This window comes from Bufo bufo, chromosome 6, assembly GCF_905171765.1.
Source record: "Bufo bufo chromosome 6, aBufBuf1.1, whole genome shotgun sequence".
NCBI lineage: Eukaryota > Metazoa > Chordata > Amphibia > Anura > Bufonidae > Bufo > Bufo bufo.
The window spans coordinates 162,428,788-162,500,876 of NC_053394.1; the positions used below are offsets into that span (position 1 = coordinate 162,428,788).

The 72,089-nt window shown below is 45.1% G+C and overlaps 1 protein-coding gene across 1 annotated transcript; it reads right to left on the reverse strand.

The window, feature by feature from the left end:
• Positions 1-6,729: 6,729 nt before the first annotated feature.
• Positions 6,730-18,792, reverse strand: LOC121003075 (calcium-binding protein 2-like). The gene is made up of 6 exons (XM_040434642.1): positions 18,275-18,792; positions 16,558-16,588; positions 14,579-14,722; positions 10,643-10,752; positions 9,276-9,423; positions 6,730-7,125 (listed from the first exon to the last, which is right to left on the reverse strand). Exons 1-6 carry the CDS (start codon positions 18,563-18,565, stop codon positions 7,097-7,099), a joined length of 753 nt encoding a protein of 250 aa, XP_040290576.1. The 5' UTR covers positions 18,566-18,792; the 3' UTR covers positions 6,730-7,096.
• Positions 18,793-72,089: the final 53,297 nt, after the last annotated feature.

Consider the following 72,089-nt stretch of genomic DNA (forward strand, 5'->3'; position numbering starts at 1 on the left):
TAGAGAGCCTTGAGGAGCCTCTTAGTCTGGAGGAACTGGAGGTGGCAGTGGGAGCAAGGCGCCAGGGTCTGACGGAATACCTGGGGAACTACTGAAAAAATATAAAGATTTGATGTTACGGCAACTTTTAGTGGTTTTTGAACAGGCGAATATATTAGGTAGATTGCCTGACTCCATAGAAGAAGCCATAATAATAGTTGTGCCTAAGTCGGGTAAAGATCCCACATGTCCAGGGTCATACAGACCTGTATCCCTACTATGCACTGATGTCAAACTGCTGGCCAAAGTATTGGCCAGCAGGCTGACAAAGGTGATTCTTAGCTTGATACACGGGGACCAAACTGGCTTTATGCCAGGTAAATCTACGGCCATCAATATCAGGCGATTATTTCTCAACTTGCAGATATCTGAGGGACAAGCGAGGAAACGTGCAGTCCTTTCACTCGATGCTGCGAAGGCTTTCGACCGCGTTGAGTGGAAGTTCTTATGGAGAGTTATGGAAACTGGGGTTCGGACCCAAATTTATGTCCTGGGTAAAATTATTATATAGAAGACCGAGAGCCAGAATACAGACCAATGGGGCGATATCCGATACGTTTACTCTGGAAAGGGGTACACGTCAGGGCTGTCCTCTATCTCCGATGCTCTTTGCCTTGGCTATAGAACCTCTGGCGCAGATAATACGCACAGATCCCAAAGTGACGGGTTTGACATATGGAGGCATAGAGGAAAAAATTGCACTTTATGCTGATGATATGCTGCTCTTTTTAGATAACCTCGACCATTCTATACCCCGTGTAATGAAGCTTATTGAGGATTATGGTACATATTCAGGTCTAACCATTAATTGGGACAAATCGGTTATGCTTCCTTTGGATTCAGTGTCGAAATCACTCCTGGATAAAATAGCCCCCTTACAAGTGTCCAATACGTTTAAATACTTAGGGATACAGGTAACATGTAGATCACAGGAATATATAGACTTAAACCTGAGTAGTGCTCAAAAGGTAAATAGCTGGTGTAAGCTGCCACCATCTGTCATTGGAAGAGCAAATTTCTATACATTTTGCATAATAGCCCAGTCTACAAAATACAGGGAGTATTCAGGGCCCTAATATGGAATAAACAGTCCCCAAGAATTCGCTTAGAGACCTTACAGAGGGAGAAGGATAGTGGTGGACTGGCGATCCCCCAACCCATGGTGGTTCTTTCTAGCAGCACAGGCTCAGCAATGCAAATCCTGTAGCACTATGGGTACCTCAGACTCCGTTTATGCGCTAATGTCTTATTTGGTGGGAGGGAGAACACCTGGATATATATTGGAGCTTGGTTCTGTGATCCGCCCCCCAGAGTCTGTCCTGTCCCCGAGTGTAGCCCTGCTCCGCAAGGTGTGGAAAAAACTGAAAGAAATTACCAAACTTTCGGGGTGTAATACCCTTACTCCTTTATGGAACAACTCAAGCCTCCCGGAACTGAGTAAGTTGGAAGGCTTTAGTAGTTGGGAGAAAAGGGGGCTTTATTGGGTCTCTCAACTTTATGCAAATGGAACTCTCAAAAGCTTTGAACAATTAAAGGAAGAATTTAAACTTGCTAATGCAAATTTCTATCAGTATTTGCAATTACGCCATGCATTGACGGTGCAGGGTAGGACAGTGGATATGACTATACAGGCATCTCTGTTAGCTGACCAAATCAGAAAAGGAGGTGACACCAAAGGAGTGATCTCAGGATTCGACAAGTTGTTACTTTCATTTTATCAAGACCACTTTCCTTTGAAGGTTAGAAAAATGGTCCCGAGAGGTTGGCCCCCTAGATGATGTACAGTGGTCTGACATATTGTCTAAGAGCCCCTTGCTATCACTCCTTTCACAATTATACCTGATAAATAGGGTATACAGAGCACCTGAGTTCCTACATAAGATACCGTAGGTGTACGTGACACATCTAACTGCCCCAAATGCAATATTCCGGGGGCACATATATTACACATGTTTTGGGAATGCACTGCTATAGGCCCTTTTTGGAATATAGTATTTGACATAATTTTTAAGGTGTTTGGGATCAGATTACCAGCCGAACCACTGATATGTGTGCTGGGCCTGTTGCAAGGGGATTCCACAACAGATCTTATTGGCATAAGTAGATCACTGTATCAGGCTAGGAAATTACTAGCCAAGTATTGGATAAGCACTGCTGTACCTGCCAAAGAGGAATACATTGCACGCATGAATGTTATAATTGGATTGGAAAGGGGGGGGTGTATCTTAAAAGAACGATTAAGAAGTTTGAGTCTATATGGGGACCATGGCTGCGAACGCCAGGACTACCCTCTGGACGTCTCCTGTCTCTACAATTGGGGCGAAATGCTAGATAGTGTCAAAAAGAAGTAAAAAAACAATAACTTTATTGAAAGTCATGATATAGTAGAACAAGGGATGCAACGTCATAGGTAGAGAGAGAGAATCAAGCAAAATGACAATATGGCATGGTGCAGGTTAGGGGAGGGGGGGGTTCTTCATTCATTTTATGTTCAAGATTGTTTATTAAAGTATCCCAAATGGATTTGTACCTGTTTACAGAAATGTACTTATGCTGGATCTGTAAATGTACTTATCCGGAAAAATCTTAATAAAAACTATTTGATTTAAAAAAAGAAAAGGAAAAAAAGTAACCATTTTTGTGAAACTTTTGTCATAGGGCCATATCAAAAGTGTTGATTGGCAGGGATCCCAGCTCTGAGACTGAGCCCCGCTGATCTCTAGAATGAGAAGTCAGAAGTGCTCAGCCAAGCTCTGCTTCTCCTCGCTGCTGAGCGCTATGGCATACATATCAAAAGTTTCCTAAAACCCACTGCCCACCAAGAGTCTGCTTACCCCATAAAGATTGCACGCCACTGACAAGCCTCCCTCCACGGTTTTAGAGCATGTATTGGGAAGTATCAACACTCAATATCCGCAAATTGTGCCCACATAATAACAGCCCCACTCATTTCCTTTTGGTAAAACATATTGCCCAAATAATACCACCATGCACTATTCTGCAGTATCACAAATGGTATATGCTGTGTTCAAATAATAGAAGCCACCCAATTAGTCCCAATAGAATCAAACGGCCACAGTGCCAGCCATACTTTACACTGCTTCTTCTCCATGATCCTGCCTGCTCCAAGGAGCTTCTTTCTTTAAAAGGCCTGTGGTTGTTCTACAATTGACAGTCAGTCTGGTCTCCCAGTGATCAGACTGACTGTTGTTGTTGGTGGCCTGATTGGTAAAGGTTAGGCTACTTTCACTCTCGCGCTTGGTGCGGATCCGTCTTGTATCTGCACAGACGGATCCGCCCTAATAATGCAAACGCTTGTATCCGTTCAGAACGGATCCGTTTGCATTATTCATAAAGTGTGAAAGTAGCCTTCATGATCGCTGCCCATAAAGTTTCCTCTCTAAAACACATGTAGATAAATCCTCAAATTGAAGCAAAACTGTTGAGAAAAAGGGCAGGTAAATTCAGGAAACGAAGCAAGCATGGCATGTAATCTCCCTTGGTACAATAAATCAGCAGCTCTTATACACTGAACCAACACTACAGTTTTACAGATGTGTTAATTAGATGACGGAGATGGTTAGCGCCTAATTACTCACGCACGCACCCACCCAGTCAGTATATGGGACACGGTTTCCTGGACAGGGTGTCATACATACAGTGCTCTGGTAAATGCTTTACCTACCAGATACCCTGAGCATACTGTTCTTTGACTGCGGAGGTGCTGTGATGAGGGCACCCCCATTTCCACTCGCTTACCCTAAATAATATACAATATCAGGTGCATGTATTAGAACAGTGCGTTTTCCCACTTAGTCCATTGGATCTTCAGGGGGCTGTATGGAATCCTGTTATATAGATATAACGTCCTGGACCATCGGGATGTCATATCTATAACAGGATTGTGGTGTGACTCGCCGCACTTGTATTTGTTTCACACATTCCATACAGTTATTTTATACATGTATCTTATGGGTGATTCAGGATTAGCCAGCAGAAGTGGGGTCTTTACTGGGGACAGCACGTTCAGGGTGTCCAGTAGGGCAAGCATTTACCACAGCACTGTATGTATGACACCCTGACCAGGTTGAATCATTGAGCAAAAATTTCCCCCCAGGGAAGTAACCATGCCGTATGCCGACTGGGTGTGTGAGTAATTAGGTGCTAACCTATGGCATTGATCGATGTGTCTCTGTCGTCTAACACACCAGGAAAAGCTGTAGTGTTGGTTTAGTGTATTAGTGCAGCTACTGTAGCAGACTAGACAGAAGTGCAGCTATTGCATTAAAGGGGTTGTCCCTTTCATGTCATCGTGCTGATTGCGCACACTTCTGCTTCTTCCTATCGAGAAGCTCCAGGGCTACTGCACACGACCTGGATCTCACATTGAAACCAATGAAGGGGCAGAGAGGTGGCGGGTCACGGAACTGCCGTGCATGTGCAAGTTCGGCGATCCTGCTATCCTGGTGATCAGAAAAAGAAAAGGAGATTGGCTAAACACATCCAGTGGGTAAGAGCCGAATATTGCGTTTTATAAGGGCTTTATCCAAGTTGGAATAGCACTTTAACCGATTACATGTGGTGCTTGCTTATATTTGCCTCCCTCTTAATGTATTTCATGCGTACCTCCAGACTGCTCACACCTTATAGTATGTTCCTTGCTCTGATATAAATGTATGACACCAATAAGAACGCGTGGCTTGGTGTACTGTGATACCTTTTAGATAGGCCGGCGCACATGGCACACTCCCTGTGGCACTTTGGCTGCCAGTTATGTACTGTCTTATTGTTCTTTTCCAGTTGGACCAGACATCCTCTTATACAGAAGAATAAGAAGGTTGTACTGTCGTCCTTTCTCCTCCTCCTTCTAGGATTGGGTGAGCCTGCTTATTTTTCATGTCCCTTGCCTTCCTGTTTATGGCTAGGCTGCTAACTCTTTCTTTTCCTCTCCAGTGTTCGTGTTTGTAGGCGTGGGACTACAAGTCAGCCCGTCACCAGGTACGCCGGCTTTACAGGTTTATTGTAGTGTATGTGCATTGTGCACCATGAACACTCTCTCTCTACATGACTGACCAGTCAAGATTTCCCTCTTTTTCCACAGCTGTCTCCAGTGCCATCTTCTTTGTGCCTGGTCTGCTATTGCTGATTCCAGGAGGTAAGGCATTAGGCTCTTTACTGGTCCCTGTGGTATACAAGTAGTTAAAGAGACAGCCTGTCCTCTCATGTGTCTGCTTTGTGCATTGAATAGCCGCATTTATGTGAAGAGTTAGGGCTCATCCACACTTGTGTTCTTTTCTTCCGGCATAGAGTTCCGTCGTCGGGGCTCTATGCCGGAAGAATCCTGATCAGTTTTATCCTAATGCATTGTGAATGGAGAGAAATACGTTCAGGATGCATCAGGATGTCTTCAGTTCCGGACCAGAACGTTTTTTGGCCGGAGAAAATACCGCACCATGCTGCGCTTTTTGCTCTGGCCAAAAATCCTGAACACTTGCCGCAAGGCCGGATCCGGAATTAATGCCCATTGAAAGGCATTAATCCGGATCCGGCCTTAAGCTAAACGTCGTTTCGGCGCATTGCCGGATCCGACGTTTAGCTTTTTCTGAATGGTTACCATGGCTGCAAGGACGCTAAAGTCCTGGCAGCCATGGTAAAGTGTAGTGGGGAGCGGGGGAGCAGTATACTTACCATCCGGCCGCTCCCGGGGCGCTTCAGAGTGACGTCAGGGCGCCCCACGCTCATGGATGACGTGATCGCATGGACACGTCATCCATGTGCATGGGGCGCCCTGACGTCATTCTGGAGCGCCCCGAGAGCCGCACGGATGGTAAGTATACTGCTCCCCCGCTCCCCACTACTACTATGGCAACCAGGACTTTAATAGCGTCCTGGGTGCCATAGTAACACTGAACGCATTTTGAAGACGGATCCGTCTTCAAATGCTTTCAGTTTACTTGCGTTTTTCCGGATCCGGCGTGTAATTCCGGCAAATGGAGTACACGCTGGATCCGGATAACGCAAGTGTGAAAGAGCCCTTACTGAAGTTACTGTATAGAAGGGCATATTCATAATTTGCAGTCTTATCGTGTATTGTACTCCAGAGCTGCATTCATAATTTTCCTGGTTGTTAGGGGTTGCTTGTCAACATATCTGTTGCCATATTCCAAATACAGCTCAGCTGTCCCCCTGTAATGCAAAGGTGGAGACAGTCTTCCCTGCATCCAATTTATGTACATAAATACATAAATGTACACAGCGACTCCACCAGCTAAATAGTGAATGTAGCTCTGGGGTATAATTCAGGATATAACTCAGGGTAATGTAACATGTACACAGTGCCTCCACAGACTAGTGAGTCCCGCTCTGGAGCATAATACAGGATATAATGGGGTCAGAATAGGGATATGTCCATAGTGACTCTTCCAGCAGAATAGTGAGTCCAGCTCTGGGGTACAAGGTACAGGATAACTAATGTAAGGTTCTGTCTTTACACAGTTAGTGAGCTTGTTATATGGATTAATTGTATATGTAAAGTGGTTTTTTTGTTTGGGGAGGAGGTGGACAGGCCACTGATGTTGGTTGTTTCCTCTTTGTCTGCAGTATACCACGTCATATTTATATACTGTGCTGTGAGGGGCCGACATGGTTTCCAGTTTTTCTACCTCCCGTATTTTGACAAGTGATTCAATCAAAAACTTCTGACCTTCAACACACTGAATGCCAAAACACTATGGAGACCACTCAATGGGAATGGACCACTAGAGGGCAGTGCCCACGGCTGCTGCCTCTCTCAGTATCACATGCCACCATGGAAGGATTGAGGATCTCCTTAACCTCTGTAGCCAATATTTCTGTGACACATTTGCAGAAATCTGCTTTTTAATTTAATGACATGCATATTTTTACATTGTTTGTAAGTGTTTAATGGATTGATAAAGACGTAGAAAGATTTTACTACAAAAAAACTTGTATGCACTTTAATAGTAGTACTCAGAATGCACAGTCACTGCAGGGGATGAATGTCCAGAGCTTTTCATTTTTCCATGAGCTTCATAACTTATCTGGATGACAGCATCATGACAAACTCTGGAAAAAAAAACAGGAAAGAATGACGGACGTTGTCTTGTCAGTATTGGAGGAGTTCAGCACTTCTCAGGGTTTGTGTGTCAGCATCAAAAGGGGCTTCCAGGATTCAAAAATGTCTTAGAAATGGTACCTCTCCTGTCCGTGACCTATCCATGTGCTCAAATGGGAATGAGCTGCAATACCAGGCACAGCCCATGGACAAGAGGGGCACTGTCTCTTTGGGGGGGGGGGGGGGGAGGAGCAATTTCGCTTTTTTTTATTTTTTTTCTAATCCTGGACAAGCCCTTGAAACCTCTCTGGATCTCGCTGGTACATTTAAAGGGAACCTGTCATCCTGAAAACGCAATTTAAGGTGCAGACAGAATATTATAGACCAGGAGAAGCTGAGCATATAGTTTTGTCGAAAAGATTTAGTGTAATTTATCATTTATACATTTAAATGGAGCTGCTTATTCTGGGCTTTGAAGTCAAGTAGGCGGTCCTATGTGTGACAACTGTCTCTCTTGAAGGCTGTCAATCACTGATAGGACCGCCTCCTTGACTTCAAAGCCCAGAATGAGCAGGAAGTTAAATGCATAAAAGGCAAAATGTAATAAATCTTTTCCTACAAAACTATATATCAATCTGCTCAGCTCCTCCTGCTCTATAACATGCTGCCTTCAGGTCAGACACCATGTTCAATGTGACGGGTTCCCTTTAAGGAGATATGATGGAATCACCCACATCTACTAACACTGTGCCTTGGTCCCAAGACTGCACTATAGATACATACTACTGTACCTGTGTGGTTTGCAGGAGCCATGAATCTTGATTACTAAATGTCATACGTGTGACTTCTTTTAAATGTTTTTAATAAAAAGTGAAACAAATGAGATTTGTGTTTCTGATTATACAGTTGTTTTCTTACACAGGTTCGGCCTGCTCGATTCATTACTTACACTGGTCTGCTAAGTAGTGAACCTTTCCAAGAAATTATCATTCAGCTCCAAGCGATTATAAGTGCTCATTATCTTTTGTCAGGCCATTTGTTCTTGGATCCCAGCAGATCCTCTCACTTCATGTGGGATCCGTTGGGGTTCCAGTATTTAGCACCCAATCGTTTTTTGATGTGACATACGTCTGTATATCACATCCTCATTTACTCTTACCACACAGCAGAAGGCCCCCATGTGTGGAATGTGTATACACCTACGATCCCCAGCTACTGTGCAGCAGAGAATCCCTCCAGGGACAGCAAAAAAAAAAGTGATGTGGGCTTTCCCACTAAAGAAAATTCATCAGTATGTGTCATAAATGTTTGATAGGTAGTTGTCCCATCTCAAGGACCCCACCTTGTGAAGTTGTCACCACATCCAGTCAGAGCCTGAATGGAGAGGTGACCAAGCATGTCTACAACATCTATTCTAGTTGATTTGACTAGGACCCCATTCACACGAACATATTTTTGCTCCGCATCCGATTCATTTCAATGGGGCTGCAAAAAAAATGCAGGCATCACACTCTGTGCTGTCTGTTCCACAGCTTTGCAAAAAGGATAGAACATGTCCTATTCTTGTCCGTTTTGCAGCATGCACACAGTCGTTGGGGACCGGAATTTGCGGTCATGGAGGCACGGAGAGAAACCTTGCCTCCGTTCCACACGTAATGATGCAGGGTGCACACGGCCGATGCCTGCATATTGCAGACCCGCTGTTTGTGGGCCTCAATACGGGCACGGCCAGGCAATGGCCATATGCATGAGCCCTTACAATGGGTCCACACAAAAAAACTGTTTCAATAAAGACGTCATCTGTAGTTTTTGCGGACCGCAACACACATATGGTCGTGTAAATGCTCTCAAGTCACAGACCTCCTAACAAACTTTAATAGCGTTCCTGTGAGCTAACGTAACGTTCCTCTGCTTCCAGTGCACTTTGCAATATGCTGAGGTCCTGGGATATGTTGCCAACTCTCAAAGTCTATGCAACAAAGATAAATAAATCCTGCACATCTGATAAAGACTTCAGCTTTATTCCAATGCCTAGAAATGTTTCAGCAAATATACCAGCCACACTTCCCGCCATCACTTTTAAATGTTTGATGGGAGATACTAGACACAGGTTGTCCTCTAGCATCTATGACCAGATGTTTGTAAGATACAGGATACTCACCATCAAAGTCAACTCTTCCATCACCGTTCAGATCTACATCATGAATAATTTCCTGGATATCACTTGGATTCAGCGATTCTCCTAAGAAACTCTGAGCAGCATCTTGCAACTCTAAGCCACTAATATGGCCATCTCCATTGACATCAAACTGGCAGACAAAATGAGGAAAAAGTTTAAAGAAGGATGGTGAAATAAAGTGGATAAGATTAGAAAAATATGGCTGCTTCCTGCCAGAAACAGTGCCACTTTCATCCTTAGGCTCTGTCTGGTATTGTAGGTACACTTGAATTAGATGTTGCTGCAATACCAGACACAGCCAGTGGTTATGAGCAGCGCTGCAGTGGAAGCAGCCATGTTTATGAGAAGCTCATCCAACAACTACCATAAAATGACGGTATAAACCTCCTATGGGAGGCTTCTGATGGTAATGTGTAGTTGGGTATACCTTCAGTGCTGTCATTACCAGTCCCTCATTTGAGAGCCATATCCACTATATCAAATGGCTCAACTGCAGGGAGACTAGAGATGTAAACTCCATCTGTGGCCATAATTAGGGATGAGCGAATCGACTTTGGATGAAACATCCAAAATTGATTTGCATAAAACTTCGTTCTAAGGGTCCATTCACACATCCATAAGTGTTTTGCGGATCCGCAAAACTCGGACACCGGCAATGTGCTTTCCGCATTTTGTGGGCCGCACATCACCGGCACTTAATAGAAAATGCCTAATCTTGTCCGCAATTGTGGAGCCGAACAGCACATAGTGCGGCCCCATAGAAATGAATGGGTCTGCAATTCCTTTCCGCAACATGTGGAACAGAATTGCGGACGTGTGAATGGAGCCTAATACTGTACAGAACCTAACCAGAGTTTGGGAAATGTTTTTTTACAGTACAAATTAATTTATGAAGTTATTGCGCGAAGTCTCGCTAGACTTTGCGAAGCAATATCCTCGGCTCATCGAAGCCAATACATTCTAATACTGTACGGAGCTCCGTACAATATTAGAACAAAGTTTTATGCGATTCGCTCATCCCTAGCCATAATGCCACCGATGAATATACTAGGGCAGAAGGCGAGTTCCCTAGACTCCTGGATGCTGTGGGAGAGTAAACACTTAAGCCTCATTCACACATCAGTGTTTAGTCAGTGATTTCCATCAGTGATTTTGAGCCAAAACCAGGTGCGGCTCTAAACACAGAACAGGTGCAGATTTTCCCCTTAAACCTTATGTCTGTGGAGGCTCCAATCCTGGTTTTGGATCACAATCACTGATGTGTGAATGAGGTTTTGTACTCTGCACACTGCCCTAAATAAGGAATGAATTTTTTTTTACGTGCTTCAATTTCGATAAAATATCCTCACTTCTCTAAATGCAATCTTCAGCTCCCGTACTCCCACCATATTTTCGGTTTCTGCCAGCATCTTTGGTCCAATCAATTCCACAAAGTCTTCGAAGTCCACACGACCGCCCACTATGCAGAGCAATGAAAAACATTAGAAAGTTATATTGATAAAAGCAGTACAGATGTCATGTGGAGGTTGCTTTCCTTTTTTACCCCCACCATATTGATATTGTGTATTGAAATGTTAGTCCAGGGCTGTACTATGAAAGTGGGAATTTGATGTATATGAGGGTGGCAGAAGAGGTGTAGCTGATAAAGTTCGAGGAAAAATACCACTGTAGTCGATGGGAGTGGGGTCCATCCAAGATGATAAAGGAGGGTGAGTTTTCCACCTTTACTATAGTGTCTGCGCCTGTTTTTAGGCGAAAAATGCTGTTTTAGACCGTTTTAATTCTTTTTTGTCTCATTTACTCCTGAAAATGTACCTGTTTTGGTGGTATTAGTGCCTTGTTCGCCTATTTTTAGATTTTTTTTTTTTTTACTAATTCAGAAGTTTTCTAACTTTTGAGCCCATTTTCCGACCTATTTATGTAGGTGCTCCTTATTTTTGTGCCTGATTTATTTATAAAAACAGTCTCATTTCTACTCCACTACAGCTCTTAAAGGGGTTTTCTGAGATTCCGAATAGGTCATCCGTATCTGATCGGTGGGGGTCTGACACCTGGGACCCCCCGCCGATCAGCTGTTTGAAAAGGCAGTGGCGCTCACTCTGCTTTTCCTAGGCTGAGTGACGACACTTTCAGGCCATCAATATAATTTCAGCAGGGGTCCAATAACTGCCTCCCCCTGTCGATCAGTTGTTCTTGAGCAGCTGAAAGTCGGCGTCAGAAAGACACAGCTCCATCTATTCTGCAGTGGATGGATATCCCACTTCAGTGGGAGCAGTGCTGCAGTTAGCAGCTCCATCCAGCACACAATTTCTCTTTGGCAGACAACATTTAAAGGGGTTGTCCTACAAATGATATTCTACAGTTTTGAAACCAACACCTGTAACTAAAAATGTAGTATAGCCAGTAAGTTATTCAATTAAATCATACCTGTATAGCGCCACTTGCTGTTTGCTCTTTTTTCTAATTTCTCTGCCACCAGCTGCAGCAGATAGAACATGCCTCCTGACCTGGCAGATTAAAATAAATCTAGCAGAGCAATAGGAACACTGAATGAAGATATCTCTGGATCCATGTGAGGTACAGGGCTGGTTCTAGCTTTCTTAGGCCTCATTCAGATGGCAATAGTGTTTTGCGTGTCCAAAACGCGCGTTCCGCACATGGCCGCAACCATAATAGAAATTGCCTATTCTAGCAGACAAGAATAGGACATGCTCTATCTTTTCCTTGGAGCCACGGAACGGAACCACAGGTGCGGATATCTCCATTGAAATGAATGGGTCCACACCCGTTACTCAAAATTGTGGAACGGGTGCGGACCCGTTCATACAGCCGTCTGAATGGGCCCTTAGAAAGACGTTGTCATGTACTATGTGATGTTTGATTTTCCTTCTTTACATTAATCATGGAATAACCCCTATATCTGGCTGAGGCAAGAGTGAAGCTGCACCAGACAACCGTATCAGTCTGCTATAAAACTCTTGGCAAAAAGTTCACATTTCAGCAGGACAATGATCCCAAACATAAGGTCAAGGCAACAGAGGAAGGGCGATAACGTGAATGACCGAGTCAAAGTCCAGATCTCGGTCTAATCTAGAATCTGTGTCACTATGCAAAGTACTGGTCTGAAGGGTTGAATACTTATGCAGGAAGCATTTTTAAGTTGTGAGTTTGCAGATTTACTTGTTTGTAATAAATAAAAAAATATGTTGTAATATACAGAAATCTGTCTTTATTAAGGGGTTGAATACTTTTTGTAAGGAACTGATCATAAACACAATAAGCCACTATACCTACCAAAAAATTAATTTGGACAGCGCAGTGAATTTATGCCCTAAATCTGTTGTGCCTCATGAGAGGGAAGATAAGTGTCATAAGTGACTGACCGTACGTGTTGCCCAGAGGTCTATCCCAAGGAATAAGATTATTTGTACTTGTCCCCAGTGAACACTTAAATCTGTTGATTCCAGTAAGCCTACTGCCAAAGCTTTTAATCTACACTAATTGCTAATTTATCAGGGACTTCACTTTTTCTCTTGCAGGTTGCTGCACATGTGACTTGTCAATCATTATTAATAGGTTGTCCAGGAATAGAAAAAAATATCAACTCCCCCCCCCCCAAAAAAAAAAAAAAAAACAACACCGCCCTTTACCAATGTCCTGTGTCTCTGTTAAAGTGAATGGGGCTGAGCTGCAATACCGCACGCTGCTCATAGGGGAAGAGTGCCTCTGTTTCTTGAAAATAAAAAGTTAATTTCACAAATATATTTGGTCTTCCTCCTCCATCTGAAACCCCTTATGTACATTTGGGGCACAGGTAGGATTACATGTACATTATGACTCATAATACAAATTATGTATATGTGGTAGACAAAAAAAGGCAATTTTATAATCCATATAGAAGTTGGTCTACTTTTTACACTTTATACTTTTGTTAGAAGAGTCCTCCATAAAATAAGTTGACCCCAGTTTTTCCCACTGCTTGGATCCCCAGCTTTTAGTGGATTGCCCTTGTTACATAGAGATATGATAGGTCTTCCACTGAGAGACATGCTCTTCATAGAAGCTCTCTGTTTTGTCTAACTGATATATGTCTTCCTTGTTATGGTGTTTTATAAACCAGACAACTTTAACCCCTTCTTAACCACTCACTGTAAATTTATGGCTGAGTCAAGTCTTTAAAGATTACACCCATTTGTAAGCACAGCGGGCACCATAGATGCCGGGTTTCTGCTGTTTTAAACAGTAGAGACCCGGGGCTAATGTCTGATTGGCGATAACTCAGATCGTAGACATTTAACCCCTCATATGCCATGGTTAAATGTGACCATGGCATCTGAGAGCTAAGAAACCCAGGAGCGCGCATTCCCCTTAGTAGTGATAGGTCTAAGCCTGTACACGGTTTCCAGGCCTATTACTGGTGTATTCCAATGCAGGTCGGCAGCACTGCATTGACATATACTAAATAGAAATGGCAATTTGATGATTCCTTGTTATTTGGTCCTTGGGGACCTAAAAAAAAAAGGGGGGGGGGGGAGTATAAAATAACAATAATTAAAAATAAAACTTCAAACCACCCCCTTCTCCAGAATAAAAATAAACATCATAGGCATTGCCATGTCCAAAATCATCCATATTATTAAAATTTAAAAATATTTATCCCATATGGTGAACAGCGTAACAGAAAAAAAAATCAAAATGGTCGATTTGCTATTTGAATAAAAAGGGATCAAAAAAGTCATACACACTGCAAAATGGTATCAGTAAAAACTACTGGTCATCCTGCAAAAGAAATATCGGGGTCAGAATATGGCCTTTTAAAAGAAAAAAAAAATATTTTTTTCTAAAGTTTCAATTTTTTTTTCAGTATCAAAACACAAGAAAAACTATACACACGTGGTATCGCTGTAATTGTATTGACCTATAGAATGAAGGGCACAGGTCAGATTTACCACATAGGGAACGCTGTAAAAATGAAGAAAAAGTTATGGCTCTGGGAATGCAGAGAGTGAAAATTGAAAATGCAAAAAAAACCTTCTGGGCAAAAAGGGTTAAAGGAGATGTCAATGTAATCCTGAGGATTGGAGCATGACACAGGCCCTGCACTAGACATAGAGTGTTCCTTTAAACATCTTTACAAACTCTTACCATATAGTTGGTGAGTTCTTTAGAAAAGGGACAAGTATTGCTCACAGGTAAGTGCAGGCTCCTGACTACAGTGTCCCCTCTACTGCCCTTATGGTTGCCCTCAAAGTAGCAAAACATGAAATGGAAAGTAGATCACTTACTCCTCATTTTTATATGCTGGGAGATCTCAATCAATTCCATTTCGGTTGGCATATATCCCATCGTCCTCATGCACTCGCCCAGTTCTTTGTACCCAATGAATCCATCTTGATCAGCGTCAAACTCTAAAAAGGCTGCATGTAATTCTGTAAAGAGGCATTCAAGTATCAGAACAGAGGAGATAAAGTAAAATTCATGAATTAAATTCAAGATATATGAAGACAACTTTTGGAACCACCGCTGGTCAGCTTCACCAAGGCAAAGCCCCCACTGCCCATACTCAAATGGGACAGAATAGGTCTGGCACAGAGGAAGTCACTCTTACTTAGTATCTGTCTGCTTCACTTATTAGAGTGGTTCGCAAACAGGTCATCCCTTCTCTATGACCTCCATGTGCCTAGTGGCCAGTGTGAGAACAGGATAGTTAATAACCAGGGGTGCACCACCAATGAGGCCAGGTGAGGCGATCGCCTCAGGAAGAACCAGGGAGGGGAAAGTGGGGGGGCAGCAGAAGGGCCATGGGCAATGAGTGCTTTCATTGTGGCAAAGGGGTTAGGTTAAGAAATTGGCATGGGGGGGCGCTGTCTTAGTTTTCGCCTCAGGCAGCAGAAAGGCTAGGTGCACCCCTGCTAATAACTAACTGATTGCTGGGGTCTGACCTCACTGATCCTCAGTATGGGAGTCCCATGTCCCCGACCGTCCTGATGAAGCATGCGCCATGCTGCTTCATTCATTCACTATAGTACTGCCGGAGATTGCTGACTACAGCAATCAGACCCCTACCGATTAGTTAGCTATACACTACTATGTCGATAAGGGATGAAGTTAATACTTGGCACAACCCCTTTGTAGGATAGGCCATTAATGCTTCACCATTGAGCACTTGATCTCAGGGCCTCCCCTGAACAGCACAAGGAAGTAAATGGGACAAGGAGTCATCTTCATTTTGCTGTTTGGTGGTGTTCTCAAAGGTACTTGTTAAAGTATCAGAATGAGATACCATGGTATAAACTAACTTGTTTGGCTATTTTCATATCCGCAATGTAACTATAAGGCCTCATCACACGACCGTTGTTGTGGTCCGCATCCGAGCCGCATTTTTTGCGGCTCGGGTGTGGACCCATTCACTTCAATGGTTCCACAAAAGATGCGGAAAGCACTCTGTGTGCTGTCCGTATCCGTTGCTCCGTTCCGTCGCCCCGCAAAAAAAAATATAGCATGTCCTATTCTTGTCCGTTTTGCCTACAAGAATAGGCATTTCTACAATGGGCGGTTCCTTTCTGCATATTGCGGAAGGCACATGGGCGGCTTCTGTTTTTTGCGGATCCGCGGTTTGCGGACAGCAAAAAACGAAATGGTCGTGTGCATGAGGCCTTACTCAGTGTAAAGTGCCAGAATAAAGTAGGCCTATACTCTGAAGAACATATCCAAAATAAGTGTTTTGTGTGAGTTTAAAGGGCTTGTCCAGAATCCACTTAAAAGGAACCTCTCATGTTAAACTGACCTGAAGGCAGAAGTTTTACTGAATCTTTTCCCATAAAACTATATATCAATCTGCTCAGCTTATCCTGCTCTATAACAGGCTGCCTGCAGCTTACATTGCATTTTCATGGTGACAGGTTCCCTTTAAATGAGTATGAGTCGCAAAACCATGGACAGCCTATGAAGAAAAGTGGCATTGTTTCTAAAAAAAAAAAAGCAGAGCTTTTTTGTAATCCCGGCCAATTCCTGTAAAGTTACTGAACCTGAAAGGGCTTATTTAAACCCTTGTAAAAGACATTTACTTGTTTCCAATTTCATAAATCAAAGCAGAAGCAAAGATTAAAAAATGTTTTTTTAATGTAATTTCTAAATATAATGTCTTGACCTCTGATTTCCTACTTATCAAGCATCACAGTATTAAGCAAATACAGAGAATCACAAGAGGACACTCCGGGGTTACATAACAAGTTACTCCTAAGCTTCTCAAGCACAGACTCACCATCCATCTCTTCCGGGGCCAAATCCCTCTCCTACATGGTAGAAATAATGGAGACCATTAGAGACTGCTTGAGTATAGCATGTTGCATATTCTAGCATTAGATACAGCACATTGGTTGAAATCTCGCTCATGAGGGCACCTCATAGTCTCTTTATAGCATGTCAAAGCTGCAATATCACACACGATCTATGGACTACAGGGGCACTGTTCCTGGAAAAATCATGCAAACCCTTTTTATGCCTAAACTAAGGAGGGTTGATTTATTCTTCATGGACTGGAGGAACACAGAAATAAATCTGGAGAAAAAAAAGTTACTAGTGGCACATATATGACCATTGAAGAACCAATTAGCCTTCAAATCAGAGAAGCAATAAATCGCACCTAAATAGAAATGTGACATTGAAGGTTTTAGGCTCTGTTCACACTTTAGTCATGGTAGGGCCATCATTACCGAAGCCATGTTAGTGATGATGGGTTGTATTGAATAATCATGGGTCCGTCAAGTTTCTGTCTTTTTTTTAACTCACTACATGCTGTTATGGCCACCAATAAGCAACGTGAGCCTTACAAAAAAGACCCTTAGGCTGGGTTCACACTTGAGCGTTTTACAGCGCGTTCAAACGCGCTGTAAAATGCTCAACACATGAAAACCAATGCTTCCCTATGGCCCTGGTTCTCACTTGAGCATTTTACAGCGCGTTTGAACGCGCTGAAAAACGCCCTACGCTCAAACAAGTTCTTGAGCTTCTTTGGGGCGTTTTGACGCGCGTTTGTGGCCATAGGACACTGCAGTCAATCACACAAACGCGCGTCAAACGCGCGTTTACTATTGCAAAAAACGCGCATAAAAACGCGCGACAAAAACGTGCGTTAAACGCGCATATCAAATACGCTCAGGTCTGAACCCAGCCTTAGATAAACTGAAAATAGTAAAAGACTGCTTGACTTTGTGAGTTGTCTCACCATAGACACTGGTGGCTTATTGACAGAAAGATGTGGTGGTGGCACAAGGAAAATGCCATGTTTTGAGTTATCCCCATGGTAAATGACTATTATAGCCTGACCATACTCTCTCTGAAGAAAGCTGAGTGGAACCAATAGTGTATTGTTTTAGTGTTTAGTGGCGGTCACCAATGTCTATCCTTAGATTGTGGTGCCAGATATTGAGAGGAGTCCTGGAGACCAGAGATACCTCTATGGTGTGTACATGGTAATTTCAGACAACCTTATTGTGGGGAACAGTAGGATCTGAGTTTGCGTATATTAGTACAGGACAAATATTTGTATATAAACACCATTTTAATGAGTCCTATAGATGATGATAATTGTTAAAGGGGCTGTCCAGCCTTTACTAAGTGAAGGCCTACCCCTAGGATAAGCCATCACTAGCTGATTTGCGGGGTCCCACATCCCCGCCAATCACATGTTCAGGTGTACTTTTATCGCCGGAAGTTGGTGTCAGAACTACACAGTTCCGGTAAACTTGTAGTGGCCTATCCTAAGGTTAGACCATCAGTAACGATCATACAACCCATTACGAGACGTGAAGGGAACGTCAGCAACAGACAAATGATACATATATGACATACATTGCACATCCTGTAATACTTTGTCCCATCAGCGGTCTCAGTGGCCATCGGTCGCTATCATTAAAGGTCCTATTAAATACTGGACATCTTATTCCAGTACTGTACATGAAGACACTCAGTCCACCTACCTTGCTGAAAAGTGAATTCAGGAATGGAGAATACGTCTTAGTTGTGATGCTCTGGGCGTCGCTTACTCTCTTGCCTTTGTGGTGACCTTTACTATTTGTATTGTGTCTGTCATCGTGGCCATGGTGTGGGCTCTTCCTCTGATGACCTCCCCCTGTTACAGCCTTTTGGTCTCCTTCGTGATGACCGGCTTTTGCGTCCTTTTTGCCACTGGCCGCTTCTCCACTTTTGCTTCTTTCCCCAGTGTGGCTTTTTGGGGTGCTAGATGTCTTAGTTCCAGTGTTGTGAGACATAAGATGGTTTCAGATGGACTGTTAGTAGCTTACTGACAGAGTGTTGTTCGGACCAGTAAAGCACACAAAGGATTACCAGTAATCTAATAACATCAACTTGTTCTGAGCCATGTAAAAGAGTTTAAAGAGATTAGCGATGGGACATGTGACCAGCACCTTACTCTTCCTATATATAACATACAGAACATATCCATAGCCAGTCTGCATTGCTAGATTCCAATACTGTACTACAGTTTATCTTAATATACAGTTGAAAGAAAATTTTGTAATTACTTAAAAGAGTTATGCAGCAAAATATATTTATGACTTATCCTCTGGTACCCCCACCGACCAGCTCTTAGAAGAGGCCTTGAGTGCCGCAGCCTGTTCCTAGGCTATGTGACATCACTGTACATTTTTCACATGGCCTAGTTGCAGCTCAGCCCCAGTCATTGGGGCTAAGCTGCAATACCAAGCACAGCCACTATACGATGTATGACGCTGTCCTTGGAAAGCTGCTGGGAGCCAGCATCGCTCACCAGGGCTCTGGTGAAGGCAGTAGCTCCCTGAAACAGCTGATCAGCAGGGGTGCTGGGACTTGGATCCCTGCTAATGTGATAATGATGACTAGTGTTGAGCGAAGTGAGCTTCAGATGATTCATCCGAAGTCGCTTCGTTCAAAACTTTGGAATAATACTGTACGGAGATCCGTCTCCATACAGTATTAGAATGTATGGGCCCCGATGAGCCGAAGTAAGCTATTGGTAAAGTCGTGCGTAACTTCGTTGAATAACTTCAGTTGTTGATTTTTAAAGTGGAAAACCATTTTGAATTTGAAACCAAACTTGGGTTCTGTTCCGACTAGTACCTCGGAAACCGAAGCCGAAGTCACTCGCGACTTCGCAAATAACTTACTTCGTCTTATTGGAACCTATATATTCTAATACTGTATGGAGATGGATCTCCATACAGTATTATTCCGAAGTTTTGAACGAAGCAACTTCGCATGAAGCGTCCGAAGCTTGCTTTGCTCAACACTTATGATGACTTATCCTGAGTTATCATTTTATCATTATCTTTTCCAGAATAATGACCTTAAGAGTCCTGACCTTAAAAAGGACCTGTCACCAAAAAATGCAAAGCAATCTGACAGCACCATGTATAGAGTAGAAGAAGCCGAGCGCATTGATATACATTTTTGTTAGAAAAGATTCAGTAAAACCTGTAATTTATACATTTATATCTCTTCTTTTTCTACCTTCTGTGAACAGCATTCGCACAGGGAGGAGGGGTTATCAGTGACTGTGTATAAGTGTGCATAGAAAGATAGCTGTCAGTCACTGATAACCCCTCGTCCCTGTACCGATGGCGCTTCACAGGGCTTCAGATGGAAATAGAAAAAAAAATTACAAGTTTTACTGAATATTTTCCCACAAAAATATATTTCAGTCTGCTCAGCGACTCCTGCTCTGTAACATGGAGCTTTCAGATTGCGCCATCGCCATTCCTCGTCATTGTGCCCACTGCATACAATGGAATGCAATTCATTTTGAAGTTATTTGTAACAAATCAAATTTCTTGTCAAAGTTCGTCGAAGCAGCCGAATCAAGTTTTTGAAAACTTCACTCATCACTAGTGGCAAACTCTGCTCCTTTGACTGGACCACATGGCATTATAATAATTTATACTGCTGTGTGTCTCTGCTCGACATCATTTGTAACAATTTGTACTCCCATAATGCCATTAGTACAAATCATTACAATTGATGTCGGGCAGAGACACACAATATTATAAATCATTATAATGCCATAATGCCAGAGTTCACTACGGGAATTCATGCCCCCCACAGAATGTGTTTCACGCAGTAAACACATTTGTCTGAAACTCGAGTGTTCATCATAATCCTATTGAGACGCTATGGCACAACCTGAAAAGGACTTTGCATGCAAGGCATCCCAGAAATATTGATGAACTAAAACACTTTTGCAGGGAGGAATGACTCAGAATTTCTCCTTAACATTGTACTTATTTGCAGCTACAGGAAACAGGTGATAGCTGTTAAAGGGGATCTGCAGACTATTAACCTGTTCGCCACAGCGCAACACATGGGCAAACACGGCTTCAGCTTGTGCGTGCAGCAGGCATCATGGCCGGTGGGTCTCCGCTGTTTCAAACAGCAGAGACCCACGGCTAATGACCGCGACTGGCAATAATGCCGATCGTGGTCATTAAAGCTTTTAGATGCCGTGATCAAGTGAGATCATGGCATCTATAAGGTGAAAAGCGCAAGCTTCCTGGCTTCTTACCGGCATCCTGTGCAGCCAATGAGGATGTCGGTAATTTAATTCAATACCCTTGGAAACCTAACGGATCACATTAAGGGTATTGAAGCTGCAATTCTTATTATTTATTAACATAAGAAATTAACAATTTATTTATTTTATGCACTTATATAGCGCTACTATATTCCACAGCGCTTTACAGACATTAGCATCCAACTGTCTGCAATGGGGCTCACAATCTAAGTTCCCTATCAGTATGTCCTTGGAGTGTGGGAGGAAACTGGAGTACCCGGAGGAAACCTATGCACACGGGGAGAGCATACAAACTCTATGCAGATGATGTCCTTGGTTGGATTCAAACCTAGGCACCAGTGCTAACCACTGAGCCACCGTGCTGCCCATATTCTTCACAAATAATGGGTCTAAAAGACCCATGATTGTTTAGAATTTTAAAGAAAAGGATTTTCCAGGCTCAAATGCGATGGCCAATTTGCCATTCTTTCATTGCTTCTCTTACCCCCAAAAAATGTAATAAAATGTCACACACACTCCAAAATGGTATCATTAAAAACTACAGATTGTTCCGCCAAAAATTAGTCCAGACACAGCTCAGTAGATATAAAAAAGTTATGGGGGTCAGCATATGGTGATGTAAAAAAAATATAAAACATTTTTTCAAAGTTTAAATTTATCTTTACACTATTTACACATAAAAAAAAGGGTATACATATGTGGTATCGTTGTAATCGTACTGACCCAGAATGAATGAAGGGCACAGGTCAGTTTTGCTGCAAAGGGAACGCTATGGGAACAAAACCAGTAAAACGGTGGAGGAATTGTGTTTTTTTTTTTCAATTCCACCCCATTTGGATTTTTTTTTTCCGCTTCCCAATACATTGTATGCCATATTAAATGGTGGCAGTAGAAATTACAATTTATCCCGCAAAAAATAAGCCCTAATACAGCTATGTGAACAGAAAAATAAAAAAGTTATGGCTCAAGGAAGATTGGGAAGAAAAATGAAAACAAAAAAAACCTCCAGTATCTTAAGGGTTAAATTCAAGGGTTCACTTAATTTTTCTCCCTTCACTTTGGATGTTTATTCAATGTTCTCAATAAAGGAGTTGTATAACTGTTTTTGTGTTATACATTTAGTTAGGTTGTGTTTGACTATAATTGTAACTTAGGCTTTGTTCACATCACCGTTCGGCCTTTACGTTCTCCTGCCCCATTCAGAGACAGGAAAACGGAAAGGACGGATTCGGCAGATAACTGAGCCAAACGGAGTCCATGGGTACCCATAGACTATAATGGGGGCCCCTAAACGGGGCAGGAGAATGGAAAGGCTGAACGGTGATGTGAACGAAGCCTTAGCTAACAATCAGGCCACATTTTTTATTAATAATCAATGTAGAAAGCCAGGTAATTCCAAAGGGTTCACATACTTTCTTGCAACTGTATACTACGCAGTAAAAACTACATGGACACCTGACCACCACACCTACAGTGCTGCTTAAAAGTTTCTGAACCCTTCAGAATTTTTTAGATTGCTGCAAAAATTTGACCTAAAATAGATTATTAGATAAGTCCTAGAAGTATATAAAGATAACCAAATCAAACAAATGAGTAAAAAATATTAGACTTGGTCATTTGTTTATTGAGGTAAATGATCAATTGTCACATGACTGTGAGTAGTAAAGTATGTGAACTTTTGCCTTTAGTATTTGGTGTGTCCCCCCTGGTGCAGCAATAACTGCAGGTAAACATTTCCGCAAATTGTTGCACATAGTCCTGCACATCGGCTTGGAGGAATCTTAACTCATTCCTCTGTACAAATGTTGGTGGGTTTCCTCCCATGTACTGCTCGCTTCAGGACCTTCCACAATATTTCTATTTGATTAAGGTCAGGACTTTGACTTGGCTATTCTAAAACTTTAACTTTATTCTTCTTTAACTGTTCTTTGATAAAACGACTTGTGTGCTTAGGGTCATTGTCTTGCTGCCTGACCCACATTCACTTGATATTTAACTTTTAAGATTTCCTTTAAAATTTTTGGTTTAAGTCAGAATTCAATGTTCAATGAATGATGGCAAGACGTACTGGCCCAGAACAGGCCCAAACGATGATACTACCATCAACACATTTCATAGAAGAGATGTTATTTGTATGCTGGAATGCAGTATTTTCCTTTCTCCAAACATAACATTTCTCATTTAAACAAAAAAAATCTATTTTGGTCTCATCCATCCACAAAACATTTGTTCTAACAGCCTTCTTCGGACAGCAATTTTCTTTTTGGAGAGTAATGACTTTCTCCTTGCAATCCTACCATGCACACTGTAACAGTGGTTGCTGTGCACCGCTGTTCACCTGCTTACCGCCGCGTTCAGCGGTGATTTGTTGCCTCTGCTTCTCCATTCATGCAGTCCTGGGCTCTGTCCTTGTAGGTACTGTTTTTCCTGGGATCCGATCCACAGTTTCCTTTCAGCCCTGGCCACAGCATGCTTGCTGCTTGTTCTCTGCAGCACTTCCTTAAGGGTCGGCATGCGTCACTTCCTGTGCTTTATGGGTTAGATCATGTGACCTCACTGACCAATCCTAGCCCTCCTGTACGTATATAACTGGCTCAGCCCCCTTCCCAGATGCCTCGGTGTCAATGTCCTTGTGTCCTGCTAAGGTTGCTGATATCTCTGCTTGTGTTCCTGACTCAAACTTGTGTTTCTAGACTCTGCTACGTGTTTGATCTCTGCCTGCTTCCCTTGACTGTCCTGTTGCTGATTCGGATTGCCTGACCTGTACCTGTGCCGCCTGCCCTGACCTATTGCTTGTTTGACTTTGCCTCTGCCTCATCCTTCGTTCCTGCACTGTTGCTGCTGGTTACGACAGCCTGCTGACTATGTCTGTACCTCTGGTACCTTGCTCGGGTACCTCCTGGTCCGCCTGGACCAGCTGCCTTGTGTGCCGATCCTCCTCAAGAGATAGTGACCTGGTGTTCCCCACCATCAAGGGTACTGTGAAGTACGAATGGTTCACTTAGACAAAGCCCTTAGAGGAGGTAGGACACGTGGCACAGTGGGTTCACACCTGCTGGTTCGTGACAGTACGCTGAGGTCATGGACCCCACTGGTCACCCCAAGCCTGTCATTCAGGAATTGTTACATGAAGTGAGGCATCAGAGTGAACACCAGAATGTCACAATGCAGTTCATTCAAAATGTCCCTGCTCATCTGGATGCCATCTCTTTTCCAAGTACTGCAGGGTCGCCAGTTGCTGCTAACCCTGCAATACCCATACCGGTGAATCCGGATTTGTGTGCTGCTGGTGTGCAACTCTCTCTGCCATCACGCTGTGGTGGAGATCCTAAAGCCTGTTGTTGCTTCCTGAACCAGTGCCTGATCCACGTTGAGTTGCAAGGGCAGAAGTTTCCCACTGAGTGGTCCAAAGTTGCCTTCATTGTGTCCCTGCTGTTTGATGAGGCCCTTGTTTGGGCAAATCCTATTTGGGAACATGGAGGTCCAGAGACCACTAATCTACAGTCTTTCTTGGCTACCTTTCGGCTGTTCTTTAAAGAGCCCAGTCACACGTCCTCCGCTGCATCAGCTCTGCTGCATCTACGACAGGGTTTCTTGGCTGTGGGTCAGTACCCTGGCTGCCGAACTTGCATGGAACGAGGCTCAACTGGCGGTGTTCTGGGAGGGCCTTTCTGACCGGATTAAGGATGAATTAGCTGGTCGCGACCGTCCGTCCACTCTGAATGACCTGATCACCTTGGCCACAAGGATAGATATGCATTTCAGCATTCGTTTTCTGGAGGTCGCATGCACCAGGTTCTAAGGAGGTCGCATGCACCAGTGACCACCTCGCTTGGCTCCATCCTTCCAGAGGCCGGTTCTTCCTCTAGTGTCCACCCCATCTGAAGAGCCCATACAAATAGAGCACCTTCGAATGTCTGACCACAAACGTTTACGCTGCAGAGAATCTGTGTCTGTATTGTGGAGACAAAGCCCAATTTGTGTGTAATTGTCCACAGAAGCTGGGAAACGCCAATGTCAAGCATCAGTTGGAGAGGTGGTCCTAGACAAAAAGAAGTCCTCTCGGGAGGGTACTCTCAGGGAATCACACTGTCTGTGCCTGTATTCTTGGACTCTGGGTCAGCCGGGAACTTCATTCAGCAAGCTCTGGTCCATCAGTGCCGGCTCCCTACCATCCGTCTAGAAAGGCCTCTGTCAGTAGCTTTCGTAAATGGACTGCCCCTTAAGTTGAAAATAGGGGTTCTGCATTCAGAGATGATCTCCTTCCGTCCATGAATCCGGTTATCCTCCCTGGCTGCGTCAGCACACTCCAGTTCTGGACTGGCACTCTGGTCAGATTCTGCATTGGGGATCATGCTGTCAGACCAGTTGCTTATCGGCGATCCGACCTGCTTCCTCGCCTACTGTACCTGTAGACTAGTGTTGAGCGAGCATGCTCGGCCGAATACCTGTTCGGCTCGAGCATCGCTATGCTGGGCACATGGTGGTACTAGGGTTGGACGATATCAAAAATATTCAGACGATAACGATATTAAAAAATTTATCGCGATAACGATATATATCGCGGTAAATACCCGTTTTAAAGAAAAAACACAAGGAGACGTTATACTGTATGGGGGCAGCCACAAGGAGACGTTATACTGTATGGGGGCAGCCACAAGGAGACGTTATACTGTATGGGGGCCACAAGGAGACGTTACACTGTATGGGGCAGCCTCAAGGAGACGTTACACTGTATGGGGGCAGCCTCAAGGAGACGTTATACTGTATGGGGGGCCACAAGGATACGTTACACTGTATGGGGGCCACAAGGAGATGTTACACTGTATGGGGGCAGCCTCAAGGAGACGTTATACTGTATGGGGGGCCACAAGGATACGTTACACTGTATGGGGGCCACAAGGAGACGTTACACTGTATGGTGGCAGCCTCAAGGAGACGTTACACTGTATGGGGGCCACAAGGAGACGTTATACTGTATGGGGGCAGCCACAAGGAGACATTATACTGTATAGGGGCTGTCACAAGGAGACGTTATACTGTATGGGGGCAGCCACAAGGAGACGTTATACTGTATGGGGGCAGCCACAAGGAGACGTTATACTGTATGGGGGCAGCCACAAGGAGACGTTATACTGTATGGGGGCAGCCACAAGGAGACGTTATACTGTATGGGGGCAGCCACAAGGATACGTTACACTGTATGGGGGCCACAAGGAGACGTTACACTGTATGGGGGCTGCCACAAGGAGACGTTATACTGTATGGGGGCAGCCACAAGGAGACGTTATACTGTATGGGGGCAGCCACAAGGAGATGTTATACTGTACTGGGGCAGCCACAAGGAGACGTTATACTGTATGGGGGCAGCCACAAGGAGACGTTATACTGTATGGGGGCAGCCACAAGGAGATGTTATACTGTATGGGGGGCCACATGGAGACGTTATACTGTATGGGGGCAGCCACAAGGAGACGTTATACTCTATGGGGGCAGCCACAAGGAGACGTTATACTGTATGGGGGCAGCCACAAGGAGAAGTTATACTGTATGGGGGCAGCCACAAGGATACGTTACACTGTATGGGGGCCACAAGGAGACGTTACACTGTATGGGGGCTGCCACAAGGAGACGTTACACTGTATGGGGGCAGCCACAAGGAGACGTTATACTGTATGGGGGCAGCCACAAGGAGACGTTACACTGTATGGGGGCCACAAGGAGACGTTATACTGTATGGGGGCAGCCACAAGGAGACATTATACTGTATAGGGGCTGTCACAAGGAGACGTTATACTGTATGGGGGAAGCCACAAGGAGACGTTATACTGTATGGGGGCAGCCACAAGGAGACGTTATACTGTATGGGGGCAGCCACAAGGAGACGTTATACTGTATGGGGGCAGCCACAAGGAGACGTTACACTGTATGGGGGCTGCCACAAGGAGACGTTACACTGTATGGGGGCAGCCACAAGGAGACGTTATACTGTATGGGGGCAGCCACAAGGAGACGTTACACTGTATGGGGGCCCCAAGGAGACGTTACACTGTATGGGGGCAGCCTCAAGGAGACGTTACACTGTATGGGGGTCACAAGGAGACGTTATACTGTATGGGGGCAGCCACAAGGAGACGTTATACTGTATGGGGGCAGCCACATGGAGACGTTATACTGTATGGGGGGCCACAAGGAGACGTTATACTGTAGGGGGGCCACAAGGAGACGTTATACTGTAGGGGGGGCCACAAGGAGATGTTATACTGTATGGGGGCCACAAGGAGCGCAGCCGCAAGGAGACATTACATACAGTATGGGGGCAGCTGCGCCTGCAGCAGCCACAAAAGGAGACATTACTTAGAGTATGTAGCTGGAGGGCAGCAGCTGCCCCCCCCCCCCCCCCCATGTCTTATGGCCACTTGTGTGACTGTGACTTGTCACCTGCCTGCCAGGCTGCCACCACCATAATTCTTTCTTGTTGGTCATGCTCATCATGTCATGGGGGAGCCGGGAGGTACTGGAGGGAGTCGAGGGACTCATGATGGCCCACTGGCAGGCATGAAGGACTGAGTGGGCTGTGGGCCAAGACATATAACTGGGGTAATAGGCAGAGTGGACTGGAGTGACATTACAAACCTTTTACCACTCGCTGCTGTAGTCTGTATGTACTGCGCTGCTCTAGTCTCAGCCTGGGGGCGTCACCTGATTCCGACGTTAGACGTCGGTCGGTGGGCGGAGACAGTCACAGCACATTCAGAGCAAGCAGGAGGAGCCGCTGGTAGATATAGATAATGATGGGGGAGGGCAGCGGCGCCGCGGACTCAGTTTTTAAAGCTGTGACGTCACGAAATATACCGCGGTATTAGGAAACGGCGATATCGCCATATCGCAGTTTTTTTTATATCGCGGTATATCGAAAAACCGGTATATCGCCCAACCCTAGGTGGTACTCTGCCGAGTACCGCATGTGCTCAAGCGCCTTGCTCGAGTCTCCCTCCCGCACGTTTCACGGCTGCTAAGCAGCCAATAAACATGCAGGTAAGTACTGCCATCACTGTAATGCCAGTAGCCATGTTGGCCACTGGCATTACAGTGATTGGCTGGCCGGAACGCGTCATCGGGTGCTATATAGCACCCGATGACGCGGGTTCGGCTCATTGTGAGTCAGGAAGAGCTGCTCTTAGGAAGGGACAGATAGTGTAGGGAGTGTGATCGCAATATATTCAATCGAAAAATGTTTCAAAGACCCAAAAGTCCTTTTAAGGACTATTGCGTGTGGTGGTAGGCTGGCAGCAATATAATATAGCCAGCAATTTTTTTTTCCCATACTTTGAAATATTTTTTCGATAGAGGGTGTCTGCAGTGACTTGTGACATCTGTGCTGCAATACCTTCTGTGTGTCAGGGCCAGAAATAGGAAAAATATAATTGTAAACAATTATATTTTTTCCATAATTTATCCACATTTTTTCTATAAACGGTCCCTTCAGTGAATTGTCATATCTGTGCTGCAATAGCGTGTGTGTGTCAGGCCCAGATATTGGGAAAAATATTAGCGAAAACAATTATATTTTTTCTATAATTTATCCACACTTTGCCTATAAACGGTGTCTGCAGTAAATTGTCACATCTGTGCTGCAATAGCGTGTGTGTGTGTCAGGGCCAGATATTGGGAAACATATTAGCGAAAACAATTATATTTTTTCCATAATTTATCCACACTTTGCCTATAAACGGTGTCTGCAGTGAATTGTCACATCTGCGCTGCAATAGTGTGTGTGTGTGTGTGTAAGGCCCAGTTATTGGGAAAAATATTAGCAAAAACAATTATATTTTTCCCAGAATTTATCCACACTTTGCCTATAAACGGTGTCTGCAGTAAATTGTCACATCTGCACTGCAATAGCGTGTGTGTCAGGGCCAGATATTGGGAAAAATATTACTGACAACAATAATATTTTTTCCATCATTTTTCCATCATTTTCCTATAAACGGTCCCTGCAGTGAATTGTCACATCTGTGCTGCAATAGCGTGTGTATGTGTCAGACCCAGATATTGGGAAAAATATTAGTGAAAACAATTTATCCACATTTTTCCTAAAAACGGTCCCTTATAACATATAACATTTAATATGAAGAAGGCCAGCATTAAGGGACGGGGAAGTGGCCGTGATGGTGATGGTGCACGCAGAGGTCGTGGCCCTGGGCGTGCTGAAACTGTGCCTGCTGCCAGAACACAAGAAAAACAATCATCAAAGATACCTAGCTTCATGTCCCAGTTTGCAGGGCGGCGCAGGACACCACTCTTGAAGTCAGCCCAGTCCGAGCAGGTGGTCAGTTGGATTGCAGCAGATAGTGCTTCCAGTCGGTTAAGCACCACCCTGTATTCCACCAAGTCGAGTAGCCAGGAGTCTGGTCCACACAATTCTCACCCTGATCCTCCTTCCTCCCACCATTTACAGTCTGGCCAAACAAGTGATCCCACACTCGGATATTCCGAGGACCTCTTTGCATCGCCATTAATTGATTTGGCCCTCTCGCCAAGCACGCTTGAAGAGGGACCTGAGATCTTGTGCCCCGATTCCCAACCTCTTGAGCATCCAGAGTCACAAGAACATGACGCTGGGGAATTAGTGTGTTATGAGGTGGATGATGATGAGACACAGTTGCCAATGACTCAACCGCAATTACTGTCTCAATAGGTTGAGGAAGAGGATGACACACAGTTGTCAATCACTGAGGTTGTGGTTAGGTCAACAAATCAGGAGGATGATCAGAGTGAGGAAGTGGAAGAAGAGGTGCTGGAAGATGAGGTCACTGACCCAACCTGAGAAGGTGGCAACAAGCCGAGCGAGGAGAGCAGTACAGAGGGGGAGGGATCTGCAGCACTGCAACAGGCTGGAAGAGGCAGTGGGGTGGCAAAAGGTAGAAGGTGGGCACCACCGAACAGGCCCGCAACTGTTCCATGGAGCACCCCCATGCGTAAATCTCCCTTGCCAAAGGGGTAGGTGTTTGGTAGTATGGCGCTTTTTTGAGGAAAGTGCGGACGACAAAAGAATAGTAGTTTTCAACCTGTGCCACACCAAAATGAGCCGGGGCGTGAACACTAGCAACCTCACCACCACCATCATGATCCGCCACATGGCATCAAAGCACCCTAATAGGTGGGGCGAACACCTGGGTCCACAATCTGTGTCTTCGGGTCACACCACTGCCTCCTCTTCCCCTGTGTTACTTGCTGGTCAATCCCCTGTCCAAAACGCAGGCCCGGATGCCTCCCGGCCTGCACCTGGACCTTTGCAAGCACCATCAGTGACCACATCCACTTCTCTATCCCAGCGCAGTGTCCAAATGTCATTACCCCAGGCATTTGAACGCAAGAACAAATACCCAACCACCTACCCACAGGCCATAACACTAAATGCGCAGCTTTCCAAATTACTGGCCCTGGAAATGTTGCCATTTAGGCTTGTGGACACTGATGCCTTTCGCAGCCTGATGTCGGTGGCCGTCCCTCATTACGCAGTCCCCAGCCACCACTATTTTTCAAGGTGTGCCGTGCCAGCCTTACACCAACATGTGTCCCTTAACATCACACGTGCCCTGACCAACGCAGTTACTGGGATGGTCCACTTAACCACGGACACGTGGACTAGTGCTTTCGGCCAGGGACGCTACATTTCCCTGACGGCACACTGGGTGAATGTTGTGGAGGCCAGGAGCGACTCGTACCCTGGAATGGCACAGGTGCTACCGACGCCAAAGATTGCGGGCCCCAATTCCATCAGGGTTTCCGCCACCACCTACGTTAGTGGCTCCAACCCCCACTTCTCCTCCGCCTCCTCCTCCTCCACTTCCACCTCATAATTATCTGCGTGCAGCACCAGTCAGTCATTAGTCGGTAGCTGGAAGCAGTGTAGCACTGCAGTGGGGAAGCGGCCGTGCTGAAGCTGATCTGTCTAGGTGACAAACAGCACACCGCCGCAGAGCTGTGGCAGGGGATAAGAGACCAGACTGAGCTGTGGCTCTCGCCACTCAACCTAGAACCAGGCATGGATGTGTCTGATAATGGCCATAACTTGGTTGGGGCTTTGGAGCTGGGCAGCCTTAGACACATCCCATGCTTTGCCCACGTATTCAACCTTGTGGTTCAGTGGTTTCTAAAAACATACCCCAATTTGCCTGAGCTACTGGTGAAGGTGTGCCGCGTGTGTGCATATTTCCGCAAGTCACCGACAGCTTCAGCCGGTCTGTCAAAGCTGCAGCAGCGCATTAAATTACCAGCTCACCGGCTGTTGTGTGACGTGAGCACACGCTGGAACTCCACATTCCACATGTTGGCTAGGCTTTGTGAGCAGCAGAGGGCAGTTGTGGAATACCAGCTGCAACATGATCGTCACCTTTCCAGTCAGCTTTTGCTATTCACAAGCGAGACTCTGTGAGGTTTTACGCAACTTTGAGGAATCAACACAGCTGGTTAGCGGCGATAACGCTGTTATCAGCGTCACCATCCCACTTCTGTCTTCTCAAACGCTCGCTGCTCACAATTAAGGACGACGCTGTGCATGTGGAAGAGGTGGAAATGGGGGAAGACATTACACAGGTTGATGATAGCCAGACCACCCTCAGTTCGTCTTCTCAGTGCGAATTGGAGGCTGAAGAGGAGGAGGAGGAGCAGGAGACGGTTGCCTCAGCTACAGAGGGTAGTACCCATGGAAGTTTAATTCTATCTGTTCTGCGTGGGTGGGCAGAAGAGGAGGAAGAGGATGGGGAGATTAAGAGTGATCCTCTTGATGATAACAGCGAAGTCTCGCCAGTTGGTACTCTGGCACACATGGCTGACTTCATGTTAGGCTGCCTTTCCCACGACCCACGCGTTATACGCATTTTAAACAACACGGATTACTGGTTGTTCACCCTTCTCAACTCCCGCTACAAAGAGAACTTCTCATCTCTCATTCCTCTGGTGGAGAGGACGAGCAAAATGGTGCAATACCAGAAGATCCTTGTTGGAAAATTGCTCCAAAATTTTCCATCTGACAACGCTGGCGGCAGAGTCCGTACTTCCTTGGCCAACCGAGGAGGGGAGACAAGGGGAACACACAGCAGTTCCAACAGAGGCAGGGCAACACTCTCCAAAGCCTGGGACAGTTTCATGACACCCCAACAGCACCCCTACCTTGATGTGTGGCCTACTGCCACAAGGAGAGAAAAATTTTGGAAGATGGTGAAGGAGTACATAGCAGACCGTGTCAGCGTCCTCAATGATCCCTCAGTCCCTTACAACTACTGGGTGTCCAAGCTGGACACGTGGCACGAACTGGGGCTCTACGCTTTGGAGATGCTGGCCTGCCCTGTCTGAGCGTTTTGTCTGAGCGTGTATTTATTGCTGCTGGTGGCATTATAACAGAAAAGCGTATCTTCTTGACAACTGAAAATGCTGACAGGTTGACTCATATAAAAATGAACATGGCCTGGATTGACCATGACTTCTTGACTCCACCAGAGGAATGCTGATGAACATAAAGGCACTTTACATGTGTTGTTTTTAATGTAGTTAATAGACTGTATTCCCATGCACCCCTTCTACCACAAACAAGGGTATATGGTTGAATCTTCCTTGCCTCCTCCTCCTCCTCCTCTTCCGTCATATCAACATGCATTGGTTATTCGTCACATATAATGCCCTCGCATATATGGCCATATATAATTTTTTAGAGGGTCCGCTCACCAGCAGGCCCTCACATATTTTTAGAGGGTCCATTCACCAGCAGGCCCTCACATCTAAGTTTTTACAGGGTCCGCTCACCAGCAGGCCCTCACATATAATTTTTTAGAGGGTCCGCTCAGCTGCAGGCCCTCGCATATAATGTTTTATAGGGTCAGCTCACCTGCAGGCACTCGCATATAATGTTTTACAGGGTCAGCTCACCTGCAAGCCCGCAACTCAATTCTTTTACAGGGTCAGCACAACTGCAGGCCCGCAACTCATGCTGACTTGCTTTGAAATAGTAGCCATTGCCGTTTATCAGGCTCCCTCTCTGAAATCGAACAATGATTCCCCGTTACCGGTGGTCACCATTAGTGATGGACGAACATCTGCTGGGACGGTTCGCGAACGCGGGTCCTATTCATTTTAATGGCAGGCGAACCTGAAAAACCTCCAGTTCATGTTTGCAGCCACAAAATACTTACTAGATGTGCACACATAGTCCCACAACATGGACACTGACATACCAGAAGTATTAAGCGAATCTGCGATCTACAAGCATTATTTCTTTATATGCGAAATTTCGGCAAAGGCGTGGCCTACAGCAACTGGTTTGCACCGACTAGAAATTAAATGGATGCGATGGTTAGAAACAAGTTCAGCGACGAAGAGGAAGAACTCCTGGTGACTGTAAGAAATCTTACATTAAAGTAGTGTATTTGATTACATTTCACCTGCATGTCTGAACAATCGCTTTATATGCATAAAGAGTGTTATAAAAAAATCGCCAATGCGACCTTCTGCGATTCTAATTTTTCTTAAGTGCACCAAACTTCACATTTCATAATGTCTCACTAGATATTAGTGATTGTTGCACTAAGTACTCCTGTGACATCACACCCACTATGTTAGTAGCATATTTGTATGGAAAGCAGAGAAATACGCTGCTCAAAAAAATAAAGGGAACACAAAAATAACACATCCTAGATCTGAATTTATTAAATATTCTTCTGAAATACTTTGTTCTTTACATAGTTGAATGTGCTGACAACAAAATCACACAAAAAAAAAAAAATGGAAATCAAATTTTTTAACCCATGGAGGTCTGGATTTGGAGTCACACTCAAAATTAAAGTGGAAAAACACACTACAGGCTGATCCAACTTTGATGTAATGTCCTTAAAACAAGTCAAAATGAGGCTCAGTAGTGTGTGTGGCCTCCACGGGCCTGTATGACCTCCCTACAACGCCTGTGCATGCTCCTTATGAGGTGGCGGACGGTCTCCTGAGGGATCTCCTCCCAGACCTGGACTAAAGCATCTGCCAACTCCTGGACAGTCTGTGGTGCAACGTGATGTTGGTGGATAGAGCGAGACATGATGTCCCAGATGTGCTCAATTGGATTCAGGTGTGGGGAACGGGCGGGCCAGTCCATAGCATCAATGCCTTCGTCTTGCAGGAACTGCTGACACACTCCAGCCACATGAGGTCTAGCATTGTCTTGCATTAGGAGGAACCCAGGGCCAACCGCACCAGCATATGGTCTCACAAGGGGTCTGAGGATCTCATCTCGGTACCTAATGGCAGTCAGGCTACCTCTGGCGAGCACATGGAGGGCTGTGCGGCCCTCCAAAGAAATGCCACCCCACACCATTACTGACCCAATCCCAAACCGGTCATGCTGGAGGATGTTGCAGGCAGCAGAACGTTCTCCACGGCGTCTCCAGACTCTGTCACGTCTGTCACATGTGCTCAGTGTGAACCTGCTTTCATCTGTGAAGAGCACAGGGCGCCAGTGGCGAATTTGCCAATCTTGGTGTTCTCTGGCAAATGCCAAACGTCCTGCACGGTGTTGGGCTGTAAGCACAACCCCCACCTGTGGACTTCGGGCCCTCATATCACCCTCATGGAGTCTGTTTCTGACAGTTTGAGCAGACACATGCACATTTGTGGCCTGCTGGAGGTCACTTTGCAGGACTCTGGCAGTGCTCCTCCTGTTCCTCCTTGCACAAAGGCGGAGGTAGCGGTCCTGCTGCTGGGTTGTTGCCCTCCTACGGCCTCCTCCACGTCTCCTGATGTACTGGCCTGTCTCCTGGTAGCGCCTCCATGCTCTGGACACTACGCTGACAGACACAGCAAACCTTCTTGCCACAGCTCGCATTGATGTGCCATCCTGGATAAGCTGCACTACCTGAGCCACTTGTGTGGGTTGTAGACTCCGTCTCATGCTACCACTAGAGTGAAAGCACTGCCAGCATTCAAAAGTGACCAAAACATCAGCCAGGAAGCATAGGAACTGAGAAGTGGTCTGTGGTCACCACCTGCAGAACCACTCCTTTATTGGGGGTGTCTTGCTAATTGCCTATAATTTCCACCTGTTGTCTATCCCATTTGCACAACAGCATGTGAAATTGATTGTCACTCAGTGTTGCTTCCTAAGTGGACAGTTTGATTTCACAGAAGTGTGATTGACTTGGAGTTACATTGTGTTGTTTAAGTGTTCCCTTTATTTTTTTGAGCAGTGTATATTTCACATGCACATTGCACATCCATTGTCATGCCGCATACTACATACTGCACACACACACTATATACTGCACACACACACACACACACACCATATACCGCACACACACAGACACACACTATATACCGCACACACACAGAGTCTATAGATTATAGTTTGTATCCTGTTGGTCAGGACTCAGGAGAAGCTTTCTTTGTCAGACCGCCAGTATTTGCTGGTTCATTTAGAGTTACCCAGGGTGCATCCCGGGGAAGCGAACCAGCTGTACACCCCATACCGTGCCTTCACTTCACTAGACAGGTACATCTCTGCTTAGCTGGACAATATCTGATAGCTCAGACCCCACACACATACAGCCATAATACAATCCCATCTTCTAACTGTAACAGTAAGGCCGCATGCACACAGGCGTGTTTTTCACAACTACGGACCGTAAAAACGCAGGCTGCTGTCCTGCAGAGTGGATGAGCGCACGGCGTCATTGGTTGCTAACTCGCTATAACGCCGTGCGCTTCTTGCCGCCACCGCTGTACAGTAATACACTTGTATAGATCATACAAGTGTATCACAGTACAGCGGTGGTGGCCAGAAGCGCACGGTGTCATAGCAACTAATGACGCCGTGCGCTCGTCCACTCTGCAAGACGGCAGGACGGGTTTGTACGGTCCGTAGTTGTGAAAAAACACGTCCGTGTGCAGGCGGCCTAAATCTAATATTTCCACTTCAAAGCCTTAAATACTTTTTGCAGTTTACTTGAGTAAATTATTTTCAATACTATTATTGTTAAAAAATGCCCAGGTAGATGCGTAAATAACTTTTGTATGTTTTGCCAACACTCTGTATTGTATACAGTGCTAAGCAAAAGTATTCACCTCCCTTCACTTCGTTCTTTTTGTTGTTGTCTCACATCCTGGAATTAACGTGGATTGTTTGAGGATTTGCATCTTTTAATTTGTAGAGCATGCCCACTTAGACCTTTTTTAACCCCTTAAGGACCGGGCTCATTTTCACCTTAAGGACCAGGCTCATTTTCACCTTAAGGACCAGGCCATTTTTTGCAAATCTGACCAGTGTCACTTTAAGTGCTCATAACTTTAAAACGCTTTGACTTACCCAGGCCGTTCTGAGATTGTTTTTTCGTCACATATTGTACTTCATGACACTGCTAAAATTGGGTCAAAAAAGTTAATTTTTTTGCATAAAAAAATACAATTTTTACCGTAAATTTTGAAAAATTAGCAAATTTCAAATTTTCAGTTTCTCTACCTCTGTAATACATAGTAATACCCCCAAAAATTGTGATGACTTTACATTCCCCATATGTCTACTTCATGCTTGAATTGTTTTGGGAATGATATTTTATTTTTTGGGGATGTTACAAGGCTTAGAAGTTTAGAAGCAAATTTTGAAATTTTCAGAAATCTTCAAAATCCCACTTTTTATGGACCAGTTCAGGTTTGAAGTCATATTGTGAGGCTTAGATAATAGAAACCTCCCAAAAATGACCCCATTCTAGAAACTACACCCCTCAAGGTATTCAAAACTGTTTTTTCAAACTTTGTTAACCCTTTAGGTGTTCCACAAGAGTTAATGGCAGATGGAGAAACAATTTTGAAATTTATATTTTTTGGAAAATTTTCCAATATAATCAATTTTTTCCAGGAGTAAAACAAGGGTTAACTGCCAAACAACACTCAAAATGGGTTGCCCTGATTCTGTAGTTTGCAAAAACACCCCATATGTGGTCGTAAACTACTGTTTGGCCGAACGGTAGCACATAGAAGGAGGGGAACACCATATGGGTTTTGGAAGGCAGATTTGGCAGGACTGGTTTTGTTTATACCATGTCCCATTTGAAGCCCCCTGTTGCACCCCTAGAATAGAAATTTCAAAAAAGTGACTCCATCTAAGAAAGTACACCCCTCAAGGTATTCAAAACTGGGTTTACAAACTTTGTTAACCCTTTAGGTGTTCCACAAGAGTTAATGGCAGATGGAGAAACAATTTTGAAATTTCTATTTTTTGGAAAATTTTCCAATATAATCAATTTTTTCCAGGAGTAAAACAAGGGTTAACTGCCAAACAACACTCAAAATGGGTTGCCCTGATTCTGTAGTTTGCAAAAACACCCCATATGTGGTCGTAAACTACTGTTTGGCCGAACGGTAGCACATAGAAGGAGGGGAACACCATATGGGTTTTGGAAGGCAGATTTGGCAGGACTGGTTTTGTTTATACCATGTCCCATTTGAAGCCCCCTGTTGCACCCCTAGAATAGAAATTTCAAAAAAGTGACTCCATCTAAGAAAGTACACCCCTCAAGGTATTCAAAACTGGGTTTACAAACTTTGTTAACCCTTTAGGTGTTCCACAAGAGTTAATGGCAGATGGAGAAACAATTTTGAAATTTCTATTTTTTGGAAAATTTTCCAATATAATCAATTTTTTCCAGGAGTAAAACAAGGGTTAACTGCCAAACAACACTCAAAATGGGTTGCCCTGATTCTGTAGTTTGCAAAAACACCCCATATGTGGTCGTAAACTACTGTTTGGCCGAACGGTAGCACATAGAAGGAGGGGAACACCATATGGGTTTTGGAAGGCAGATTTGGCAGGACTGGTTTTGTTTATACCATGTCCCATTTGAAGCCCCCTGTTGCACCCCTAGAATAGAAATTTCAAAAAAGTGACTCCATCTAAGAAAGTACACCCCTCAAGGTATTCAAAACTGGGTTTACAAACTTTGTTAACCCTTTAGGTGTTCCACAAGAGTTAATGGCAGATGGAGAAACAATTTTGAAATTTCTATTTTTTGGAAAATTTTCCAATATAATCAATTTTTTCCAGGAGTAAAACAAGGGTTAACTGCCAAACAACACTCAAAATGGGTTGCCCTGATTCTGTAGTTTGCAAAAACACCCCATATGTGGTCGTAAACTACTGTTTGGCCGAACGGTAGCACATAGAAGGAGGGGAACACCATATGGGTTTTGGAAGGCAGATTTGGCAGGACTGGTTTTGTTTATACCATGTCCCATTTGAAGCCCCCTGTTGCACCCCTAGAATAGAAATTTCAAAAAAGTGACTCCATCTAAGAAAGTACACCCCTCAAGGTATTCAAAACTGGGTTTACAAACTTTGTTAACCCTTTAGGTGTTCCACAAGAGTTAATGGCAGATGGAGAAACAATTTTGAAATTTCTATTTTTTGGAAAATTTTCCAATATAATCAATTTTTTCCAGGAGTAAAACAAGGGTTAACTGCCAAACAACACTCAAAATGGGTTGCCCTGATTCTGTAGTTTGCAAAAACACCCCATATGTGGTCGTAAACTACTGTTTGGCCGAACGGTAGCACATAGAAGGAGGGGAACACCATATGGGTTTTGGAAGGCAGATTTGGCAGGACTGGTTTTGTTTATACCATGTCCCATTTGAAGCCCCCTGTTGCACCCCTAGAATAGAAATTTCAAAAAAGTGACTCCATCTAAGAAAGTACACCCCTCAAGGTATTCAAAACTGGGTTTACAAACTTTGTTAACCCTTTAGGTGTTCCACAAGAGTTAATGGCAGATGGAGAAACAATTTTGAAATTTCTATTTTTTGGAAAATTTTCCAATATAATCAATTTTTTCCAGGAGTAAAACAAGGGTTAACTGCCAAACAACACTCAAAATGGGTTGCCCTGATTCTGTAGTTTGCAAAAACACCCCATATGTGGTCGTAAACTACTGTTTGGCCGAACGGCAGGACATAGAAGAAGGGGAACGTCATTTTTGGAAGGCAGATTTTGCTGGACTGGTTTATTGACACCATGTACCCTTTCAAGCCCCCTGATGCACCCCTAGAGTAGAAACTCCATAAAAGTGACCCCATCTAGGAAACTACGGGATAAGGTGGTTGTTGTTTTGGGACTATTTTTGGGGTAAATTTGATTTTTGGTTGCTCTATATTAGTCTTTTTTGAGGCAATGTAACAAAAAAATGTAATTCTAAAATTGTTTCTACATTCACTATTTGGTTTTGTGGAACACCTAAAGGGTTAACATAGTTTGTAAAGTAACTTTTGAATACCTTGAGGGGTGTAGTTTCTTAGATGGGGTCACTTTTTTGGAGTTTCTAGTCTAGGCTACATCAGGGGGGGCTTCTAATGGGACATGGTGTCAAAAAAAAAACTGTCCATCAATATCTGCCTTCCAGAAACCATATGGAGTTCCCTTCGTTCTATGCCCTGCCGTGCGGCTATATAGCCATTTACGACCACATATGGGGTGTTTCTGCAAACTACAGAATCGGGGCAATAAATATTTAGTTTTGTTTGGCTGTTAACCCTTGCTTTATTACCGGCAAAATGGATTCAAATTGAAATTTTGCCCAAAAATTGGTGTTTTGGCACAGTTTTTATTTTATATTTTTAACACCGTTCATCCGAGGCGTTTGGTCAAAAGTTATTTTTATAGCGACGACTTTTACGCACGCGACGATGCCCAATATGTATGGCTCTCAGACTTTGGAGACACTAAGCAGGCATCCTAAAACTGCGGCCCTCCAGATATTGTAAAACTACAATTCCCACCATGCCCTGCTGATGGCTGTAGGTTGTCTGGGCATGCTGGGAGTTATAGTTTTACAACATCTGGAGGGCCGCAGTTTGAGGATGCCTGCTCTAAAACTAATATTTTTTGGGGAAAGAAAAATTGTTTCCGTGTCTCCAAAGTCTGAGAGCCATAGTGTTTTATGTTCTCTAGTGGACTGTTGAGGATTATAAAAATTTAGTACTCCATGGAAGTGTGATACTCCCTGAAGCAATTGATAATGCAGAGGCCCGGATGATCGGGGCAAGTGTCACATTGAGTAGTGGTGTCCTTCCGTATCCCCCTCTTGTGACACACTCTGCACTTTTTTTGGGTTCGTCCCTTCTTTCCAGTATGGGGGACCACACCTGGAAAGTGTTGGCCAGGGACGATCCGGGCGCCTCCAATTCCCGAGGTACTCCGGCCTGCTCTTTCCCGGTCCGAAAAGATCAGGTCTTTGAGGACTGCCTCATAGAACTGGAGGAATGTCCCTGTGCTGCCAGCGCTTCGGGATAGTACAAAAGAGTTGTACATGGCAACCTGTACCAAGTAGACCGCAACTTTTTTGTACCATGCCCGGGTTTTGCGCATGGCGTTATATGGCGTGAGGACTTGATCAGAGAGATCAACTCCTCCCATATACCGATTGTAGTCGACGATACAATCGGGCTTGAGGACCGTTGCCGCGGTACCTCGCACAGGGACAGGGGTGGTGCCGTTACCGTGGATTGTGGACAGCATAAGGACATCCCTCTTGTCCTTATACCTGACCAGCAACAGGTTTCCACTGGTAAGGGCACGGGTCTCACCCCTGGGGATAGGTACCTGGAGGGGGTAGGCAGGGAGGCCGCGTTGATTTTTCCGCACGGTCCCACAAGCGAACGTGGATCTGGCGGCAAGGGACCTGAACAAGGGAATGCTGGTATAAAAGTTATCCACGTACAAGTGGTAACCATTATCCAGCAGTGGGTACATAAGGTCCCACACGAGTTTCCCGCTAACACCCAGAGTGGGGGGACATTCTGGGGGTTCAATACGGGAATCTCGCCCCTCGTACACACGAAATTTGTAAGTGTACCCTGAGGCACTCTCACAAATTTTGTATAGCTTCACGCCATACCTCGCCCGCTTTGTGGGAATGTATTGGCGGAAACTGAGTCTCCCCTTGAACGCAACGAGAGACTCATCAACCGCGACCTCCCTTCCAGGTACGTAGGCCTGCTGAAATGTGGCCCCAAAGTGATCGATGACCGGCCGTATCTTATACAGCCGGTCATAGGCAGGATCACTTCGGGGGGGACATGCTGCATTATCGGAATAATGCAGACATTTCCGGATGGCCTCAAACCGGTGACGTGTCATGACCATACTGTACAGTGGGGTCTGGTAGAGTATGTCCCCACTCCAGTATTGCCTGACACTGGGTTTTTGGACTAGACCCATATGCAGCACGAGGCCCCAAAATGTCCTCATTTCGGCTGCACTGACCGGCGTCCAGCCACCGGGTCTAGCCAAAACTGAGCCTGGGTTTTGAGCGACGAACTGTTGGGCGTACAGATTCGTCTGCTCCACCATCAGATTCACCAGTGAGTTACTGAAAAAAAAACTAAAATAGTCTATTTCAGTAAACCCCACTGTGGGAATCTGGATTCCAGGATTGCCAGCAAAATCCGGAATCTCAGGCTCAAAGTCCACTGGGGGACACCAGCTAAGTTCATCGGCAGGGGGCTCCGGTGGACTTATTTGGTGGGCCGGGAAACCAGTACGAACCCCAGGGCGGCTCGTACTAGGGTGGGCCACAGGATCCCTAGCATGTGGGGCCCCTGGCTCCGCCTGGCGGCGTCTCCGCCGCCTTGGTGGCTCATCGTCATCAGATGATGATGAGGAGGATGCGGATGACAAAAGGAATGTGGGGTCATCCTCATCCTCACTGGGGCTCTCAGAGTCGGAGGCAATCTGGGCGTATGCCTCCTCGGCCGAGAACATCCGGTGGGCCATGGGTGTGTGTGCGTGTAGGTGTGCGTGTGTGGCAAACTTTATTATATGTGCGTGTGTGTGGGGGCAACGGGTGTTCGCGTACTAAAAAGTCCAGGCAAAAAAATGGGCAAGTGTTAGAAAAAAAAAAAGTTAAAACTTGCTGATCAGCGGTACAACGCTGATCAGCGGTCGGTGGGGTGGTGGGGCGGGCGATGCGCTAACAGTGGACGGACGCTAAAAAGTGCCGGCCAGTCAGCGCACGCAGAAAAAAAAAAGTGGTGGTGAGTGGGGGGTGGGGGGTGCTGGTGGGGGGTGGGTGGGGGGGGGAGGCAGGTGGGGGGGGGGGGGGAAGTGGCTGGTGGGGGGTGGGTGGGGGGGCAAGTGGCAGGAGGGGTCTGGGTTAGGGTTAGATGGAAGTTTGGAAGTTTGGAATAAAAGTACTTTTTTTTTTTTTTTTCTAACTTACTTTTCCCTTCTTTCCCTGCCTAACGGTGCCTCTCCCTCACTGACCCTAACCTACCTGGGTGGCGATGGGTGCAGGAGGGTGATGGATGCCGATTAGGGGGACACAGGAGCTCGTTCTGGACGGTGCTGCACGGTCAGGGTGCTGGACAGGAAGAGGAGGGGAGAGAGGAGCGCAGGAAGTTTGAATCTCGCGCCTCTCTCCCCTGCACCAATCAGCACCCTGGACAGCGGCATTCAGCACCAGGGCCAGCACCGCCTCTCCAAATCCTCGGACTGCGATAGGTGGTGTTTAATTACGCCACCGATCGCAGTCTTTTTCCGGTTCATCGGGTCACAGGACACCCGAATGGACCGGAAACGCAGAAAACCGCAGGTCTGAATTGACCTGCGGTTTTCTGCGATCGCCGATACGGGGGGGTCAAATGACCCCCCCCTGCATTGTTACGGGATGCCGGCTGAATGATTTCAGCCGAAATCCCGTTCCGATTAACCCCTGCGGCGCCGGAGTTCCGATTTTAAGTCAGGACGTACCGGTACGTCCTCGGTCCTTAAGGACTCGGGAAATAGGGCGTACCGGTACGTCCTAGGTCCTTAAGGACTCGGGAAATAGGGCGTACCGGTACGTCCTAGGTCCTTAAGGGGTTAAAGGGAACCTGTCACCAAAATCTGTCTCTATGAGCAGTTGCCACATCTTACCACTGGGATTTTTGCCCATTCCTCCTTGCAAAACTGCTCCATTTCCTTCCAATTGGATGGTTTGCGCTTGTGAACAGCAATCTTTAAGTCTGACCACAGATTTTCGATTGGATTGAGATCTGGGCTGTGTCTAGGCCATTCCAACACATTTGTATGTTTCCCCTTAAACCACACAAGTATTGCTTTAGCAGTGTGTTTGGGGTCATTGTCCTGCTGAAAGGAGAACCTCCGTCCTAGCCTCAAATCACGCACAGAGTGGTACAGGGTTTGCTCAAGAATATCCCTGTCTAGAGATGGCCTTGCGGTTCGCCCTGCGGTCGGTTCGCGGCGAACTTTGCTCGTTCGCTGTTCACCGAACATGCAAACATATGGCAATATTCACGCCCGCCATATTCTTTTACATTGTGAAGAACTTTGACCCATGACACATCCATCAGGTGGTACAGGACAGCCAATTGAGACGTTTCAGTACATGGACATACCCCCTACCTTATAAATAGACCTGATCTGGCTGCCATTTTACATTCTGTCTTTTGCCAGTGTAGGGAGAGGTTGCTGTGTGCAGCAGGGACAGACTGTTAGGGACACCAAACGCTAGCTAATAGGGCCACAAAAGTTCTATTAAGGACTGGTATAGGTGTACTATTGTTTGGTGTGCAGTATATAGGGGTATAATACACTTATAATATACTTTCTAACATAGAAAGCATATTATAGTGGATTTGTATAGTGCAGCATTGTGACTGGTGAGCGGTTTTGCAGCGATACTACAACTACAAAGAGTGACAAACGCAATTAGAAAAAAGTATTATAACTGGTGTGATAGACCAGTGGCCCCCCAAAACGACAGATTGAAGCGGGGTGTTATATAACAATATACTTTCATAATAGTTTATTTGGGTACTGCAGAAATTTAGCCTCTTTCTCTGCGTTCCCTCTGCTACACACAGTGACAAACGTTACTGGAAAAAATGTATTATAACTGGTGTGAGAGACCAGTGGCCCCCCCAATACGACTGATTGAAGCGGGGTGTTATATAACAATATACTTTCATAATAGTGTATTTGGGTACTGCAGAAATTTTGGCTGTTTTGCTGCGTTCCCTCTGCTACACACAGTGACAAACGGTACTGAAAAAAAGTATTATAACTGGTGTGAAATACCAGTGGCCCCCCAAAACGACAGATTCAAGCGGGGTGTTATATAACAATATACTTTCATAATAGTGTATTTGGGTACTGCAGAATTTTTGCTTTTTTTGCTGCGTTCCCTCTGCTACACACAGTGACAAACGTTACTGGAAAAAAGTATTATAACTGGTGTGAAATACCAGTGGCCCCCCAAAACGACAGATTGAAGCGGGGTGTTATATACCGTCTTCCACATACACTGCGCTTCTCTAGAGACTTTTGTCACAGGGTGATTTAACCACCTCAGCCCCCAGTGCTTAAACACCCTGAAAGACCAGGCCACTTTTTACACTTCTGACCTACACTACTTTCACCATTTATTGCTCGGTCATGCAACTTACCACCCAAATGAATTTTGCCTCCTTTTCTTCTCACTAATAGAGCTTTCATTTGGTGGTATTTCATTGCTGCTGACATTTTAACTTTTTTTGTTATTAATCGAAATTTAACGATTTTTTTTGCAAAAAAATGACATTTTTCACTTTCAGTTGTAAAATTTTGCAAAAAAAACGACATCCATATATAAATTTTGCTCTAAATTTATTGTTCTACATGTCTTTGATAAAAAAAAAATGTTTGGGTAAAAAAAAAAAATGGTTTGGGTAAAAGTTATAGCGTTTACAAACTATGGTACAAAAATGTGAATTTCCGCTTTTTGAAGCAGCTCTGACTTTCTGAGCACCTGTCATGTTTCCTGAGGTTCTACAATGCCCAGACAGTACAAACACCCCACAAATGACCCCATTTCGGAAAGTACACACCCTAAGGTATTCGCTGATGGGCATAGTGAGTTCATAGAACTTTTTATTTTTTGTCACAAGTTAGCGGAAAATGATGATTTATTTTTTATTTTATTCTTTTCTTACAAAGTCTCATATTCCACTAACTTGTGACAAAAAATAAAAACTTCTATGAACTCACTATGCCCATCACGAAATACCTTGGGGTCTCTTCTTTCCAAAATGGGGTCACTTGTGGGGTGGTTATACTGCCCTGGAATTCTAGGGGCCCAAATGTGTGGTAAGGAGTTTGAAATCAAATTCTGTAAAAAATGACCTGTGAAATCCGAAAGATGCTCTTTGGAATATGGGCCCCTTTGCCCACCTAGGCTGCAAAAAAGTGTCACACATTTGGTATCTCCGTACTCAGAAGAAGGGGGGGAATGTGTTTTGGGGTGTCATTTTATATATACCCTTGCTGGGTGAGAGAAATATCTTGACAAAAGACAACTTTTCCCATTTTTTTATACAAAGTTGGCATTTGACCAAGATATTTCTCTCACCCAGCATGGGTATATGTAAAATGACACCCCAAAACACATTCCCCAACTTCTCCTGAGTACGGCGATACCAGATGTGTGACACTTTTTTGCAGCCTAGATGCGCAAAGGTGCCCAAATTCCTTTTAGGAGGGCATTTTTAGACATTTGGATACCAGACTTCTTCTCACGCTTTGGGGCCCCTAGAATGCCAGGGCAGTATAAATACCCCACATGTGACCCCATTTTGGAAAGAAGACACCCCAAGGTATTCAATGAGGGGCATGGCGAGTTCATAGAAATTTTTTTTTTTTGGCACAAGTTAGCGGAAATTGATATTTTTTATTTTTTTCTCACAAAGTCTCCCGTTCCGCTAACTTGGGACAAAAATTTCAATCTTTCATGGACTCAATATGCCCCTCACGGAATACCTGGGGGTGTCTTCTTTCCGAAATGGGGTCACATGTGGGGTATTTATACTGCCCTGGCATTCTAGGGGCCCTAAAGCGTGAGAAGAAGTCTGGAATATAAATGTCTAAAAAATTTTACGCATTTGGATTCCGTGAGGGGTATGGGGAGTTCATGTGAGATTTTATTTTTTGACACAAGTTAGTGGAATATGAGACTTTGTAAGAAAAAAATAATAATAATTCCGCTAACTTGGGCCAAAAAAATGTCTGGAGCCTTACAGAGGGGTGATCAATGACAGGGGGGGTGATCAATGACAGGGGGGTGATCAGAGAGTCTATATGGGGTGATCACCACAGTCATTGATCACGCCCGTGTAAGGCTTCATTCAGACGTCCGGATGCGTTTTGCGGATCCGATCCATCTATCAGTGCATCCGTAAAAATCATGCGGACGTCTGAATGGAGCTTTACAGGGGGGTAATCAATGACAGGGGGGTGATCAGGGAGTCTATATGGGTGATCACCACAGTCATTGATCATGCCCCTGTAAGGCTTCATTCAGACGTCCGGATGCAGTTTGCGGATCCGATCCATCTATCAGTGGATCCGTAAAAATCATGCGGACGTCTGAATGGAGCTTTACAGGGGGGTAATCAATGACAGGGGGGGTAATCAATGACAGGGGGGTGATCAGGGAGTCTATATGGGGTGATCACCACAGTCATTGATCACGCCCCTGTAAGGCTTCATTCAGACGTCCGGATGCGTTTTGCGGATCCGATCCATCTATCAGTGCATCTGTAAAAATCATGCAGACATCTGAATGGAGCTTTACAGGGGGTTGATCAATGACAGGGGTGTAATCAATGACAGGGGGGTGATCAGGGAGTCTATATGGGGTGATCACCACAGTCATTGATCACGCCCCTGTAAGGCTTCATTCAGACGTCCGGATGCGTTTTGCGGATCCGATCCATCTATCAGTGCATCCGTAAAAATCATGCAGACATCTGAATGGAGCTTTACAGGGGGTTGATCAATGACAGGGGTGTAATCAATGACAGGGGGGTGATCAGGGAGTCTATATGGGGTGATAACCACAGTCATTGATCATGCCCCTGTAAGGCTTCATTCAGACGTCCGGATGCGTTTTGCGGATCCGATCCATCTATCAGTGCATCCGTAAAAATCATGCGGACATCTGAATGGAGCTTTACAGGGGGGTGATCAGGGAGTCTATATGGGGTGATCACCACAGTCATTGATCATGCCCCTGTAAGGCTTCATTCAGACGTCCGTATGCGTTTTGCGGATCCGATCCATCTATCAGTGGATCCGTAAAAATCATGCGGACGTCTGAATGGAGCTTTACAGGGGGGTAATCAATGACAGGGGGGGTAATCAATGACAGGGGGGTGATCAGGGAGTCTATATGGGGTGATCACCACAGTCATTGATCACGCCCCTGTAAGGCTTCATTCAGACGTCCGGATGCGTTTTGCGGATCCGATCCATCTATCAGTGCATCCGTAAAAATCATGCAGACATCTGAATGGAGCTTTACAGGGGGTTGATCAATGACAGGGGTGTAATCAATGACAGGGGGGTGATCAGGGAGTCTATATGGGGTGATAACCACAGTCATTGATCATGCCCCTGTAAGGCTTCATTCAGACGTCCGGATGCGTTTTGCGGATCCGATCCATCTATCAGTGCATCCGTAAAAATCATGCGGACATCTGAATGGAGCTTTACAGGGGGGTGATCAGGGAGTCTATATGGGGTGATCACCACAGTCATTGATCATGCCCCTGTAAGGCTTCATTCAGACGTCCGGATGCGTTTTGCGGATCCGATCCATCTATCAGTGGATCCGTAAAAATCATGCGGACGTCTGAATGGAGCTTTACAGGGGGTTGATCAATGACAGGGGGGTAATCAATGACAGGGGGGTGATCAGGGAGTCTATATGGGGTGATCACCACAGTCATTGATCACGCCCCTGTAAGGCTTCATTCAGACGTCCGGATGCGTTTTGCGGATCCGATCCATCTATCAGTGGATCCGTAAAAATCATGCGGACGTCTGAATGGAGCTTTACAGGGGGGTGATCAATGACAAGGGGGTGATCAATGACAGGGGGGAAATCAATGACAGGGGGGTGATCAGGGAGTCTATATGGGGTGATCAGGGGTGATCAGGGGCTAATAAGGGGTTAATAAGTGACGGGGGGGGGTGTAGTGTAGTGGTGCTTGGTGCTACTTTACTGAGCTACCTGTGTCCTCTGGTGGTCGATCCAAACAAAGGGGACCACCAGAGGACCAGGTAGCAGGTATATTAGACGCTGTTATCAAAACAGCGTCTAATATACCTGTTAGGGGTTAAAAAAAACTCATCTCCAGCCTGCCAGCGAACGATCGCCGCTGGCAGGCTGGAGATCAGCTCTCTTACCTTCCGTTCCTGTGAGCGCGCGCGCCTGTGTGCGCGCGTTCACAGGAAATCTCGCGTCTCGCGAGATGACGCGTATATGCGTCCAGGCGGAATGAATTAACCACCTCCAGGACGCGTCTGTGCGTACAGCGGTCCGGTTAAAAAATGACAGGCAGAGGAAGAGGCAGGCCCTTCCGCAGGGGTGGTAGGGGTAGGGCAGGAGCACCAGGCTGTAGCCAAAGTGGGAAGTTGCAGAAGGTGAGTTCGATTACGTCAAAAGACGCACCAGACTTCCGCTTCTGCACCCTCCTCATCCTCTCTATCTGCACCCTCTTCACTCTCTGCTGTGTGCACCCCCAAAGACATGGATAGTGACGGATAAGAAAAGACTTGACATCAGAATAAGGGAGATGTGCGATAGATTTTACCAAAGAGGTTACCCAAGAGCTATGGTACAGAGACATAAACATAGGGTCAATGAGTTGAGAAGAGAGGAACTGTTAAATGGTAAAAAATAACGAGGTGGGAACCAAAGGGTTCCATTTGTCTCAACTTATACAGCATGCAGTAAGCAAATAGCACATGTCCTCAAAACTAATTGGCACATACTTTCACAATCATTTCCAGATATTGAAGAATTCCGCACTACCCCCCTCATGTCCTACAGAAGGCCACGTAATTTAGGGGATAGATGGATACATGCAGATACAAAACATCTTGTTATGCCCAAGGTCCAGAGGAAGGGCTGTATTCCCTGTTTGGGCTGCTGTAATTGTAATGAAATGCTGAACAGGTAAAAGATATCAAATTAGGAATTATTACACATGTAGATCGGAATATGTGATTTATGTGTTGCAATGCCCATTTGGACTTTTTTATGTGGGAGAGACAACACAGGAATTCAGGAACAGATTAAATCCGCACCGTTATCAAATACGAAAATTACTCTCAGGAGAGAGAGAGACTGATACCTTAACGACTGAATTACCTGTACCGGAGCACTTTTTGAAACGCAGACATAATGTTTCTCAACTCCGTTTCGGTGTGATTGATGGAGTACCTCTCCAAAGGAGAGGAGGCGACAGGGAAAAATTATTAAAAAGGTTGGAGTTAAGGTGGATTTTCGAACTACAAACGCTTGAACCTAGAGGCCTTAACAGGGAATTCAAGATTGGTGAACTCTACCGAGCCTAACGGGCTCTTGTTCTTACCTCATTGGTTTTGAATACTGTACCTAATCTATAGATTGGATATATGTTTTTAAGAAAGTTTTGTACCCAACCTTTCTGGCTGTGATTATTTATATTTCTTATTATTATTATTTTTTATAGGAATCTGCATTACTGATGAAACCTGGGGACATAATCTGAGAAGAGACCCTAGTACTGGAAGTTTCACACGGTAGCTATCTTTTAACATCTAAAATACCTCAGTTTGTTTTTTTGTAAGGGCAACCATATAGTCCGGAGTCATTTTGGTTCTATTGTGGCCAAGGGGTAACTGAGAACTATTGTTCCATATTACAGGGTTTCTGCAGCTTATACCATGGTTAGGAGATAGTGTTATATACCCTTTTTCTGTGGATATATTTTTAAGCCCATTACTTATATGGTTTATAATAGGGCTAGTTTGAATGGGACAGTTGGGATTAGGGGGTTAGCCTGGGGACGGGCAACCCAGTCACCCGACTAGGTTAGTCAATTGTGGTTGGTATATAGGTGGGGCGTTCCTCTTGTAATATGGAGGATACTCCTACCTTGAACTGATTGTTTAGTGCCCGTGGTGAGTACGTCTACCCCATATACTTTGTGGGGTGATGTGTCCGCCAATTAGAGTATTACAGTGGTTTTATGGGGGAGGTTAACGACCCACGCATGGCTTATGTGAGGGACGTCCCCCCTATGGAATGATCATATGAGCCCTCTATAACTTTCTAACCATTAAATGATAAGGATATAATGGGATTTGACGCTCTATCCTTGAATTATGGTATAGCGATAGATTCCAAGCGGTCTGATCTATATAGATTTACCAAATTTGGTTTTATTTGGCCCCCATTGATCCTGTGGACGAACGACTAAGGTGCCCTGCTCTTTTAGTAAGGCTGTCAAATTTGAACAGCCTTGAATGGTTGCATAACTAACAGAGGTATATAATAAAATCCACTGCAATAGAAATACGAACGCCGCACTTAATGCATTAACATGGATGTTGCGGTTTTACATTGTAAGGGGAGGGACACCAAGATAGCTTGTTTACTGAGTTTCCATGACACCGGCTGGGGATGCACTGCGCAGGAGCAGGGAGCCTGACGCCGTATCCGGTCTATTCGTGTGTCGGGCGCGCAAGCTCAGTGTACACATGGAGACGCGGGGACGCGTGTTTGGTTTCCATGACACCTGCCGGGAGCGCTCTGCGCAGGCGCCGTGAGACGAGGATAGCGCCGCATAGAATAGACGTGGGCGCGCATGCGCTCTAAGGTTTGAGGAACGCTGAATGGAGCGTGCACTTCCCCTGGATGAATTCTAACAGGATGGCCTCTTCTAGGATGTGTTCCCCAGGATCCCATCAGGAATTGCAGTAAGCACGATTTTAATACCATTTGTATCACATAATGTATGATGAAGGACTGTGATTTGAATAAGGTGATAAGTAGACCTAAGAGTTGGGGATCACAGAGAGAGGTGGCACACGCTTTGAATATGTAATTGCTAATTAGCATATTCAATTGAGTCATGTGACCTTTTGAGAGGGTATATGTATTTGATTATGTTCACATTGTTAGTTGCTTGAGAAAGACCACACAGGTCGAAACGTCGCACTGTATTGGTGAATAAACCTTTGGATATTAAAGACATGAGAGTGCTGCGGTTTCTATACCAGTTTATCTGTGTGCACCCCCAAAGACACCACCACCAACACTACCACCACCATATACCCTCCGCTCGAGTCACAGGAATTATTTTCCGATCCATCACAAGACATTTCGGATGCGCAGCCATTCTTGTCATCGGATCAGGAAGAGGAGGTAGCAACGGCCGCCACTCAGCAGTCTGACGACAGTACCCAGATCAGCCCAAGGAGGTTGGTTCCCGTTGTTGCTGCCTACTCCGAGATGTCTAATGTTAGTGGTGGGGAAGGGGACGTCGATGATGACGTGTCTATGGACGTCACGTGGGTGCCCATAAGAGAGAAAGAGGAGGGGAGTTCAGAGGGAGAGATGGACCAGCAGATAGGGAGGAGAAGCAGTCAGAACTTACATTGCACAGTAGGGAAAAACCAGACTGATAATGTATCAGGAGCGAGCCATCAACCATGTACGGTCACATCTGGCACTCCCAGGACGCCGGCACATGGCTCCGCAGTGTGGGCTTTTTTTAACGTGTCCGCTGCTGACAATAGTGTTGCCATCTGCAGCCTTTGCTGTCAACGCATAAGTCACGGTAAGCCCAACACTCACCTAGGGATGACCGCCTTAAGAAGGCACCTGGCCTCCCATCACCGAGCCCAGTGGGAGCAACGCCGTCAGAACCCACAAAGCCACACTCCAGGCACTCACCGTCCAGCCTCTTCTCCTTCTCCTTTCTCCTCACAATTGTCCTCCACTCCACCTTCCATCGTGCCGTCCTCACGTTTATCTGGCAAAAGGCAGGCTTCCGTGGCCCAAATGTTCGAGCGTAAAAAAATTATGACGCTGGATAACCTCTTGCCCAACGGTTGACCACTGGCTTGTCGGAACTGATAGCCCGCCAACTACTGTCATATAAACTGGTGGACTCGGAGGCCTTTAAAAAAAATGACGTGTCTATGGACGTCACGTGGGTGCCCATAAGAGAGAAAGAGGAGGGGAGTTCAGAGGGAGAGATGGACCAGCAGATAGGGAGGAGAAGCAGTCAGAACTTACATTGCACAGTAGGGAAAAACCAGACTGATAATGTATCAGGAGCGAGCCATCAACCATGTACGGTCACATCTGGCACTCCCAGGACGCCGGCACATGGCTCCGCAGTGTGGGCTTTTTTTAACGTGTCCGCTGCTGACAATAGTGTTGCCATCTGCAGCCTTTGCTGTCAACGCATAAGTCACGGTAAGCCCAACACTCACCTAGGGATGACCGCCTTAAGAAGGCACCTGGCCTCCCATCACCGAGCCCAGTGGGAGCAACGCCGTCAGAACCCACAAAGCCACACTCCAGGCACTCACCGTCCAGCCTCTTCTCCTTCTCCTTTCTCCTCACAATTGTCCTCCACTCCACCTTCCATCGTGCCGTCCTCACGTTTATCTGGCAAAAGGCAGGCTTCCGTGGCCCAAATGTTCGAGCGTAAAAAAATTATGACGCTGGATAACCTCTTGCCCAACGGTTGACCACTGGCTTGTCGGAACTGATAGCCCGCCAACTACTGTCATATAAACTGGTGGACTCGGAGGCCTTTAAAAAATTTGTGGCCATTGGAACACCGCAATGGAAGGTCCCAGGAAGGAAATATTTCTCCCAGAAGGGCATCCCAGAGCTATAGGGCCAAGTTCAGCGGCAAGTGAATGTATTTCTGGCACACAGTGTCGGTGCCAAGATACATCTGACCACAGACACGTGGTCTAGCAAACACGGGCAGGGAAGGTATATAACTTTTACTGCCCACTGGGTGAACCTTCTGACGGCCGTCAAGCATGTAACCCGTGGCACCCGTGTAGATTTGGTTTTACCGCCATGGATTGCATGCAGGCCTGCCTCTACTTCTCCTCCTCCATCCTCCCTCTCCTCGGCTGACTCCTTTTCCACTGCTACCGTCTCTTCCGCTGCGCCTCCCAAGATCCCCAGAACCTATTCGACATGCCAGGTAAGATGTTGCCATGCTGTGCTGCGTCTGTTGTACCTGGAAACCAAGAGCCACACTGGTCCTGCACTCCTTTCAGCTTTGCGTTCACAGGTCGATCAGTGGCTAACACCGCTCAATTTGACAGTTGGTAAAGTAGTGTGCGACAACGGTGCCAATCTGCTGAGTGCGCTGAAACATGGCAAAATTACACACGTGCCGTGTGTGGCTCACATCCTGAACTTGGTTGTGCAGCGATTCGTTGTCAAATACCCTGGGGTCCAGGACTTCTTGTGGCAGGCCAGGAAAATCTCAGGCCTTTTTAGAAGATCGTACACGGCCATGGCTCGCCTTGCTGACATTCAGCGGCGACACCACCTGCCCATCAGACGTCTGATATGTGACTGCCCGATGCGATGGAACTCAACCTTGTATATGCTTGATAGGCTGCTCCAGCAGAAACGTGCAGTTAACGACTACCTGTACGAACTCTGCGGCAGGACAGGTTCTGGGGAGCTTGTTTTTTTTCACCGAGCCAGTGGCTGCTCATGCGCGACGCATCCAGACTTCTGCGGCCATTTGATGAGATCACCAAACTGGTCAGTCGCAGCCAGGGCGCCATCAGTGACATCGTACCTTATGCCTTCTTTCTGGAGTGTGCATTGCGTCTTGTCATTGATCAAGCCATCGAGGAGCAGGAGCAGGAAGATGAGGAAGTCACAATGCTGGATGAATTCCCAAGGGGGGCTACTCCATCTGAGACAAGTTAACAACAGGAGTCTGAAGAGGAGTCAGAGGAGGATGGTGCCGGGGCAGATGAGGAGGAGCAAGAAGAGCATGCTTTAAACCTTTCTGGGATCCCTGGTGTTGTCCGTGGATAGGGGGAGGAGAACGAGGACGACATTATCCTGGATGATGAGCAGGAGCCAGGCCACTACACCGCTTCTAGTTTAGTGCAAATGGGGGCCTTCATGCTCCAGTGTTTTAAGAGGGACCCCCGTGTAAAAAGCATAAAGGGCAAGGACCAGTACTGGGTGGCAACGTACTTAGATCCCCGGTACAAACAAAAAATGGTGGAAATGTTGCCACCATCACAGAGGGCTGTCAGAATGCAGCACTTCCCGGCCTTGCTTCGAGAAATGCTGCATTCTGCTTTTGCGTGCACTGGCAGAGGAATTTCCACTCACAGAGAAACAGTTACGGGTACCAATCCAACAGCGCCTGCAAGAAGAGGGCGGTTTGAAGATGTGTTGGTCACTTCTGATATGAGATCATTCTTTCTACCGACCAATCAACAGCTGTCCTCCGGATCCAGCATCAGGGAACGCCTAGACCCACAGGTGTCCGACTACATCGGGTTAACGGCCAATGTGGACGCTCTGAGAAGTGATGAACCCCTGGACTACTGGGTGGGCAGGATTGACCTCTGGCCAGAGCTTGCACAATTTGCAATGGAACTGTTGGCTTGCCCCTCGTCCAGTGTCCTGTCTGAAAGGAGGTTCAGCGCAGCAGGGTGGGATCGTGACCGATAAGCGCACTCGCCTAGCTCACGACAGTGTTGACTACCTCACATTTCTAAAAATGAATGAGGCATGAATCTCGGAAGAATTCAACACATGTGACCAGTAGACCATGTTTGATTCAAATTCCTCATGACAGCCCACAAATATCCGCCACCACCCATAACAATTCATGGTCCCTGTCTTAGGTAAATACAGCGGCGTAAAAGGCCTTTTATGTCCGTTGAATGCCTAATTTTTGGGGCCTGTAGTGGCCGACAATTACTTTGTTATCCTGTGAATGCCTAATGTACCTCCAGCCACAGAATACAAAGTTCTTTGCTCTCAGGTGAACGCTTGTTGGTTAATTTTTGGGTCCTGTAATGGCCGACACTTACTTCTGTATCCGGTGAATGCCTAATGTACCTCTAGCCACAGAATACAAAGTTCTTTGCTGTCAGGTGAACGCCTGTTGGCTAATTTTTGGGGCCTGTAATGGCTGACACTTACTTATTTATCCTGTGAATGCCTAATGTACCACCAGCCACAGAATACAAAGTTGCTGTGGGGATGTAGCCGACTCTGGTGTAGAGAAGTAGATCATCCTATGATACACTCAGGAGATAATCCCATCCCATGGGTCTCCTCTCTCCCTATTGTTTCATCAAGACACTGTGGAGGGGATGTTTGTTTGCATGCTGTTAATTTTTTATTGAGTTATGCGGCATAAAGCTGGCAGCCACTGCAATTATTTATAGATCCCTCCATATTGGAATTTCTTTATATCTAATGTTGTTAAGATTTCAGAGTTGTTTCTCTAAAATCTGAACATTCTGTGATTACAGAAGTTCCTATTCCCTCCATTCGGAGAAGGCAATCGGCGGAGGCCGTGGAGGTGGTGGAGGTTGAGGAGGAAGAGGAGCAGGAGGCCAGACCCTCCCAGCCTATTGAGCCACCCCCACCAGATGTGGGAGAAGTGAAAGAGGTGGAGGTGGAAAGTGCTGGACTCTCCAGCACCGCCCCATCTCAGGACTCAGAGGAAGAGGAGGCGATCACCAGCCCCCGCCAGGAGGGTAAATATGTGCACATAGCAATATGAATATGTATCCATAACATGTACATAAACATTAAAAGGGCCAACAATGAGGGGACAACATACACTATAGTAATACAAAAAAGAACACTGGACAATAACTCTTTAATCTACAGTCGTGGCCAAAAGTTTTGAGAATTACATAAATAGTGGAAATTGGAAAAGTTGCTGCTTAAGTTTTTATAATAGCAATTTGCATATACTCCAGAATGTTATGAAGAGTGAGCAGATGAATTGCATAGTCCTTCTTTGCCATGAAAATTAACTTAATCCCAAAAAAACCTTTCCACTGCATTTCATTGCTGTCATTAAAGGACCTGCTGAGATCATTTCAGTAATCGTCTTGTTAACTCAGGTGAGAATGTTGACGAGCACAAGGCTGGAGATCATTATGTCAGGCTGATTGGGTTAAAATGGCAGACTTGACATGTTAAAAGGAGGGTGATGCTTGAAATCATTGTTCTTCCATTGTTAACCATGGTGACCTGCAAAGAAACGCGTGCAGCCATCATTTCATTAAAATCGCTTCACAGGCAAGGATATTGTGGCTACTAAGATTGCACCTCAATCAACAATTTATAGGATCATCAAGAACTTCAAGGAAAGAGGTTCAATTCTTGTTAAGAAGGCTTCAGGGCGTCCAAGAAAGTCCAGCAAGCGCCAGGATCGTCTCCTAAAGAGGATTCAGCTGCGGGATCGGAGTGCCACCAGTGCAGAGCTTGCTCGGGAATGGCAGCAGGCAGGTGTGAGCGCATCTGCACGCACAGTGAGGCGAAGACTTTTGGAAGATGGCCTGGTGTCAAGAAGGGCAGCAAAGAAGCCACTTCTCTCAAAAAAAAACATCAGGAACAGATTGATCTTCTGCAGAAAGTATGGTGAATGGACTGCTGAGGACTGGGGCAAAGTCATATTCTCTGATGAAGTCTCTTTCCGATTGTTTGGGGCATCTGGAAAAAGGCTTGTCCGGAGAAGAAAAGGTGAGCGCTACCATCAGTCCTGTGTCATGCCAACAGTAAAGCATCCTGAGACCATTCATGTGTGGGGTTGCTTCTCATCGAAGGGAGTGGGCTCACTCACAATGTTGCCCAAAAACACAGCCATGAATAAAGAATGGTACCAAAACACCCTCCAACAGCAACTTCTTCCAACAATCCAACAACAGTTTGGTGAAGAACAATGCATTTTCCAGCACGATGGAGCACCATGTGATAACTAAGTGGCTCGGGGACCAAAACGTTGAAATTTTGGGTCCATGGCCTGGAAACTCCCCAGATCTTAATCCCATTAAGAACTTGTGGTCAATCCTCAAGAGGCGGGTGGACAAACAAAAACCCACTGATTCTGACAAACTCCAAGAAGTGATTATGAAAGAATGGGTTGCTATCAGTCAGGAATTGGCCCAGAAGTTGATTGAGAGCATGTCCAGTCGAATTGCAGAGGTCCTGAAAAAGAAGGGCCAACACTGCAAATACTGACTCTTTGCATAAATGTCATGTAATTGTCGATAAAAGGCTTTGAAACGTATGAAGTGCGTGTAATTATATTTCACTACATCACAGAAACAACTGAAATAAAGATCTAAAAGCAGTTTAGCAGCAAACTTTGTGAAAACTAATATTTGTGTCATTCTCAAAACTTTTGGCCACGACTGTACATTAAAACCATTAACTTAACAAATAAATAATATTAAACTCTATAGAACTATCACAAACTAACAAACAAAATAAAATTATACTGTACTGAAATATCACAAATTAATAAACGATATAATCATCATAAATATCACTAACTAACGTATTGAGATTTAAACGTCAATGTGCATAAAGACTTTAAATCAAAAAGATAGAAAAAGGTAAAAAATAGACAAACAGATATATTTTGTACCTATGATCTAACCCCTCAGGTGAACACTGTAAAAATAAAAAAATTGAAACAATTAAAAAGGTGTTATAACGCACGTCCCAGTTTAGGAATGCCAGAGTGGTGTAATGGCCTATAATGTCTCTATAGAGTGGTGATAATTGTGTCAACAGTTTCTCCTACCTGGGTACGGCTGGACTCCTGGCTCCTGGCAAACTTGCAATAAATTTAAGTGTAGTGATTGTAGGAGTAATAGAGGAATTTTACAGCAGAAATGATGTCCAGACTTTTAGATGAAGTTTAAACGTTTCTTTACTGAAGGTAACTTGTATCCAAGCAGTATACAGCTTTGGTCTCTGGTCCCAGCAGGTTGTAGCAATGGTTGGCAGGAATAAATCTTCTGCACTGTAAATCTGGAGCTTGCAGGATAATTTGTCTGCTTGGTAGCTCTGTAATGGTGGCAGGAACTAATCTTCTGCACCTTTCTGTACTTTTGCTGTATGGGGACAGACTAGCTGAGGAGGATATGGCTTCACCTAGGTCTCTGGGCTTACTCTCAGATGGTTTCTCAGGGAATGTTTTCGTCCTGGAACTCTGGAGGTTGTCTGTGGCTTTCTGCTTTCTTTTCATCCAGTTGAGGCTGAAGGTTCTCAGACTGGGTATGTGATCAATGGCTCAGCCGAGACAAGATCCTGACTTTCTTCCCTATGCAGGGGATCTCCTAATTAAGGCTTATATCACGATCACTATGGTGACTATGGGTAGCAAAATAGCTCTAAGGTGTAGGCGCCATACCTTAGGCAAAGGTACAGAAGGGGGAGGTATCAGCTTCTCCAAACACTTCTGGCAGTCACAGGAGGAGGCTATAGTAATCCCATGAAACTCCTGGAAGACACATCAGGATGGGGATTTAGTAGTCCTGAAGGGTTCTATTTCAGTTCAAAACCTATTTTTATATAAGTTTATATTACATCATGTCCCATACATTAATATATTACATAAGCATGGACACGTAATGGGTCAAAGTCCATATGACTAAGAGGTTTTTCTCGTATATATAGATAGCCTTGGACTCTGGTAGAAGATAAGATAATTATCTGGCTAAAAACATGTGTTACTGTTTAACTTAAACATCACGTCATTTAGGACTATATATATGTGTCAGAAGGAGAATAAAGTTCAGAGTCATTTTGAAATTACACAGCACTGTGTCATATCTCATTATCACTCTCTCTGGCGTCAGATAAGGATCAAATCAAGCTGAATACCGAAGTCTTGTACCTCAGGTACAATAAGGGAAAGATAAGAATATTTCCTTACAATTTGGGGGCTTTCGTCCGGAATTGGGAAGGTCATCCCTGATGTTTGGTAAGAAGAGACACTGATTTTTGTCCTTTAGGCCATTCCAGGGGCACTGACCACGTCTCGATTCAAGTAAGTACATAAGGGACCCTTAGATAGACTTCGAAGTACTGTGTCAGGGATACAGTAAGCATAAACTCAGGGAGTTTTTGCCTTAGGATTCAGGGAATCCGGTAATAAGACAAGTGCACTTCAGAGGGCTCCGGGAGCCCCGTAAAAAATCTGTTCCAGGAACAGAAAGGATTCCGGGAATCCAGTAACCAGGAAAGTGCACTTCAATGGGCTCAGGGAGTCCCGTAAAAGATCTGTTTAGGAAACAGAAGGTTTAACAGCTTGATTTGATTCTTAATAAGATAACTGTAGAAGTTTTGCATGATAAGTTGTTTTGTCTAATAGTTATATAAGGGGAAGTGACAAGCTGGGTCGTAAGTGTACAGCTGTCGTCCCAAGACTAACATTCTGTGTTTTGAATTATTTTTGTAAGAAAATAAGTTTTAATAATGGGTAGTGTGGTGTCTCACAGGGTGAAGTAATTGAGGGTATATATGTGTCTCCCAGGTTCTTAGCATATGCTGAAGAAAGTTATTTAGGAAAGGGTTAAAAAACCTAAGCCTGGGTCCTGATGAGCTGCACCTGGGGAGTTGCTAGAAAACTGGGCTGTCAACACACTTGCTCAGAACTTCCTGGGAGTGAGAGAAGCCACATCTCACTGAGGGACCCTGAAGGTCCAGAGCCTGCAAACTGCAAGTATCACAGGTTGCTGTTCAGACAGCGTGCTTATTTTGGGTGGACTGAGGATAGCTCATCCACGTCCTAGAGAGGGACCTATTGTTTAGTTAGAGCCTGGACAAGGCTAGGTGTTCCGTTTATGTTTTTGTGTTTTAATGCAACCTGTGAAATAAAGCTGGCAGGACGCCAGTTGAAATGCACTTCTGTCTCCTGAGGTCTCCTTCTGCGAAATAATCAGACTAATCCCCCTACCTTTTCACCTCTGGAAAGGTGAGCTAAATAACGGACTGCCACAATTGGTGTCGGATGCGGGCAACGACACCTCAGAAAAGCTGAATGCTGCAGTGCTGTGTGGGAACTTAAAGGGCCAGAAGCCCGTTTGCTCAGTGGAACAGGTGCTGCTGAATACTTAAAAAAACAACAACAACAAAAAAAAACTGTGTGGAGTTAAAGGGGGCTTGCTGCTGGAAATTTTTCTGGTCCTTGAACAGCTGGTTGCTAAGGGTAACGCCTGAATACAAATTGTTTCTGGACTTGGGAACAGGTATATGTCCTGGGTAAAACCTGCTACATTGCTGCAGAGAAAGACTCCTGACATGGAGGATATGTTAAAGGCTTTGCTGCAAGCCACCGCAGCCCAGCAACATGCAAACAAAGTGCAGCAAGAAGCTAATCGGCAGACAGAGGATCTGGCGCGGTCTATGGCAATGCAACTTACCACTCTAACCGAGATGCAAAACAAAGATCGTGTTGCTTTGACTGAGGTGGTGCAGCGCTTTGCAGACCAGACACCTTGGTCGACTGAAATTGGTCCCATGGGGAAGAAGGACATATGTGCTGGGAACTACCTACAAAAGATGGCTGTCACGGATGATGTGGAGGCTTATTTGATGACCTTTGAGCGCACCGCTGAGCGTGAAAGATGGCCACTAGATCAGTGGGCGGGGTTGATAGCCCCCTTTCTGAGTGGAGAGGCTCAGAAGTCTTATTATGACTTGGATCCTGCCGACGCTCAGGATTACTGTAAGCTGAAAGCGGAGATTTTGGCCCGTCTGGGAGTTACTTTGTCGGTTCGGGCCCAAAGAGTGCACCATTGGGTTTTTCAGGCAGACAAACCAGCTCGCGCCCAAATGTACGACCTGGTACACTTAACCAAGAAGTGGTTACAACCAGATGTTCTATCGGCTCCAGAGGTTGTCCAACGTGTGGTAATGGACAGATATCTTAGAGCCCTTCCACCTGAAATATGCAAGTGGGTTACCCACGGTGACCCTAACAGCGCAGATGAGTTGGTCTCTCTGGTGGAAAGATATGCTGCGGCAAAGGACCTGTTACAAAAGCCCCGCCTAACCCAGGAAAGTACCCGGCAGGGGGGTACTCCTGCGAGGGGTGGGGCCCCTAACAGGGACACAAGGTCCAAAGCTGAACTCTGGCCAGAACGCTCCGAAAGGTCCAAGTCTGACTTTCTGAGACCAGAACCTATCAAATGCTTCCGTTGTAGGGGACCAGGACATATTGCTGCTAACTGTCCGTTAAACTCAGAGCCCATGCAGTGTGATATGAGTGCTATGGCAAATACGAAATCGATGTTTGCCCAAGGGGTTTGTTCTATTGGGACCCCTGAAAAGGTCGATAAACATCTGTGTCCGGTTTCAGTAGAGGGGAGAGAGGTGCAGGCTCTCCTGGATACTGGCAGTATGATCACGTTAGTCAAAGCCAGTTTGGTAAACTCCGATAGCTTACAGACCCAGTCAGTAGGGGTCACCTGTATTCATGGGGAAACTCGCGAGTATAATACGGCACGTGTTACCATAGGAACTGTGCTCAACCAGGTAACCTGTCAGGTAGCGATAATACCCACTCTCATGTATGACGTAATACTGGGGAGGGATTTTCATTTTTTCTGGGAATTGTGGGAAAAAAGGGTTAAAGAGCCAACAGTGGTTACGATCTCTGGAGAAAGGGCAACAGGAGTCACAGAACCTGAGCTTCTTCATGAGGTTCTGTCATCTCCTGATAAGGCCGTGTTTCCTTTTGATGTAATGTCAGGGGACACTGAAACCACTAATGTAATTGGGGAGCCAGAGGAGAGGGTTGAAAATGTCTTAGCGGATATAAAGGTTTCACGCGACAATTTTGCCACAGCGCAGCTGAATGACCCTACTTTGGTTCGGGCCCGAGAAAATGTAAAAATAATAAATGGTGTTCTGGTTTACCCAGATGTCACGCTTGCTTATCCCCATATCGCGATGCAAAATAACTTACTGTATCAGGTAGACAAGCAAGGTGAAGACATCGTAGAACAACTGATAGTTCCCAAGCCATTTAGGAAGATGGTCTTGGATCTAGCACATGGTCATTTGTTGGGGGGACATCTGGGGATGGAAAAGACAAAAGAACAAATTTTAATGCGTTTCTTTTGGCCAGGGCTAGTAGCAGAGGTACGAGATTACTGTGCATCTTGTCCCGAGTGCCAATATACATCTCCGTCCCCTAACTTTAGAAGCCCATTGGTTCCCTTACCCATTGTGGAAGTGCCATTCGAACGAATAGCTATGGATCTGGTAGGCCCTATAGTGAAATCAGCTCGCGGACATCAGTACATACTGGTGATCCTAGACTACGCCACCAGATATCCAGAAGCTATTCCATTAAGAAATATGACGGCAAAGACCATAGCCAAGGAGTTGGTCCTGGTGTTCAGTAGGGTTGGGATCCCTAAAGAGATCTTAATGGATCAGGGCACCCCATTTATGTCCAGGGTGACCAAAGAATTATGTCGGCTATTCAGGGTGAAGCCTATCCGAACCTCAGTCTACCATCCGCAAACGGATGGATTGGTGGAAAGATTCAATAAAACCCTGAAAAACATGTTAAGAAAGGTGATTGGCAAGGATGGTAGGGATTGGGATTGCCTACTTCCCTATTTACTGTTTGCCATACGAGAAGTACCGCAATCGTCTACGGGGTTTTCACCCTTTGAACTTCTGTTTGGCAGGCAGCCCCGAGGGCTACTCGACATAGCTAAAGAGACGTGGGAGCACGAATCTACCCCGTACCGCAGTATAATTGAGCATGTGTCACAGATGCAGGACCGGATCAAGGCAGTCATGCCCTTGGTTCGAGAACATATGCAGCAAGCCCAACAGGCCCAAAGTAGAATATATAACCGGGGTGCGAAACTGCGTCATTTTAGTCCAGGGGACCGGGTGCTTGTATTAATACCCACAGTAGAGAGCAAATTCTTAGCAAAATGGCAAGGGCCCTTCACAATTGTTAAAAAGATAAGCGAGGTGAACTATCTAGTTCATCAGCCCGGGAAGAGAAAACCCGAACAGAACTATCATATTAACTTGATAAAGCCCTGGAAAGATAGGGAAACTCTGGTGGTAAACTCAGTACCACGAAGCTACACCGTACCTGAGGTTAGAATTGCTGAGTCCCTGTTTCCCCATCAGAAACAGGAATCACAGGAATTCGTTATGAGAAATAACGATTTCTTCTCAGAACTCCCAGGCCTCACTCATGTGATAAAACACGATATTGTCACAGAACCCAGTGTTAAGGTGAAGATTAAGCCCTACCGGGTCCCCGAAGCGAGGCGCGAGGTCATTACCCAAGAGATTAACAAGATGTTAGACCTAGGGGTAATAGAAGAGTCCGTAAGTGAGTGGTCTAGTCCCATCGTTTTAATTCCCAAACCTGATGGGTCCATAAGGTTCTGTAATGACTATCGCCAGTTAAACTTGGTCTCAAAGTTTGACGCCTACCCAATGGCGAGAGTAGACGAACTAATAGACAAGCTGGGTAGTGCTCGGTACTTAACAACATTGGACTTAACTAAAGGGTACTGGCAAATTCCGCTAACTGAAAGGGCCAAGGAAAAGACGGCTTTTTCTGCACCCAGTGGTCATTTCCAATACACTAGGTTGCCATTTGGCCTCCATGGGGCCCCGGCGACTTTTCAGCGTATGATGGATAGGATCCTAAGGCCACATATTGGTTATACATCAGCATATCTGGATGATGTAATAATTTACAGTAGCGACTGGGAGTCTCACCTACAAAAAGTGCAGGCGGTCGTGGATTCACTAAGACAGGCGGGTCTCACCGCAAACCCTAAAAAGTGTGCCATCGGCTTGGAAGAAGCCAAGTATTTGGGATACACCATTGGGCGAGGTCTGATCAAACCCCAGCTAAACAAAATAGACTCCATACAAAACTGGCCTAGACCCCTAAACAAGAAGCAAGTGAGGTCGTTTTTGGGAATTGCAGGGTATTACAGAAGGTTTATCCCTAATTTTGCATCTATGGCAGTTCCCTTAACCGATCTTACAAAAGGAAAAAATTTGGTGATGATAAAATGGACCCCAGAGGCCGAGAGGGCGTTCCAATCCTTGAAACAAGCCCTGTGCTCCCAGCCGGTACTGGTATGTCCGGATTTTCATAAACCCTTCTCACTGCAAACCGATGCTTCGGAGGCTGGGTTAGGAGCAGTGTTATCACAAATAATTGATGGGGAAGAACACCCTGTCTTATACATAAGTCGGAAGCTGAATGACCATGAAAAGAGGTATGCCACTGTAGAGAAAGAGGCTTTGGCCATTAAATGGGCCCTGGACGCTCTCAAATACTACCTACTGGGCAGAGAATTCACCCTCATCACAGACCATGCACCCCTAAAGTGGATGCAGAATAACAAGGAAAAGAATAGTAGGGTTACCAGGTGGTTTCTGTCCCTCCAGCCTTTTAGGTTCACAGTACAGCACCGAGCAGGCAGCCTCCAGGGAAATGTAGATGGTTTGTCTCGTACTTACTGTTTGTCAAGCCAGGGTGCCCCAACCCATAGGTTAGTGCAAAAGGGGGGGAAATGTGGTGTCTCACAGGGTGAAGTAATTGAGGGTATATATGTGTCTCCCAGGTTCTTAGCATATGCTGAAGAAAGTTATTTAGGAAAGGGTTAAAAAACCTAAGCCTGGGTCCTGATGAGCTGCACCTGGGGAGTTGCTAGAAAACTGGGCTGTCAACACACTTGCTCAGAACTTCCTGGGAGTGATAGAAGCCACATCTCACTGAGGGACCCTGAAGGTCCAGAGCCTGCAAACTGCAAGTATCACAGGTTGCTGTTCAGACAGCGTGCTTATTTTGGGTGGACTGAGGATAGCTCATCCACGTCCTAGAGAGGGACCTATTGTTTAGTTAGAGCCTGGACAAGGCTAGGTGTTCCGTTTATGTTTTTGTGTTTTAATGCAGCCTGTGAAATAAAGCTGGCAGGACGCCAGTTGAAATGCACTTCTGTCTCCTGAGGTCTCCTTCTGCGAAATAATCAGACTAATCCCCCTACCTTTTCACCTCTGGAAAGGTGAGCTAAATAACGGACTGCCACAGTAGTCAAAAAAAATCTAAGATAGAATGCCCTAAACCAGAACCAGGAGAAACATGTAAACAATATGTTGCCCGAGTCAGTCCTACACAGTATTATCTTGTTAACCCATGGGTAGATAAATTGGCAGAGTGGACAGAGGCAATGGAAGCGGTAGACCCCTTTCCCAGGGAAGGAGACAATAGCATATATCACATGGACATGGTCAAGGGTCTATGCTTAGGTGACACTGCCGCCTGACCGTATTTTGAACCTAAACCCTTCATGAGATATCGATTATATGCAGAAAGGAGATAGAAAACACATGATAGAGGTATTTAAACAAAAGTCTTCACTCCCAGTAGCCGTAGCATGTAAGCAAAAACCCTCAGAAAGCGTTATTGATTTCTGGAGATTTGTGGATTGACAGTCTAATTATTTCCACATTTATTAACAATCTGATAGACTAATGCTTACCATAAAAAAAGAACGTCTCCACGTGGACTACAGACAGCATCAGTTAATGGATAAGAATTGTATGTATCTAGTTCTAGTGTGAGCTATAGAAATCCACTTCCCCCGCCTTCACACAAACACATTTCTGAGATAAGGTAAGCGGCCAGGAGATCATGCAGAGTAAGTAATGTGTAATATATTATACAAAATGAAGAATTGTTCGGTCATTTTCTTCCCCAGGGAATCCAGCTTTTAACAAAATGACTATATTTATAACATGTATATTGTCTTCTTATAAGAGTTGATTAATCACAGAGGGAAAACCAGAAGAGATTGGAAAATGCAGCAACAAACTGTATGTGGTGTGGATATCTGTTTCCAGGAAAGCTGTGTTTGTCTGTGCTGAAAGTTTCGGGATGAAACAATGTGGGTTGGAAGACATGAATGATTCAGTGGAATGTGAATGAGTGTGGCTTTGAGTTGTAATTGAGGCGAATATGTGTGAAGACTGATTATGAGCTGTTTTAAGTACATGAAAATGTATGTGAATGTGTATGGAATACAGTATTTGTTTTTATATAATATGCGCATTGAGAATTTTATTTTTATTTATTTTTTGGAAGTTTTTGGTTTTTATTGGTGCCAACAGCATTGATCAAGCTGTACATTTTTTTTATTGAAGTCAATGAAAGTTTTTATGGGCCCTTTGTGTGTTCATGTCTGTATTGTCAGATCTGTTTGTTTCAATGTTTTCAGTTATGTGTTACATGTTAAGTGTTGTGCTTAACATCAGAGCTCTGTTCTTCTGGACAGCTAGGATACAGAGGACGGACCAAAGCGTCCGACTAAAAGGGGTGGACTTAGATGACAGAGTGGGAGGAAGGAAGTGTGAGCCTTCTATGTGAATTAATGGGGTTTTGACAAAACCTTTCAAAACTGACTCACTACCACTCGAGATCATGGACACAGATCATGTATTCAGCATTATACCAGATTGCCCAGTCAGCCTGTTAGGGAGAGATTTGTTCATTAGGCTTGACTTGCAGGTATCAGCAAAGACTCAGGGAATAAGAGTACACTCAGATCTCATTCCAGTCTCTACACCAGTGCCACTGATTCTTGCAAACATACAGGACCACCCAGAACTTAATAACATTAACCCTGCATTATGGTCTTCAAATGAATATGACACAGGATTCATAGATTGCACACCTTACAAAGCTACTGTGAAACCAGGTATCATCTCAGTGTTCCAGAAACAATACCCGTTGTTAAAAGAGAAACTTGATGGACTTAGGCCAATGATAGAAGAATTCCTACAAAAGGGAATCCTGGAAGAGGTGATTTCACCCTACAGCACGCCCGTGAATCCAGTGACAAAGGCAGATGGTGCTGCCCGCTTTGTACAGGATTTAAGGGCCATCAACAACATCATTGTGCCTGTAGCCCCTGTTGTATCTGATGTCACTCAATTATTATCTGCCATTCCAGCAGACGCTGTTTGGTTCAGTGTGATAGATCTGAAAAATGCATTCTTTTCTATCCCAGTTGATAAGATAACCAGACTACTTTTTGCTTTTTCCTTTGACAGACGCCAACTGACCTGGTGCAGACCCCAGGGATGTGCTGATTCCCCTGTAGTGTACAGCATAGTCCTCCAAGCGATGTTATAGCCATGGTACATCCCCCCAAGGTTCTGTGCTGCTGCAATATGTCGGTGATCTGTTACTGTGTAGCATGTCAGCGGAGGCCAGCATTCAGGATGGTTTATCACTGTTATAATGATTGTCAGGATATGGTCACAAAGTGACACTTAAGAAAATGCAATGGTGTAAAATGCAGGTTGAATACTTGGGCTTTGTCCTCACAAAAGGTTAACGGAGAATCAGCGCAGAAAGAGTCCAGTCTATTGCGGGTTTGGTCGCCCCGCACACCAAGAAAGAAATGTTATCTTTCCTTGGTATGATAAATTACTGTAGACAATGGATTCCTGATTGCTCCCACTATTGACAATGTTTTGAGGCAAGCCACTCTGGAAGAAAATCCAGATTTGATTAAATGGTCTTCTGAAATGTACAATGCATTTGATTATCTGAAATGTTCACTCATGGTGAGTCCAGGGCTGGGCCTCCCTGACTATAATATGCCCTTCTACATGTTTGCACGCCAAAATTGTAAAACCATGGCGGGTGTACTGACACAAGAAAACGGAGGCAAGTTGCGTCCTTGTGTGTTTTTCTCAAAGGTAATGCCCACCCCTGTTCAACGGATGCCGGCATGTCTGTGTCCTCTTGCAGCCTGTGCTATGATGGTAGAGTTGGCAACTCCTTTCACAATGTGACATTACACCATTTTGCACACCATAATGTTGTAGGCCTACTCAAGGGCATCCGCACTCAACACAGCAGGCAGCTGAGCTCATTGCATTCACTAGAGCATGTATTCTACATGCTGACAGACCTGTCACTATTTATGCTGAGAGTAGGTACGCACATGGGGTAGTGTGGGACCATGGTATGATCTGGCAGAGGAGAGGATTCACGGCAGCAGATGGTAAGGATCATGTCTCACAGGGCAATGCGCTGGCAGATAAGGTGGCGAAATGAGTGGCCAAATGCAACCCCACAGGTTTGTGTAACCATTGGGAGATGCCATGTCTGGCACCTCCAACCCCTGAGATGTTGCAAATACTTACTGATCTTCAGTGGTACGCCACTGAACAGGAACAGCAAGACTGGTGTTATCCAGTATTGCAGAAAAATCCTGAGATAGGATTAGAATTAGTCTGCAAAGAGGTGAAGTTATGCATTCCCCCAATACAGTGCTTCCATCTTAATAGCACATTTCTACGGAGTAGGACATAACAGTATTGAAATCCTTATGGGTAGGCCCTTTCCAACTCCTTGGGCAAGTCACCCCCCTGTGGTACAGGAAGGCGACATAGACCAGATTAGGGAAGACTATGTCACCAAATTGATACAGGTACTTAACAAAACTGAGGACAAAGTTGCTTGTAAGTCTCCCTCTTTTCCACAGGAACCCACCCACCCATACAGGGTGGGGGATGAGATGGTGGTCGAAACACTGAAGAAAGGAAGAGCTCAAGGTGATTTCGTATACGGCCCACCTACTACCGTCGATGCAGTAACCAGAACAGCTGTGCTGACTGAACAATCTCCAATTTGAATCCACGCCACCCGAGTGAAGCTTGTGAGAGAAAGAGAGGAGGCAGGAACGGAGGCAGACAGCCTTGGCCTTGAAGAAGGACAGGAGGTACTAACGGGGGCAGACAGCCCTGACCTCCAACGAGGCCCAGAGGTACTAACGGAGGCAGACAGCCTTGACCTCGAAGAAGATACAGAAGGGGTACTAACGGAGGCAGACGGCCTTGACGCCCAACGAGATGACGCAGTCGGGAAATTCCTCGAGATGGCTGAGATGTAGTGCCTTGATAATTGCAGTCCCCACCCCAGTAGATGTATGGACAGGGCTCCTACGTTCCCAATCGAATGACACAGATTTGCAGGATCATGATGTTAAATATGGATATGTAAATCCTTATCATGCTTGTTATAACTGTCCTACATATGAGACTCTGCAAAGTAATATGATAGAAATCCAGAAAGTTGTAAAAAGATAGTATCAGGGAAAAAAATAATATATATATATATATATATATATATATGCAATGTAATATTACAAAAACAGTACCATCCCTAGACAAACATGTACCTCTACCAGCAGGATGGGTATTGGCCTGTGGAAATACTAGTCACACATATACAGTGGGGGAAATAATTATTTGACCCCTCACTGATTTTGTAAGTTTGTCCAATGACAAAGAAATGAAAAGTCTCAGAACAGTATCATTTCAATGGTAGGTTTATTGTAACAGTGGCAGATAGCACATCAAAAGGAAAATCGAAAAAAAAACTTTAAATAAAAGATAGCAACTGATTTGCATTTCATTGAGTGAAATAAGTATTTGAACCCCTACCAACCATTAAGAGTTCTGGCTCCCACAGAGTGGTTAGACACTTCTACTCAATTAGTCACCCTCATTAAGGACACCTGTCTTAACTAGTCACCTGTATAAAAGACACCTGTCCACAGAATCAATCAATCAAGCAGACTCCAAACTCTCCAACATGGGAAAGACCAAAGAGCTGTCCAAGGATGTCAGAGACAAAATTGTAGACCTGCACAAGGCTGGAATGGGCTACAAAACCATTAGCAAGAAGCTGGGAGAGAAGGTGACAACTGTTGGTGCGATTGTTCGAAAATGGAAGGAGCACAAAATGACCATCAATCGACCTCGCTCTGGGGCTCCACGCAAGATCTCACCTCGTGGGGTGTCAATGGTTCTGAGAAAGGTGAAAAAGCATCCTAGAACTACACGGGAGGAGTTAGTTAATGACCTCAAATTAGCAGGGACCACAGTCACCAAGAAAACCATTGGAAACACATTACACCGCAATGGATTAAAATCCTGCAGGGCTCGCAAGGTCCCCCTGCTCAGGAAGGCACATGTGCAGGCCCGTCTGAAGTTTGCCAATGAACACCTGAATGATTCAGAGAGTGACTGGGAGAAGGTGCTGTGGTCTGATGAGACCAAAATAGAGCTCTTTGGCATTAACTCAACTCTCTGTGTTTGGAGGAAGAAAAATGCTGCCTATGACCCCCAAAACACCGTCCCCACCGTCAAGCATGGGGGTGGAAACATTTTGCTTTGGGGGTGTTTTTCTGCTAAGGGCACAGGACAACTTATTCCAATAAACGGGAAAATGGACGGAGCCATGTATCGTGAAATCCTGAGCGACAACCTCCTTCCCTCTGCCAGGAAACTGAAAATGGGTCGTGGATGGGTGTTCCAGCACGACAATGACCCAAAACATACAGCAAAGGCAACAAAGGAGTGGCTCAAGAAGAAGCACATTAAGGTCATGGAGTGGCCTAGTCAGTCTCCGGACCTTAATCCAATCGAAAACCTATGGAGGGAGCTCAAGCTCAGAGTTGCACAGAGACAGCCTCGAAACCTTAGGGATTTAGAGATGATCTGCAAAGAGGAGTGGACCAACATTCCTCCTAAAATGTGCGCAAACTTGGTCATCAATTACAAGAAACGTTTGACCTCTGTGCTTGCAAACAAGGGTTTTTCCACCAAGTATTAAGTCTTTTTTTGTTAGAGGGTTCAAATACTTATTTCACTCAATGAAATGCAAATCAGTTGCTATCTTTTATTTAAAGTTATTTTTTCGATTTTCCTTTTGATGTGCTATCTGCCACTGTTACAATAAACCTACCACTGAAATGATACTGTTCTGAGACTTTTCATTTCTTTGTCATTGGACAAACTTACAAAATCAGTGAGGGGTCAAATAATTATTTCCCCCACTGTATACCGGACAATATTACAGAGGGACCCTGTACAATAGCTAGGTTGACATTAGCAATGATACCACTATTCCCAGCAATGCAGACACGACACACGAGAGACACTTCCCTGCAGCTACCAGAAAATTGTGATTATAATGTGAATCTCCTCTCTAGAGCAGAATACATGAGTTAAGGGGTATCTTTGATAGGAGTACCAGGGTTGGCCATATATAACCACAGGACAATATCAAAACTTGCCTGTTGTATGGTAAAACAGATAGATGTCACTGGTGCAGTTCTGCAAGATATGCTGCTGGATATACAATCATATAAAAAGGCTATCTTGCAGAATAGGGCAACTATTGACTATTTATTGTTTCAACATGGTAAAGGATGCTCAGCGTTCCAGGGATGTGTTGTTTCAATTTATCAGATCACTCCCGTGGAATAAAAGATAAAATAGGCCAACTAGAAGAGATGATAAAACATATAAAACAAGATGTTGACCAAGGTTGGTGGGACTGGCTTTTTGGCTGGATACCTGACTTTGGTCAAATAAGATATGTTTTAGGAGTGGCACTCGCCGTGATCATTGCAATAGAGTGTCTGCTGTTGTCTGCAGTGTGTGCCCTCCCTTCTAGCCATATGTAAAAATGTGGCCGAAAGAGGGGTACACTCAACATTCCTCTATACTCCGGTAGAGGTAGAGGAGGTTAACAAAGCCTCAGGATTATACTCCTGAAGGGTATATGGAATATCTAAAGGCTTACAAGCAAACTAAGGAAAAAACTAGAAAGGAACAAAATGAAAAACCCACATTATATAGATATGTAAATAGGTTTTAAAGAGAGGATTGAAGGGTTCTATTTCAGTTCAAAACCTATTTTTATATAAGTTTATATTACATCATGTCCCATACATTAATATATTACATAAGCATGGACACGTAATGGGTCAAAGTCCATATGACTAAGAGGTTTTTCTCGTATATATAGATAGCCTTGGACTCTGGTAGAAGATAAGATAATTATCTGGCTAAAAACATGTGTTACTGTTTAACTTAAACATCACGTCATTTAGGACTATATATATGTGTCAGAAGGAGAATAAAGTTCAGAGTCATTTTGAAATTACACAGCACTGTGTCATATCTCATTATCACTCTCTCTGGCGTCAGATAAGGATCAAATCAAGCTGAATACCGAAGTCTTGTACCTCAGGTACAATAAGGGAAAGATAAGAATATTTCCTTACAAGTCCCATTACCAATCTTCACACATGTAACAAACAAGAAGGAGGGGTATATGATTCCCCTAGCCATTCCCGTAGCAGCGGGGTTACCCTTGTAGTTTCTGGACCTGCCTGGGACTTACCACTTGTCTTACTCGTGCACCATGAGTAGGCCATTAATATTAACGTCCACAGAGGCAGTCCGTATAAAGAG

Coding starts and splice junctions, on each gene's coding strand:
- LOC121003075 (XM_040434642.1), bottom strand. CDS start 18,565: ATGTCTCACAACACTGGAACTAAGACATCTAGCACCCCAAAAAGCCAC. Junction 10,753..14,578: donor CCAGCATATAAAAATGAGGA/GTAAGTGATCTA, acceptor TGCTCTGCATAG/TGGGCGGTCGTGTGGACTTC. Junction 9,424..10,642: donor TGAAGATTGCATTTAGAGAA/GTGAGGATATTT, acceptor TTTGTCTGCCAG/TTTGATGTCAATGGAGATGG.